Source organism: Anolis sagrei, chromosome X (assembly GCF_037176765.1).
Source record: "Anolis sagrei isolate rAnoSag1 chromosome X, rAnoSag1.mat, whole genome shotgun sequence".
Lineage (NCBI taxonomy): Eukaryota > Metazoa > Chordata > Lepidosauria > Squamata > Dactyloidae > Anolis > Anolis sagrei.
In genome coordinates, this window is record NC_090034.1 from 92307509 (window position 1) to 92379427 (window position 71919).

At 41.2% G+C, this 71919-nt stretch overlaps 3 protein-coding genes across 6 annotated transcripts; all 3 read left to right on the forward strand.

The window, feature by feature from the left end:
• Nucleotides 1–7001: 7001 nt before the first annotated feature.
• On the forward strand, nucleotides 7002–24582 carry LOC132780259 (sulfotransferase 2A1-like). Of its 2 annotated transcripts, none has more exons than XM_067460719.1 (7): nucleotides 7002–7207; nucleotides 9473–9618; nucleotides 11985–12193; nucleotides 12512–12638; nucleotides 15122–15216; nucleotides 21432–21606; nucleotides 23867–24582. In XM_067460719.1, exons 1-7 carry the CDS (start codon nucleotides 7179–7181, stop codon nucleotides 23974–23976), a joined length of 891 nt encoding a protein of 296 aa, XP_067316820.1. In that variant the 5' UTR covers nucleotides 7002–7178; the 3' UTR covers nucleotides 23977–24582. The 2 variants fall into 2 exon arrangements, with proteins under 2 accessions (XP_067316820.1, XP_067316821.1); XM_067460720.1 differs by lacking the exon at nucleotides 7002–7207 and adding an exon at nucleotides 7285–7302 and having other exon boundaries at nucleotides 23867–24581.
• A 3191-nt stretch (nucleotides 24583–27773) lies between these two features.
• Nucleotides 27774–42676, forward strand: LOC132780260 (sulfotransferase 2A1-like). Of its 2 annotated transcripts, XR_010908732.1 has the most exons (8): nucleotides 27774–27898; nucleotides 29034–29179; nucleotides 32096–32304; nucleotides 32660–32786; nucleotides 34022–34116; nucleotides 37939–38113; nucleotides 40749–42327; nucleotides 42471–42676. XR_010908732.1 is itself a non-coding variant. In XM_067460721.1 (7 exons), the coding sequence occupies exons 1-7, from the start codon at nucleotides 27870–27872 to the stop codon at nucleotides 40856–40858; spliced, it is 891 nt and encodes a 296-aa protein (XP_067316822.1). In that variant the 5' UTR covers nucleotides 27774–27869; the 3' UTR covers nucleotides 40859–42676. The 2 variants fall into 2 exon arrangements, 1 of the variants encoding a protein (XP_067316822.1); XM_067460721.1 differs by having other exon boundaries at nucleotides 40749–42676.
• On the forward strand, nucleotides 40788–58543 carry LOC137094691 (protein NKG7-like). 2 transcript variants are annotated; one of them, XM_067460722.1, is made up of 5 exons: nucleotides 40788–40875; nucleotides 49699–49925; nucleotides 51200–51346; nucleotides 53743–53877; nucleotides 56927–58543. In XM_067460722.1, the coding sequence occupies exons 1-5, from the start codon at nucleotides 40862–40864 to the stop codon at nucleotides 56983–56985; spliced, it is 582 nt and encodes a 193-aa protein (XP_067316823.1). In that variant the 5' UTR covers nucleotides 40788–40861; the 3' UTR covers nucleotides 56986–58543. The 2 variants fall into 2 exon arrangements, with proteins under 2 accessions (XP_067316823.1, XP_067316824.1); XM_067460723.1 differs by lacking the exon at nucleotides 40788–40875 and adding an exon at nucleotides 43376–43436.
• Nucleotides 58544–71919: the final 13376 nt, after the last annotated feature.

The window sequence follows — 71919 nt, forward strand, 5'->3', positions numbered from 1 at the left end:
TAAAATCCAAATTATTTGCTTTGAATTGGATTATATGTCTGTGGAGACCCATATAATCCAGTTCAAAGCAGATAATGTGGATTATCTACTTTTGTAATCTGGATTATTTGGCAGTATAAATGGGGCATCTCTCTCAAATTTCTTTGGGAAACGCATACTAACAGTCTCTTCATGTTTTCCACAGCTGCCTTGGTGTTTTTAGCTATGAGTGTTTACACCATTCGCATTTCCACCCATGCAGTCAGCAGAACAGGGAAGGTCACATACCAATGGACTTTCTACTTTGCCTGGACGAGCTGCCCTCTCTTCATTTTAAGTGGTAAGCTGGAGAAACGTTACAGGTTGTTTATCACCTGGGATCTGCTGGGATGGTGGCTCTTTCCATTTTGGCCAGAACTTGTTAGAATAGAGTGGATATTCAACTGTGTGTGGAATGCTGAATATTTCAGCTGACTTGATGCTTAGAATGGTGGGACCAGTTATCTAAAGACAGCCAGCTTGGTGTCTTCCAGGTACATGTAGCTACATGTCCCACTATCCCCAACCACCATGGCCTTATTATACTAAAACACAATCAAATAGAGCAATACAAGTTGGGTATTGTTCTATTTCTTGAGACCAGAAGTGTTCTGTATTGTGGATTTTTCAGTTTTTAGAATAAATATAATGAAATATTTTGAAGATGGGACCCAAGTCAAAACAAGGAATTGATATATACCATATATATATGGCATATATCAATATTTTTATACACAATATTTTTAAAAATAATTTTGTGCATGAAGCAAGGTTTATATACATTGAACCATAAGGAAGCCAAAGTGTCACTTCCTCACCCACCAATGAGAATAATAATTATTTGAATTTCAGAAGTCCAAATAATAGATATTCAATCTGTACAAAGGTATCCTTCAGCACACTGACTTCCTCTATAATTTGTTGTTGGCTGGGATTATGGTTTTAACTTTTCTTCATTTAACCTGTAAAATGCCCAAGTCAACACTGCACTGTTGCCATTATTGTAAAAGTAACCCAACTCTACTTTACCAGGCAACAGCCACAATAAACATTCAGAGTGCATCATTGTGTTGTCAAAGGCTTTCAGGTTGGATTGACTGGGTTGCTGTGAATTTTCCATACTGTATGGCCATGTTCCAGAAGCATTCTCTCCTGAAATTTCACCCACATCTAGGGCAGGCATCCTCAGATGTTGTGAAGTCTGTTGGAAACTAGGCAAGTGGGGGTTATATATCTGTGGAATGTCCGGGGTGGGAGAAATATCTCTTGTCTTTTTGAGGCAAAAGTGAATATTGCAATTGGCCAGCTTGATTAGCATTTAATGGCCTTTCACCTTCAAAGCCTGGTTGCTTCCTGCCTGGGGGGGAATCCTTTGTTGGGTGGTGTTAGCTGGTCCTGATTGTTTCCTGTCTAGAATTCCCCTCATAACCTATGAGGATGCCTGCCATAGATGTGAGTGAAACATCAGGAGAGAATGTTTCTGGAACATGGCCATACAGCCTGGAAAACTCACAGGAATCCAGAGTGCATCATATTGATGTTTCTACACCTCTTCCTACCCATGATCTCTGGTGCAAGAAGGATTTGGGACTGGGATCCTGTTTCTGATTCTCACACTGGATATCGTTGGCAGGAGGGAGGTGGACTGTCACTATTATGTGCCCCAATTGGCAGGAAAATAGACCTCTTTTGCACACAGCAGCTGCGGGCCAAGAAACAGCTTAGTATGCCTAACTAAGTTAAGTATGCCTAACTAAACAGTTTACCTACTATCTTGACCAGGATTTTTAAATACCATGTTGTAAAGAGGAGGTTAAACTGCTGCCACCAATTGTGAAGGTGCGAGTGGTAAAACACCCACTGCCACCTAATCTATGAGGGAAGCCAGGCAACGATCTATATTAACCTAGGAGCTATCTTATAAAGGGACTGTGAATTACAGAAGGCTTTGTTTCAGTGATAGTGTAGCGTTTACTTTCCTGGCTTGACTTTACTATTGCAGGCTGTTCAGCTTAGAAGAAACTGTATCAGGCAAGGCTTGAGGAAGACAGTAACAAGTTTATTTTAACAGCAGTATAATAAGTTTAACTGTTTCTTCACAAGAGGCACAAATCTTGATGGTTACAATAGTAATGTTTCATGAGTAATCTCAGGCACAGACTTCAAGAAGTTTCTTTAAGCAGATGTAACCCTTCTGGACAACTGCCCTAATATAACAAATAAGCTAAAAGGCTTATTTTAACAGAATTCCCTATAGCACACTGGCTACAGACACATTCCCTGAATCTCCACCCAGAGACCCAGTCCTCTCAGCAGCTCTTGGCGTACTAATTCCCTGTTTCTCCCACTAGAGAAATCAGTCCCTTCCTGTAGCTCACCGGCTTACAACTGGCTTTTTAAAACAGCTGCCTCCTGAAGAGGCAGTTGGCTCCGCCCCTGTTGCTATGGCAACTCAGCTAACGCCAAGCCACCATCCCCCACAAAACATAATCTCCCATACTTACCATCCCTAAACCACTGTCCAAACTACACATAACCACAGAAATAAAACTTACACATCGTCACACATGTGTCCTAGTGCTTCTTAGGGCCCTTCCACACAGCCATATAACCCAGAATATCAAGGTAGATACCACAATATCTGCTTTGAACTGGGTTATATGAGTCCACACTGCCATATAATTCAGTTCAACGTGGATCTTATACAGCTGTGTGGAAGGGGCCTTAGTCATTTTGATCCTAGGATAGAGTTACCATATGAAATCAGTGACAAGATTCTTGTCTCATTTGTTAGTATGTAGAAGACAGAATTTCAGCAGGTCTTCGATGAGCAATACCCGCTGAATGTCCCTATTCAATTTTACTGTTAGTGGGACAGGAGCTATGTCCTTTATTTCACCCAGCAACCCCATGCCAGGATGCAGACTATAATAAACACTAGAATACCGCTGGGCAACTATAGCAGATCTGGAGGACAATTTGCTTCCCTAGGACTGCGCAAATAGTCAAAAATGCCAAAAGGTATTAAAACGAAACAAATCTAGAAGTGACCACAAGTCAACTTTTGACTTTGAAAAACAGATCATTTTATGCTAAACTCTGCAGAGAGGCTCTCCAATCTCTTTGAAAGAGTCAACTGTACTTGATCTTATCCAAAAGAGTCAACTGCACTTGTGTCTTTGTATACTTTTACTTTTTATATGGTCAGAGGACTAATCAATAAACAAATCTAACCATCTACCTACCTACCAGAGTCATTTGACCCTTTGAGGAGCCATAAATTAAGAAGCACGGGAGTACCTTGAGGGGTACATATGGCTCCAAAGTTGCACCTCATTCCCCTGTGTATCTAATGCAAATTTGCATGATGCTGAGAAATATAAGAGATTAGTGCCTTATGTCCTTTACAACCTTTATAAAACAGGGACCAGATTTTCCCATCATTCCTCATCATTAGCCATACAAACTATTTCTAATGGGAGTTGTCACCCAACAAAATTCAGAAGAGCACCAAATCTCTACCTCTGCCCAAAGTAAACGAACCCAAGGCTGGATCATCTCACTCCCTTGCTTTGGGTCTTTCTGCTGCAGGTTTCTTTGGACTGATGGCTCACCAGTGGGTTTTGATACAAGTGGCTTCCTTGTCTGACAAGGACAGCACAACCTCTTCATCTTCCGGGAGCTGGACCACAGCCTCATCCAGCTATGCTGATGAAGAAGAAGAGGAAGAAGAGGAAGAAGAGGAGGAAGAGGAGGAAGAGGAGAGAGAAGGAGCAGAAAACGAAATACTGCCTGACAATCCTAAACTAATTTCTATCAGGCCTTCTACAGCTAGGCTCTCTTTGGTTGCATAATGAGGATTTACAGTTATCCATGGGTGCTATGAGATTCTAGATCACTGAACTGTATGCATAGGTGGAGATGAGTGAGAGGATCTGTGTGTGAACATGTGTGTGAAAGATGTTGAGTGGGTGGAGCAATTCTCAGAGTGAGTCAATTGTCCTTTATTGGCAATATTAAAGAATGATTCATGATATCTGATTTCTTGTTTCCATTGCTTTTTTTCTTTCTTTCTAAAGCATGAATTTTCAATTATTTTAACCAACCCTCCATTCGTTGGTTTTTTTTTGCCCCCCCTCAATACTCAAAATAATCAATACTGTCGATTGTTGTAATTGTGCTTGTTGCTAACTGCTGTTTAGTAGACTTTGGTTTGTGGCAACCTATGAATGAGAGACTTCCCAATCAACCTTTCAACAGTTCAGATCTTGAAGACTCAGAGCCAGCCATGACTTTCTTGATGGAGTCTATCCATCTGGAATGCAATCCTCCTCTTTTCCAGCTGCCCTATGAAACATTATTGTCTTTTCTAGTGAGTTGGGTCTTCTCATAATATGAACAGCGTACAACAGTCTGTGTCTAGTCATCTTGCTTTCTAGGAAAAGTTCAGATTTGATTTGTTCGAGGACTTGTTTAAGCTAAAAATTTTCCCGTTTCTGAAGACCATGGATACCAAGGGTCACCTGGTGACTTCCACTAATGTCTAATGTTTCGCATCAGAAATCGGAATCTCACCAATTAGAACAATTATAAACTTTTAAATTAAAAATTATTTTATTGATGTTGTTATAATATAAAAAAGGAGTTAGTAAAGAGAGGTCTAGAAGGTGAAACAGATGATATTTGCTTTCTTAGTGAGTAGATCTGGATAGACTGAAGGTCATCTTCCCTATCCCTGCCCTCTCTTATTTTTATTTTTCCCTCCCCCCCCCTTTTTAAAGAGAAGGATGTATAAAAAGGGAGTGTGCAGATAAAAGCAATGTTACATGGAAATGGAGTGTGTATAAATATGAGCACCAATGGAAACTATGTGTAAGCAAAATATTGTAAAGCTGAAACAATAAAAAAGCCCTAAATAGTTCTGGCTCAATTTACCTATCTGAACGCATCTTCCCTTTTGAACCATCAAAGACCTGAAGATAATCTGGGGGGAGGTGGCTGCTCTTGTTACCACCATGAGTACATTTGGTGGGTACGACTGACAGGGCGTTCTCGATGGTGGCCCCTCAGTTATGGAACGCCCTGCCTATAGATATTAGATTGGCCCTTTCCCTTTTCACATTCCGGAAAAAAGTCAAGACATGGCTTTTTGAGTAAGCATTTGCAAATGCAGAGTAACTTACATAGGACAACGGAATGACTAGACCGGACAACAGTTTTAACAAGGAGACACTATGTATTTATATTTTATTGATTTGGATTAGTTTTTATCATATGTAATGTTTTAATTGTATTTATGATATTGTAAGCATAGAATTTTATCTTGTAAACTGCCTTGAGTTGCCTGCGGGCTGAGAAAGGCAGTATACAAATACAGTAAATAAATAAATAAATAAATAAATAAATAAATAAATAAAATTAAAACTGTATATAAAAAAAGAAATGCTTGGGCTGTTTGCCCTTGAAGAGAGTGCCCCTAAGATCAAAGGGTAGTTATTTTTCCAATCAAGTTCAAAGTATCCATCTGCATAAGTGATATGCAAAAAGGGTAATATTTTAGATCTGGCCCAATGGTACCATGTTCCCCCCTCCCTTGGAAATTTGCACTTTCTGAGCAGAAATGTTATTTTCTACACATAAAGTGTGACCTTCTGCAGAGAAAGGCGTCCTTTTCAGAAAACATATCATGTTAGAATACTCCAGAAAATATATCACATTATAAGGAGCAGTTTGATTAAATTATCTCTTCTTTCCCATGATAATGAAATTAACCAGTTTTTAACCTTTGTACTAAGATAAGAAATCTGTTGAACATGTTTGCCCTTGCTTAAAGCTCTGCCCTAGAACTACTTAATGCCACAGAAGTAAGTCACTGAAGTTGCAGGAGAACAGTTGTTGTTTCCTCTGGGCTGCCATATTGTACTCAAAACCCCTAAACGATTCCGGCCCAGTTTACTTGTCCAAACATATCTTCCTCTATGATCACCTTGGGGTCTACGATCATCAGGGGAGGTCCTGCTCTCGATCCCACCATGCTAGCAAGTGCGACTGGTGGAGATGAGAGACAGGGCCTTCTCGGTAGTGGCCACCCATCTGTGGAATACATTCCCCAGTGAAATCAGGTCAACTCCATCTCTCCTATCCTTCAGAAAAAAACACAAGTCTTGGCTCTGGGACCAAGCAGTCAGGCAGCTGGCTGAGCAACAACAGTAATGACTTGTGAGAATTGTCAATGAAGAGACCTCGGACTGGAGCTCTGGACTATGATTTGGATTTGTGGACTCAGACTCAGTTGTGTTAATATTTTAAGGGCCATTATTTTTAATGTATTTAAATGTATTTTTTACTGTTGTTGGCGTGTTCATGTTAATTGTTGTGCTGTAATTGTTCTTTGTCAGCATCTAATGGTTGCCAATTAATTGTAAACCACCCTGAGTCCCCCTTCAGGGGTTGAGAAGGATGGGAGATAAATGTTTTAAATAAATAAATAAATAAATAAATAAAATATGACCAACCTGGTTATGCCTTCCCCTAGCCTCCAAACATCTGTGGAGTCATAATCCATATTGAGAGTGCCTTCCAAATAGAGTAGGTCTGGACACCTGTTTGAGCAGAGTGATTTACCCAACCATGAAGATACATTATCTCAGCCACCAGCACTATTCCTTCTTTCTCCCCATGAACACATCCCATTTTGCCTGGACAACTCTGCTTCTCTACTACCTGAAAGTATATGAGTATATCCCCTTTCCCTTCTCAAACTTGTGTGTGCATGTCATCGTGTCTGTGTACTGAATCTGGTGCCAGATTGTTGAGAGAAATAAAACACACCCACACCAGACCACAGAGGGAACCAAATGTATACTGTTTTGTCAGATGATGTATCCAAGGGAGAGAAGGGTGTGGAAGGCTGTCAGCATGCATTTTATTGAGATTAACTGTATTTCCTGCATGCCATCCCTATTATTTGAAGAACATTGTAAAGAACTACCAGCTGAATTTATCCTTCTTCTCCTCCCTTCCCTCACTGCTACTTTTCTTCATTCAGAGTGCTGTTTTCTTGTTATATTTTTCATTGGTTAAACTTTACTGATCAGTTGGCAAGCTCATGCAATAGAATAAAAGGGGAGACCAAAGATCAAGGCAGTGGATGGAAGTGCATGAGACTGGCTGGCAAACACATTCTGAGGTAAGTAGAGACTTTTGGAGGGCCATCAAGAAAAGAGGGTCTGTGTTTTTTAGGAATAAGATTTTCAGGTGCCTGTGGTCCATTGAATACCAAAGGTATCTTCTTTCATTCAAAATGCCTTCAGTGTTCAAGGAGTTCCCTGGAACATCTAACTTGAAACAAATGCCTTAGCAGCTGGCTTATTAGCTTTAAATATATTTAAAGCTTTAGATAGTATATCTTGGCCTGCTTTAAAAGTGATATTGGAGAAATTTGAATTTGGAGAAAGATATAGAAGTTTAATTGGCAAACTGTATTCAAAAATTGTGGTTCAATAATGGTGAATGATAGCCTAACAGAAAAAAATAAGTATTACCCAAGGTAAGAGATAGGGATGCCTCCTTTCCTCAATTTTGTTTGCAGTAATATTGTAAATATTAGCTAACATAATTATAGAATATATTCACATAAAAGGAATAGGAATTAAGGAAAATTGAAGGATAAATTTATTCACAGGTGATATTCTTTTAATGGTTGAAAACCCAATACAACAGTGGGGAAAACTGAAGCTTATTTAACAGAGTTTCGAAGAATAACAGGCCTCTGACAAAGTTAACTAGAAATCGGAACAAGTCAGAAATGTTATTATTCAACTATCAGGAAGAAGAGGGTTACAAGCTGGAGAGATGCGGGGAATGCCGTGGATGTAGCGTACCTGGATTTCAGTAAGGCCTTCAACAAGGTCCCTCATGACCTTTTGGCAAACTAACTAGTCCAATGTGGGCTAGGCAAAACTATGGTGTGGTGGATCAGTAATTGGTTAAATGGACGAACCCAGAGGGTGCTCACCAATGCTTCCTCTTCATCCTGGAAAGAAGTGACAAGTGGAGTGCCGCAGGGTTCCGTCTTGGGCCCGGTCCTGTTCAACATCTTTATTAATGACTTAGATGAAGGGCTAGAAGGCATGATCATCAAGTTTTCAGATGACACCAAATTGGGAGGGATAGCCAATACTCCAGAGGACAGGAGCAGGATTCAAAACGATCTTGACAGATTAGAGAGATGGGCCAAAACTAACAAAATAAAGTTCAACAGTGACAAATGTAAGATACTCCACTTTGGCAGGAAAAACAAAATGCAAAGATACAGAATGGGGGACAATACCTGGCTCGAGAGCAGTACGTGTGAAAAAGATCTTGGAGTCCTCATGGACAACAAGTTAAACATGAGCCAACAATGTGATGCGGCAGCAAAAAAAGCCAATGGGATTTTGGCCTGCATCAATAGGAGAATAGTGTCTAGATCTAGGGAAGTAATGCTACCCCTCGATTCTGCTTTGGTTAGACCACACCTGGAATATTGTGTCCAATTCTGGGCACCACAGTTCAAGAGAGATATTGACAAGCTGGAATGTGTCCAGAGGAGGGCGACTAAAATGACCAAAGGTCTGGAGAGCAAGCCCTATGAGGAGCGGCTTAAGGAGCTGGGCATGTTTAGCCTGAAGAAGAGAAGGTTGAGAGGAGATATGATAGCCATGTATAAATATGTGAGAGGAAACCACAGGGAGGAGGGAGCAAGCTTGTTTTCTGCTTCCCTGGAGACTAGGACACGAAACAGTGGCTTCAAACTACAAGAAAGGAGATTCCATCTGAACAAGAGGAAGAACTTCCTGACTGTGAGAGCCATTCAGCAGTGGAACTCTCTGCCCCGGAGTGTGGTGGAGGCTCCTTCTTTGGAAGCTTTTAAACAGAGGCTGGATGGCCATCTGTCAAGGGTGATTTGAATGCAATATTCCTGCTTGGACTGGATGGGGGATTGGACTGGATGGCCCATGAGGTCTCCTCCAACTCTTTGATTCTATGATTCTATAAGAGGAAAAAAAATAAAGCAGGAGGGAAAATTTGTAGGAATAAACATACTAAAGAATTAGAGAATTTAAGAGATAAATGATTTTACTAAACTAAGAAAGAAAATGAATATAAAACTGTTAGAACATGCTGAACTTAAGCTATCATGGTTTGGTTGGATAGGATTGATTAAAGGCTCCTCCCTAAACTACAAAACCCAGAATTCTGCAGGACGCAAAAACCTGATTTGAAGTGGATTTTTTCTCTAGTGTGATAGGGTCCTATGCTTGGAATTATCTGTTCCTGAATAAAACATATATATATATATATATATATATATATATATATTAAAAAGGAAATATCCTGAATGCCACATCACAATGTCTCTCTCTCTCTCTCTCTTTCTCTCATATTCTCTCCATCCCTTCCCCTTTCTCAGCATGTCTGAATCAGATATAACATATTTCACTCATAAGGGGATCTTGTTCACCCCTGTGGGAACTTCAGTGGAAATACTGAATTATGTGGAAAATGAATTCCAGTTGTTCGATGATGATATTGTGACTGTCACATATCCAAAGTCAGGTCAGTAATATAGTTGAGCATTTTTGTACTTTATATTTACCGTGCATAGGGGCCTTTTTATAGGATAATGAATGTTGTTTTTATTGGAAATTACAACCTTCTTCAAGCCTCCTCTAGTAATTTGTTAAGCTATGATTCTGTTTGCTTACTGTTTTGTATGTATGTTCTGGTATGCAGCTTCTTTTGCTTGATATTTGTAAGAAAGATGCCCTGTGCCATCTGCATGGAGAAATTATCTCAAACATGTCAGAAACTGGACTAATAAGCTATGTACCTATGCTATGCTTAACGAAGTTGCAAGTAGACAAAATATATTATTTTACTAAAGCCGTCTTCATTTTTGTCTCTTGAGTGCATTATATAAAACTAGTTATTTTATGGGAGAGTAGATATATTTTAGACACTGAAAAATACTTCTAAAACTCTGTTATTGTTGTGCATTGGCATATTCTCTGTTTTCCTACAGATCAGAGACAATAGGTTCAGTCTAACAATTGAAGACATTGCCTTGCTTATTACATTTGGTTGTGTACCATATGAGAAGATTCTACTCAAATGGATTTTTGGCTCTTCTCTGAAAGATCAAACTTTTCCAAAAGGCTATGATCTCCAAATGTTTATGAATGCTGTACAACTGGAGTGTTACGGGGTTTTTTTAGGTTATTTTTTTACTCATGGAGATACTAAAATGAACCTATCATTGGGTTCTCTTGGCAATAATTGTTCAGAGGGAGGCTATTAGAGAGAAAACATAACTTACCATCAGTGGGTTTTGAGGTTAAGTGGGGTTTAAACCTTGGCCTCCCAGAGCCCTAGTCCAACATTTAATCCACTACACCAGTGGTTCTCAACCTTCCTAATGCCATGACCCCTTAATACAGTCCCTCATGTTGTGGTGACCCCCAACCATAACACTGTTTTGTTGCTACTTCATAACAGTAATTTTACTACTGTTATAAATCATAATGTAAATATCAGATATGCAAGATGTATTTTCATTCACTGGACCAAACTGGGCACAAATACCCAATGCACCCACATGTAAATGCTAGTGGGTTTGGGGGAGGATTTGGCATTTGGGAGTTGTAGTTGCTGGGATTTATAGTTCACCTATAATCAAAGAGCATTCTGAACTCCACCAGCGACGGATTTGTACCTAATTTGCCACACAGAACTCCCATGACCAACGGAAAACACTGGAAGGGTTTGGTGGGTATTGACCTTGAGTTTGGGAGTTATAGTTCACCTATATCCAGAGAGCACTGTGGACTCATGCAATGGTGGATCTCGACCAAACTTGGCACAAATACTTAATATGTGCAAATGTGAACACTGGTAGAGCCTGGGGAAAATAGACCTTGACTTTTGGGAGTTGTAGTTGCTGGGATTTATAGTTCATTACAATCAAAGAACATTCTGAACTCCACCAACGATAGAATTGGCTCAAACTTCCCACATGGAATCCCCATGATCATCAGAAAATACTGTGTTTTCTGATGGTCTTTGGCAACCCCTCTGACACCCCTTCGTGACCCCCTCAGGGGTTCCGACCCCCAGGTTGAGAAACACTGCACTACACCATGCTGGCTTTCTTTTCCCACATAATATATCCTGCCACAAAATGATTTCCATGTAGTGAATTTGTGCTTGTGGAGCATTCCACAAGTGCGATAGGAATGACTGTATATACTCAAGTATAAGCCTAGTTTTTCAGCCTTTTTTAGGCTGAAAAAGTCCCCCTCAGCTTATAATTGAGTCAAGGTTATTTATTATTTTACTCTGTTGTTGTTGTTATATGTATTATTTTACTCTATTTATTCTTATTCTTATTCTTATTACATTTACCATTTTGCTCTATTATTATTATTATTATTATTATTATTACATTTACCATTTTGCTCTATTATTGTTATTATTACATTTATTATTTTATGCTATTAGCACTGTTATTATTACATTTCCATTATTTTATTTTACTCTATTATTATTACATTTATTATCCTGAATGCATGGAATCTATTTGTTTTAGTTGACAGATTCCATGCCTATGATCTCTCAGTCATTAAAGAAAGACTAAGTTCTGTCAAATCATCTGTAGAATACAATACTGCTCTACATTTTTGAGAACAAAGACCAGCTAATCCAAGACTCTTCTTGAATCTTAGAAATAACCAAGAAGTCAAGCAGAAGTTGGCAAGTAATTCATTAACTAACCATAGTCAAACAGAACCAGGAAATAAGTAGTTATAAATAAAAGGTTTCATTCTAATTAGTTATGTGAAACTGAAGGTAAGTAAGGTTTGTGGAATTTAGTAGGATGCGTTGGGTAAAATGTGCATAGTTTTTGACCACTGGACTCCCCTCAGGTACCAACTGGATGCTGGAGATCTTGGGTTTGATCCAACATGGTGGGGATCCATCATGGGTTCGCAGTACCCCAGTATGGGATCGATGCCCATGGATTGAGGTCCATGACTGCCACCAAAAAGCCTTGAAAGACCTTCCACCCAGGCTTCTCACTTCTCACCTGCCATTCCAGCTGTTCCCTAAATCTTTTATTCACTCCAAGGCCAAGGTAAGAAAAAAAACCCATCAATGTTCCTTTTGTCTCAAAGCACAAAAAAGAAGTGGCAAATTTTGGGCGCACACTGTCTGTTTGAAGTTAGATGATATACTAAACCACAAAGAATCATAAAGGGAACTCCAGAATGATGTTTTGATCATGGTTCTGCTTCCAGGAGATCATGATGTAGTCAAAAGAAACAACAACAAAAAAGCAGCACAAATTAAACATATTTTATACTTCACAAAATTGAATCACATATCATTCCATGCACCAAATGAACACTGGACGTACCTCCTTCCTTAAATGTAACCTTTCTGTTCCTTACAGATTATCTATGTCTTGCGTAACCCTAAAGATGTGCTAGTTTCAAGTTACCACTTTTCCAAGATCTTTAAAGGATTCGAGGATCCTGGGGCTACAGAAGAATTCTTGGAAAAATTCCTGAGAGGGAATGGTGAGAAAAGAGATAAGCAGGCTGTTTCCATCGGCATCAGTTGCAGTCCAATTCATAATGAGAGGCAGAAGTCAACCCCCAGGGTGCAGGGCCCATGGCAGTGACTTTTGTCTGACTCTCATTTTGTCTTTGAACAAATGTAGAATCGACAATTATCAGAATACAACCTTTTCCATTCCTGCTTTTAATGCTCCCCAAAAGTTGCCAGGGGCTCCCGGTAGCGCAGTGGGTTAAAACACTGAGCTGCTAAACTTGGTGACCGAAAAGTTGCTGGTTTGAATCCAGGGAGCGGACTGATCTCCTGCTGTTAGCCCCAGCTTCTGCCAACCTAGCAGTTTGAAAACATGCAAATGTGAGTAGATCAATAGGTACCGCTCTGGCAGGAAGGTAACGGTCATGCCGACCACATTACCTTGGAAGTGTCTATGGACAACACCGACTCTTCAGTTTAGAAATGGAGATGAGCACCAACCCCCAAATTCGGGCATTTCTGGACCTTTACCTACCTTTTAATTTAATGACCGCCCTGGTGACACAGCGAGTTAATCTGTTGGGCTGCTGCACTTTCTGACCAAAAGGTAAGTGGTTCGAATCCAGGGAGCAGAGTGGGCTCCTGGTGTTAGCCCCAGCTTCTGCCAACCAATAATAATAATAATAATCATCATCATCATCATTATCATCATCATCTTTATTTATACGCTGCCACCATCTCCCCAAGGGGACTTGGGGCCACTTACATGAGGCCAAGCTCAACAATTACAACAATGCAAATATAAAATGTAAAAAATACAACAATGAAATATAATGAAAATAATAACACAAAAACAATACAAAGTAAACACACAATGCAATATAAAATCACAATAATTGAACACAATGGGCAGGGCCAGTTGCAAAGTTTAAAAGGTTTTAAAACACTGGGTGAGATGAGCAATGTAGTGTATCTGGAAAGAGGTTCAGATGGGATGAAACAATGGGGTTTAAATGCACTTGAGGGTAAAATAAAGTGCATTCAAGGGCATTTTATGTAGGGTTTGGTCAAGGTCAGGGATTGTTGTTCATTCATTGAAGTCACACTGCAACAGCCAAGTTTTTAGGCTCTTTTTGAAGACTGCCAGGTTGGAGGGTTGCTTAATTTCTCCGGGGAGCGAGTTCCAGAGCTGAGGGGCCACCACAGAGAAGGCCCTCTCCCTTGTCCGCACAAGTCGTGCTTGCAACGGCGGTGGGATCAAGAGAAGGGCCTCTTTGGAAAATTAAAGGGATTGTGTAGGTTCATAGAAGGAAATGCAGTCACGAAGGTAGGCAGGTCCAAAACCATTCAGGGCTTTGTAGGTAAGAACTTGCACCTTGATTTGGGACCAGAAAATAAATGGAAGCCAATGGAACTCGTTAAACAGGGCATTCGACCGCTCCCTGTCATTCACACCAGTTAGTAGTCTGGTTGCCAGTCATTGGACCAACTGAAGTTTCTGGGCCTTCTTCAAGGGCAGCCCCACCTAGAGTGCATTGCAATAGTCCAATCTAACTAAGGCATAGACCAGCTAGCAGTTCGAAAACATGCAAATGTGAGTAGATCAACAGGTACCGCTCTGGCGGGAAGGTAACGGCGCTCCATGCAGTCATGCCAACCACATGACCTTGGAGGTGTCTACAGACAATGCCCGCTCTTTGGCTTAGAAATGGAGATGAGTACCAACCATTAGAGTTGAACACAACTGGACTTAATGTCAGGGGAAACCCTTTATCTTTTACCTAAAAGTTGCCAAAGTTGCAAACTACTTTGAATACATTTGTGCTCTGCTTTCGATTGGACACTAAAATGGCTTGCAACATTGGCAGTCAGCAGCATATGGTTTCAAAAAGGTAAGATAAAGGAGAAGTTGGGTCTCCAGACAATTTAGAGAAGTCATCTCCACCCTTCAAAGTGCCACAATTTTAAAGAGCCCACAACCCTGACAAGATCAAACATTTTTCTTCTATAAGCAATACCCTCTAATTCTCTCAAGGTTTCCCTCCTCTTTGTAGAGAAAGGGAGTGAAGGGCACTACGAGGCCTGGAAAATTTAGAAGGGCCCCTGGTGTCTGGCAACTTTGGCCTTCTCCAAGCCAACTGTCAATGGGATGAAACTGAATGGTGTTGGGATGCCATCAAGAGATCACCAAAAGATAGCCTATACTTTTAAGGAGAATGGAGAAAAGAAGCCATTGCTGTTATATCTAAGCAGATGTGGCAGCAACTCATCTTCCTTTTGGTTAGGATAAGGATTTGTGTGTGTGTGTGTGTGTGGATAGGTTTGTGGAGAGCCCTCAAGGGAAACAATCAGTGGCCAAGACTCCTCTACTTGGCAAGCAAGAAGAGGTCCTCAGGCTATTGGTTCTCTTCCATTGCACTAGTTGCATAGAGAAATTATAGAATTCCTTTTCCATCCGAGCACTATAATACCTTTTCAAATATTTGCATTCCACCTTCTTTTTACTATCCAGTTGCATATGGTTCCTGGTTTGACCATGTGAGAGGCTGGATGGAGTTGAAAGACAGACCAAACTTCTTCTTGTTCACCTATGAAGACCTACAAAAGGTATGATATGGCCTCTGTGTGTATCAACTCTACTCCTTCCTCCTTTCCTTCAAATAGGTATTAAAAACACATCTATGCAATTTAGCTTACAGAGACGAGGACAATGTACATCTATTTGCACCTCACTGAGTTGCTAGCAGCCACCCTGGTAACCTGCTGTTTTCAATCACACCCACAACAATTTTAGCCTAATTTTAGAGATTTTAAATGATATTTTAAGGATTTAATATGTTAGTACTTACGTTATGTCTTGTTCATTTATGTTGGTTAATTATTGAGTAGTTCTTGATTTGTTTATTGATTGCTTATATATTATTGTTGGCATTGAATGTTTGCTATTGTGTACTTTGTTGTGAGCCAGGACTGTAGCCGTGGGGAGGGGGTTAGGGGCTCAACCCCCCCCCCCCCCCCAAATTTTCAGGTTAAAACAAACTGGTTTACTCATGAATTTTAACTGGTTAACCAAATCCCCATGCTAAGTCTATGAGATGCAAAAAATTAAGAGTTCCTCCAGAACTGAAAGCACTATCTCAAGCAAATATTGACAATTTATTCACACTGTCATTACTTGCAGCAATAGCTGATGTAGCAAAGCAACCAAGTTGGGGGGGGGGGGTGTTGAATGCTCTCATTAAGGAGGCCAGACTTGGTGGAGGTGGTTGACAGGGGCAGAGCTGCAGGCTATTGAAGGCTGCTCTGCCCCCTGCTGTGTTCTTTGATTCAGCGTGACCCTAACCCCCCCCCCATTTTTTTTAAAAAAATTTCAACCCTCTCCGAAATTTTCAACCTTCCCCAAAAAAATTTCTGGCTACGGCCCTGTTGTGAGCCACCCTGAGTCCCTTCGGGGAGATAGGGCGGGCTATAAATAAAGTTTCATTTCAGTTTCATTTCATTTTTAGAAATACAGTACATCATTTTGTGACATAGTAATTCAATTTTATTAGTAAAATGGAGGTGAAACCAACCTCTTAAAAGAGATATATATATTATATATGTATATATTATATATTATTGTTGGCATTGAATGTTTGCTATTGTGAATTTTGTTGTGAGCCAGGCCTGTGTATGTACATATACACATGCACACATGCATACAAAATGGTGCTCCATGTAGTCATGCTGGCCACATGACCTTGGAGGTGTCTACGGACAACGCCGGCTCTTCGGCTTAGAAGTGGAGATGAGCACCAACCCCCAGAGTCGGACACAACTGGACTGTCAGGGGAAAACTTTTACCTTTACCTTACATACAATACTGCAATTTGTAGAGACACAACATAACTCATGAAAACTTTTCATTTATACATTTAAATATATATGATTTATTTCTTATTTCACGTGGACTCATTATGTTCATGCAACACACCTACACACTGCAGCTGACACACTACTGTGTTGTGACACATATTTTGGAATGTTTTGCTCTAAAGCATCAACATCTTTTGACTTTCAAGAATTCAACCAATGTAAAATATCTCTGAGCATATGTAAGCTTCCCTCATTTCACTTCTGAGAATCCAATTTAAGGGCTCCTGTAATTAAGTACAGGCAGTCCCCAAGTTACAAACATCTGAATTACAAATGACTCCTGGTTACAAATGGAGGTGATACAATAGGAGAGAAATATATCTCTTGGAATAGAAGTTCACTCCCGGAAGACTTATGGGGCAAAGGTGTCTCCACTGAAACTTAATCACCAATTCGTGTTTCCACAACAAGCCAATTTTTTTCAAAATCCAATTATCACAGGAACTGAAAGTGAACAGGGACACAGACAGCAAAACAAACAACACAGGGATGTTAACCCTTCCCTATGCTATCCAAAACTTGCAGATGTGTGTGTGTCAAACCCCTGGTGGCACAGTGGGTTAAACCGCTGAGCTGCTAAACTTGTTGACCAAAAGGTCACAGGTTCAAATCCAGGGAGCGGTGTGAGCTCCCGCTGTCAGCTACAGCTTCTGCCAACCTAGTAATTTGAAAGCATGCAAATGTGAGTAGATCACATTTGCAGGAAGATAATGGCGCGCTATGCAGTTATGCTGGCCACGTGACCTTGGAGGTGTCTACGGACAACGCCGACTCTTCAGCTTAGAAATGGGATGAGCACAAACCCCCAGAGTCAGACACGACTGGACTCAATGTCAGAGGAAAACCTTTACCTTTACTGTGTATTTGTGTGTGTGTGTGTGTATGAAGTTACACTCAAGAAAAGTACCGTAAAAACCGGGGTACTAGACGACTTTCTAAACCAAGAAAGTCATCTCAAAAATGGGGGGTCGTCTTAAACGCCGGGTATACCAACATAACAGTGTGTTGGAACGCCATTTGCCACTCCATCAATTGAATCTGCCTTCCTTGCATCCCAGGCAGCACCTCGCCGCCGTTGTAGCCCTCGTTGTTCCCTTGCCTCTCTTGGCGGCGCAGCCTGAGGAGAAGGGAGGGGGCAAGGAGGAGGAGTGCTGGGAAGCGAAGCCGGAGGGGTGGGGGGGGGGAGAGGCGGGTGGGAGGCATTCTGGGGAGTCTTTCCTCCCCTCAAAAGGAACAGAGTTCAAAAAGGGACTCCCCAAACTGGGAAGCTAACCTCATAGCGGGTCTCCTTCAAGGAGACCGGCAAAAGCGCCTGTGGAGCTTTCCCCCAGAAGAGGTTCCTTGAGGGAGGGAACGAGGCTTGAACAGCCTCGCTAAGCCAATCGCCTTCATTTTTTTTTTAAAAAAAGAAGCAGAACAGGGGGAATTATAAGAAACCACAGCAAAAGAAGGAGAAAGAAAACTGAGAAGAGAGCTTGCAGCAGAAAGGGACGAAAATTAAAGGAATTTAAAGGAACCGAGGAGGAGAGAACTAGAGAGAAAGCAATCCAAGAAGGTCTGTAAAGCACAGATAGTGCTTACTGGAAAGAGAGACAAAGAGTGACAGGAGAGAAAGAAGCAGTAAACTACGGAAGGAATACAAATGCAAAAAAGGAGTTGGGCTTCCTGTGTGTGCCCTGCTTATTGTGTGGCTCCTTTAAGAGAAAAGGGACGCTCCAACCCAGGAAGGAGCTGAAGGAGGCAAACGCAGGCAAAAGGGGAGGAGTCCTGACTCCAGAGGAGGCGGGGAAGTGAAGGAATGCGGAAGAAGGGCAGTCCAAAGCCAAAAAGGATATGGAGGAAGGGAAGGAGACAGAATAGGGAGGCAGTAAGGGCAGAAGTAAGAGGTGGAGAGATAAGCTCTGGAGAGAACTGATGAATTGAAGAAAGGAGAAAAAAGGAAAGAAGGAAGGGAGAAGAGAAAGGGTCTAGAGTCTGAGAGCGATATTGAAGAATAAACATAATAAAAAGAACAATAAAATAATAAACAGCAAGAAATAAAGAAAAATAACAAAATGAGTAAAAAGAATATACAGATGCCCAAAAAAGGAGAGAGGGAGTGAGGAGAAGGAAAGACAATAAAGGAAATCAGCTGCGGAATTTAATTAATGAGACTGCCATGGTCCATCACATACAAAAAGAAGAATCCTCAGGGTGGGACCTTTTACATCCTAATCAAGAAAGAGCAATTACTAGGAGGGTCCTTGGGACAATTACAGACGAAAGAATTAAGGTTAAGAGCAAGCTAGTGGGCAGACACATTAATGTGGACAAATTTACAACTCCTAAAATGAACAAAAACCTCACAATCATAGAATCATGGAGTTGGATGAGACCTCCTGGGCCATCCAGTCCAACCCCTTTCTGCCAAGAAGCAGGAATATTGCATTCAAAGCACCCCTGACAGATGGCCATCCAGCCTCTGCTTAAAAGCCTTCAAAGAAGGAGCCTCCACCACACTCCGGGGCAGAGAGTTCCACTGCTGAACAGCTCTCACAGTCAGGAAGTTCTTTCTCATGTCCAGATGGAATCTCCTTTCTTGCAGTTTGAAGCTATTGTTCCATTGTGTCCCTAGTCTCCAAGGAGGCAGAAAGGAAGCTTGCTCCCTCCTCCTCCCCGTGACTTCCTCTCACATATTTATACATGGCTATCATGTCTCCTCTCAGCCATCTCTTCTTCAGGCTAAACATGCCCAGCTCTTTAAGCCGCTCCTCATAGGGCTTGTTCTACAGACCCATGATCATTTTAGTCACCCTCCTCTGAACACATTCCAGCTTGTCAATATCTCTCTTCAATTGCGGTGCCCAAAATAGGACACAATAACCACACTAACAAGAAGACTCTCCATACAAGGGGAACCATCTCTAAAAGACCTTATGTTGCAATTACAGAAAATACAGGATAACCAAGAAAAAATGCAGGAAAGTCTGCAAAAAACATTCCAAGACGAGACAGGGAAATAATAAGCGAAATCAAAGAAGAAATCTCGACAATCAAAAAAGATGTCAGAGATATCCAACAAGAATTAAAGATGATTCAAAAAGAGAAAGCCAGCATTACAAAATCATGTGATAACATTAACCAGAAAATTAGGGTTTCCATTGTTGTTGTTATCAAGGAGAGTGAGTGGGGTTGGACTGGATGGCCATTGGGGTCCCTTCCATCTCATGGGTTCCATAATCATTATCATCATTATCATCATCATCATCATCATCAAGCAGAACTGGATGGCCACCTGTTAGCAGGGCTTGCATTGTGTCTTCCTGCTGACAGGAGTGAGTGGGGTTGGGCTGGATGGCCATTGGAGTTCCTTCCAACTCAAGGGTTCCATAATAATAATAATCAAGCAAAACTTAATGACCACCTGTTGCATTATGTCTTACTGCCTGACAGGAGTGAGTAGGGAATGTGTCCAGAGGAGGGCGACTAAAATGATCAGGGGTCTGGAGAACAAGCCCTATGAGGAGCGGCTTAAAGAGCTGGGCATGTTTAGCCTGAAGAAGAGAAGGCTGAGAGGGGACATGATAGCCATGTATAAATATGTGAGAGGAAGTCATAGGGAGGAGGGAGTGAACTTGTTTTCTGCTTCCCTGGAGACTAGGACACGGAACAATGGCTTCAAACTAGAAGAGAGGAGATTCCATCTGAACATGAGAAAAAACTTCCTGATTGTGAGAGCGGTTCAGCGGTGGAACTCCCTGCCCTGGAGGGAGTGTGGTGGAGGATCCTTCTTTGGAAGCTTTTAAACAGAGGCTAGATGGCCATCTGTCGGGGGTGATTTGAATTCAATTTTCCTGCTTCTTGGCAGAATGGGGTTGGACTGGATGACCCATGAGGTCTCTTCCAACTCTAGGATTCTAGGGTTTGGCTGGATGGCCCACGAGGTCTCTTCCAACTCTATGATTTTATGACATTGGACCCGGCCCTGGGCTCACTCTAGGTAAGGTAAAATCTTGGAGACAGGAAGGGCTGGGCAGGCAAGAAGAACTGACCAATCCAAGCACGCATTGTATAAAACAATAAGGCAATTGCTGGTAAGATACATGGTTGACAGCTTAGAAAACACACAGCATGGCAGCTCCCATGGGTTTATTGTCTTATCCTTCCTTTCAGTTTTAGAGGGAATTAGGAAAGGTTTAATCCACTTTAACTGTTTTATGTTTACATGTTTGATTACAAGCAGCCTTAAGTTTATAAGTGACAGCTTTCTTGCTAAGAGCCTACATGTCATAAGCATTTGCATTAAAATTACCATATTGAAATCTAATCTGATTTATTTTTATTTTTATTGGTTGTGCGTTGGAAGAGGGGTGGTCTTATACGGCGAGTATATCACAAACTCCATATTTTAACTGGAAAATTTGGGGGGTCGTCTTATACACCCAGTCGTCTTATATGCCGGAATATACGGGAATCTGTTCCAACTTACATACATATTCAACTTAGGAACAAATCTATCTTGGGGACTACCTGTCTGTATGTGTTAACAGTCTATCTTCTTTCCTATTTTTGGATGGATTTCTTGGGTTACTTGTCCTGTAGTACATTTAAGGCAATTATTCCTGTTTCTACCAGAAACTCATGCTGCACTAACCCATAACATTTTAGTAGTACAAATGCCAAATATTCCAAAATGTAACTACAAGATCTTTATCCCACACATTGGGGTTCCTTGTGAAGTTCAAGATTTTACATCTAAGATCAGTTATCCATGGGAGCAGTCCTTACTAAGACACAACATGTGACAAAATGACAGGGAGGGTGCATTTGACTGAGAGGAAAATTCTGTCTAATTTAGTTGTCCAGCAGTACCAGAAAAGATCAGATACATCCTACAACTCTTTTTCAATTGTTTTTGTTATCGTTAGAATCTACGGGGCAATGTGGAGAAGCTCTCTCAGATCCTTGGAAAGAACCTGAACAGCCAGCAGATAAACGCTGTGGTAGAAAATGCCTCTTTCCATAAGATGAAGGATAACAACATGTCCAACTTCACTCAGACACCACTTTTCGATCAGAGCACAGGAAGGTTCATGAGGAAAGGTAGATATACAGTTAAAGCTTACTAAACATTGTCAAAGCCTGGGACACAATCCACTTTCTACCTGAATCCTGAAGCATAGTTTGGTAGGTGCTGAGAATCGTATGTAACAGGCATGGTAATGCTTTTGGACTTCTTCCTAACTGCTTGCCCAATGCAATTATGTATTGCAATTCAAAGAGTTGCTGCAACATGAGAAAAAATAAGATATAATACGTGCCCACTTTCCATGCCCCTTAGGTTGTATAATCTATTGGTCTTTGATCTCTTGCATCATGAGGTCATTTGCAGGCAACATGCTTTCCTGACCCATTGTTTGAAGGTCTCTAGTTGAGATGCCGCAGGCCAAGAAAAAGCAGCATTGACAATGGCCCTGGATGATACCCTGATCAAAGGGAAACACCCATAAGTAATCAGTTAACTGCTCCTCTCCTCAATGACTAGTTTTTTCCCCCCTCACTTTATTTAATGGTAGGGCTGGTGTAACAGATGAATCTTAGTTGAGAATTGTATGAGAGAGAGATTACTTTTAAACACCTGTTTATACCACTTTTAATGTTATTTTGATAATATTGTTATTGTTTGCTGTATATGTTTTGATTTTATTGCTGTATTATGTTGTCCGGGCTTGGCCCCATGTAAGCCGCTCCGAGTCCCCATCGGGGAGATGGTGGCGGGGTAGAAATAAAGATTATTATTATTATTATTATTATTATTTAATATGTGCAACCCAGCGCCATAAAACTGTCTTCTGTTCCACAAGATCTTCAGTTTTTTCTTTCCTGGAGTTCCTTTTCTTTAATAAGTAGACACAACTCTCAGTATTTTGAACTGAACTGAAACAACATTTATTTAAAGGTTTCTCAAGTTCATACCAGCTTGATGGTTACACATTATATCCTTATTGTCGCTACACTGAAATCTTCAGAAAACATGAAACTGTTACTGTGAAACTTTTAACGATGTCTTATATTCTCTCTCCTGAATGTTTGTTATTTCTTTTCTTTTAAGACTTAGTTTCCTTCCTCACTCCCACTTTTATTGCTTCAGGTTTGACACTGAAGTCATAAATAAAACAACCGGGAATCTCTTTCTTCTAGCACCCAGGCTAGATCATACTACAGAGTTAAATTTTCTTCTGACTACCTGTCAGAGACCTAAACTGCTTGGTCTAGCTCCACACAACTAGAACCAACCATCCCTTGGCTTATCTAGATACCAACTGACACTTTTTGAACTGTGTTCTTTTTCTTAGTGGCAGTTAACTCCGCCCCCTCCTCTTCTACTTGGAAGGCTATGTCGCTATGGCAACGCCCTAGCTCAGGCCACCCATCAGCTGGCCTGCACGTACTGTGCTGGTACGGCTGTACCAGGAGCTCCAACTTCCTTTTCTTTCATTGAGTGTTTGCATGTATTCCAAAGTGCAATAAGGTGGCTTCACTTGGTTTGCAATTATAGGGCCAATGACCTGTCAATTATCATTATGTTTTTTAGTTCCGCCCCTTTCCCCAGGGTTCAGGAAGGAAAGGGAGCCATTTTAGCTCAGTCTTACAGTTGAAAGCTTAGCTACAGGACGTGAATCAGCTCCACCTGTAGAGAAGCTTCGTTTCTTATGAAATTCCGGGGGGAAACAGTTCCAAAGGATTCCAGTTGGAGAATCTACAAAGCCTTGACTGATAGGTCTACTCGGGACCCAAAAAGCAGTTTGGAGCCGGGAGAGAGCCCACACCAGCAAAGTTTAGAAAGTAGATTGTCCAAGGAGGGGTTAAAAAGGGTTTTCCTCTTAAAGAAAAGAAACAGTTCATGAAGCCAGTTGCCTTTCCCTTATGGACAAGAAAGCCATCAGTTGATTCAAAGCCTTGAAGTATTTGTTTGACTTGTTGAAGATTTGAGAAGTATTTGATTGTTTTGTTGAAGACCTAAGCAATAATAAAGGACCTTATTAAACTTTTCAAGCTTCTAAAGACTGTGTGTAGGAAAATCCTTAGGGCCTCTCAGCTGAGGCACCCCGGCTTCCTACTGGGCACAAAGAGCACATGCTGTTCAAATGCCAATTGCTATAGGCCCAGCGCGTGACAGCACACCTACATTACAATATCAATAAACATATGTAAAACCTTATATCATAATATCAATAAACATATGCAAAACCTACATTCTAATTAGACATTTCGTTATAGCTGGCTATTAGAGGGGCCTTCTTTTCACTGTGTTGATCCAATGTTCTGTGTGTATTAATTCTTCCCTTCTATGGTGTTCTAGGGATCTCTGGTGACTGGAAGAATCACCTGACGGTGGCCCAGAATGAATACTTTGACCGTGTGTATCAGGAGAAAATGCAGGACATAAAAACAACCCTACAATGGGAGTGAAGAATGCCAGATGCTCTGTATGCAAACAGTCCTATCTCTCCAAGGTTTTGGGCATCATGATAGTAAATATAAGAAACTTATTGAAAAGTTTTTTATTGCTGTAGAACAAATTACTCCAAGATATCAGCAAATAAAAGGAGGCACTATGTTTTGAATAGTAGAAAAGCCTAAAGGTTAATACTGTGCTATATTCTGAATGGTTAGCCTAAAGGGTTAGCACTGTCCCATGATTTATCATTGATATATCATAGATTGAAACCACTGTTGAAATCCTGCATCAAAAATGGGATGTGAAAATCTATACCTTGTCTTCCATCTCTCCTTCCTCAAAACCCATCTTTTTCATCCTGCCCCACTGTTCCTTGATGTGCTATGGGCTGCTGCTGTAGAAAGATGCTGGCTGATGCCTCTGGATACAAATCAAATGACAACATCGTCCTTTGAAATCTTGCAGAAGATGCCCAACAACCTCTCTAGAGTTGTTTAATTATCACCTTGGATATTCACAGATTAAATAAAACTAAAATCACAACATTTATTCATTTTTGTTGTCAACGATCATTGTCTCATTCTGCCCACTCCCGTTGTCTTTTCTTCTACACTGCTATGTCATGCAGCTTCAGGATGCAGACTAACTGCACTGAGCTGGATTAGATGAGTCTACACTGCCATATAATGCAGTTCAGTGCAATTAATCAGCATTCTGAAATGTAGATCTGGCCAGTAATTCAGTTTCACTAGGAAACAAGATTAAACCAAGTTCTTATAAAAGAAGTTAAACATGAGCCAACAATGTGATGTGGCGGCAAAAAAAGCCAATGGGATTTTGGCCTGCATCAAGAGGAGCATAGTGTCTAGATCTAGGGAAGTAATGCTACCCCTCTATTCTGCTTTGGTTAGACCACACCTGGAATATTGTGTCCAATATTCTGGGCACCACAATTCAAGAGAGATATTGACAAGCTGGAATGTGTCCAGAGGAGGGCGACTAAAATGATCAAGGGTCTGTAGTTTGAAGCCATTGTTCCGTGTCCTAGTCTCCAGTGAAGCAGAAAACAAGCTTGCTCCCTCCTCCCTGTGGCTTCCTCTCACATATTTATACATGGCTATCATATCTCTTCTCAGACTTCTCTTCTTCAGGCTAAACATGCCTATGAGGAGCAACTTAAGGAGCTGGACATGTTTAGCCTGAAGAAGAGAAGGGAGGAGGGAGCAAGACTAGGACACGGAACAATAGCTTCAAACTACAGGAAAGGAGATTCCACCTGAACATGAGGAAGAACTTCCTGACTGTGAGAGCTGTTCAGCAGTGGAACTCTCTACCCCGGAGTGTGGTGGAGACTTCTTCTTTGGAGGTTTTAGTTCTAAACAGGAAAGCTAACATGTACAACATGTTGCTTCTTTGGCAATGGCAATTGAAAATGACTGTAACATTGCATCTGTTTCTGTAGGACAGCTACAACGGGACTTGTTTCGTAGAATCAGAGAGTTGGAAGAGACCTCGTGGGCCCTCCAGTCCAACCCTCCACCAAAATAACATTTAAAACACCTCCAACAGATGGCCATTCCAGCTTGTCAATATCTCTCTTCAACTGGGGTGCCCAGAATGGGACACAGTATTCCAGGTGTGGTCTAACCAAGGCAGAATACAGGGGTAGCATAACTTCCCTGGATCTAGCCCAAAATCCCATTGACTCTAAGATCAAAGGGTAGTTATTTTTCCAATCAAGTTCAAAGTATCCATTTCCACAGGTGATATGCTGCAAGTCTAATATTTTATATCTGGCCCAATGGTACCATGTTCCCCTCTCCCTTGGAAATTTGCACTTTCTGAGCAGAAATGTTATTTTCTACACATAAAGTGTGACCTTTTGCAGAGAAAGGCTTTTTTTTCAGAAAACATATCATATTAGACTACTCCAGAAAATATATCACATTATAAGGATTATTAATAGCATGGAGCTGTTTGATTAAATTATCTCTTTTTTCCCATGAGAATGAAATTAACCAGTTTTTACCTTTGTACTGAGATAAGAAACCTGTTGAGCATGTTGTACCTTAGCTTAAAACTCTGCCCTACAACTACTTAATGCCACAGAAAAGAGCCACTGAAGTTGCATGAGAACAACAGTTGTTGTTTCCTCTGGGCTGCCATATTGTACTCAAAGCCCCTAAACAATTCTGGCCCAGTTTACTTGTCTGAACGTATCTCCTTATGACTACTTCGGGGTCTACGATCATCAGGGGAAGCCCTGCTCTCGATCCCACCATGCTTACAAGTGTGACTGACGGAGATGAGAGACAGGGTCTTCTCGGTAGTGGCCACTCATCTTTGGAATACATTCCCCAGTGAAATCAGGTCAACTCCATCTTGCCTCTCCTTCAGAAAAAAAACTCAAGTCTTGGCTCTGGGACCAAACATTCAGGCAGCTGGCTGAGCAACAACAGTAATGACTTACTGTATTTAATTTATTTACTTATTTATTTATTTATTTCGAGTGCTTCTACCCCGCCCTTCTCCACCCCCTAGGGGGGACTCAGGGTGGCTTACAAATGGCACAATTCGATGCCCAACATTTCACAAAAAACAATATACAAAATACAATATAACAACAACAGTTATAACTAGTTAAACAGTCAAATTAATACAATATCAGCATTGTGAGAATTGTCAATAAAGAGACCTTGGACTGGAGCTCTGGACTATGATTTGGATTTGCGGACTCAGACTCAGTTGTGTTAATATTTTAAGGGCCATTATTTTTAATGTATTTAAATGTATTTTTTACTGTTGTTGGCCTGTTTATGTTAATTGCTGTGCTGTAATTGTTCTTTGCCAGCATCTAATGGTTGCTAATTGTAAACCACCCTGAGTCCCCCTTCGGGGGTTGAGAAGGATGGGATATAAATGTTTTAAATAAATAAATAAATAAAATATGACCAACTTGGTTATGCCTTCCCCTAGCCTCCATACATCTGTGGAGTCATAATCCATATTGAGAGTGCCTTCCAAATGTAGGTCTGGACACCTGTATGAGCAGAGTGATTTACCCAACCATGAAGATACATGATCTCAGCCAGCAGCACTATTCCTTCTTTCTCCCCATGAACACATCCCATTTTATCTGGACAACTCTGTATCTCTATCAACTACTGCCTGAAAGTATACGAGTATATCCCCTTTCCCTTCTCAAACTTCTGTGTGTATGTCATGTCTGTGTACTGAATCTGGAGCCAGATTGTTGGGATAAATAATAATAATAAATAAATACATAATAAACTTTATTTATACCCCGCCACCATCTCCCCAATGGGAACTCAGGGCAGCTTATATGAGGCCAAGCCCAAACAACAAATCACAACAGAGCAAAACCAAAAACGCAAACCGAAAACGCAAACAATAAACAACAACATCGTAATTACCTAAAACATATGAATACATAATAATATAAAATTACAATAAGCACAATCACAGTGACAATCTGCGGGCTACATGTAATGATTAATAGAAAAACTAATTAAAAACTCGAGTGAGATAAGGAGAAGCAGGTTATTTGTGGAGGAGGGTCAATAGAAATAAAACACACCACACCAGACCACAAGTATAGAGGGAACCAAATGTATGCTGTTCTGTCAGCTGATGTATCCAAGGGAGAGATGGGCGTCTAAGGCTGTCAGCATGAATTTTATTGAGAGTAGCTGCATTTCCTGCATGCTATCCATATTATTTGAAGAACATTGTACAGAACTACTACCTGTATTTGTCCTTCTCGTCCCTTCCCTCACTGCTTTGTCGTTATATTTTTCATTGGTTAAAGTTTAATGATCAGTTGGCAAGCTCATGGAATAGAATAAAAGGGGAGACCAAAGATCAAAGCAGTGGATGGAAGTGCATGAGACTGGCTGGCAAACACATTCTGAGGTGAGTAGAGAGTTTTTGAGGGTCTGTGTTTTTTAGGAATAAAATTCTCAGGTGCCTGTGGTCCATTGAATTCGCACCAAAGGTATCTTCTTTCATTCAAAAATGCCTTCAGTGTTCAAGGAGTTCCCTGGAACATCTAACCTGAGACAAATGCCTTAGCAGCTGGCTTATTAGCTTTAAATATATTTAGTGTATATAGTGTATCTTGGCCTGCTTTAAAAATGATCTTGGATAAATTTGGATTTGGAGAAAGATATTGAAGTTTAATTGGCAAACTGTATTCAAAAATCGTGCTTCAATAATGCTGAATGATGGCCTAACAGAAAAAAAATAAGTATAACCCAAGGTACGAGATAGGGATGCCCCCTTTCCCCAATTTTGTTTGCAGTAATGTTGGAAATATTAGTTAACATAATTATAGAAGATATTCACATAAAAGGAATAGGAATTAAGGGAAATTGTAGAATAAATTTATTCACAGGTGATATTCTTTTAATGGTTGAAAACCCAATGCAACAGTGGGGAAAACTGAAGCTTATTTAACAAAGTTTGGAAGAATAACAGGCCTACAAGTTAACTAGATATTGGAACAAGTCAGAAATGTTATTATTCAACTATCAGGAAGAAGAGGAAAAAATTAAAGCAAGAGGGAAAATATGTAGGACATATATGTAGAACATGCTGAACTTAAAATATCATGGTTTGGTTGGATAGGATTGATAATTGTTTTAATATTTTATTATGCACTGATGTTTTAATTTTAACTGTTGTATTGCTTTTTGTACTTTGTATTGCTGTTAATTGTTTTAGGCATCTAATTGTGCCTCCTCTGTAAGCCGCCCTGAGTCCCCCCCCCCCCGGGGTGAGAAGGGCGGGGTATAAATAAATGAAATAAATAAAATAATAATAAAGACTCCTCCCTAAACTACAAAACCCAGAATTCTGCAGGAGGCAGAAACCAGATTTGAAGTGGATTATTTCTCTAGTGTGACGAGGCCCTATGCTTGGAATTATGTGTTCCTGAATAAAATATTTTTTAAAAGGAAATATCCTGAATGCTGCATCACAATCTCTCTCTCTCTTTCTCTCTCTCATTCTCTCTCTCTTATTCTCTCCCTCCCTCCCCCTTTCTCAGCATGTCCGAACCAGATATGACATATTTCACTCATAAAGGGATCTTGTTCACCCCTGTGGCAACTTCAGTGGAATTACTGAATTATGTGGAAAATGAATTCCAGTTGTTTGATGACGATGTTGTGACTGTCACATATCCAAAGTCAGGTCAGTAATATAGTTGAGCATTTTTGTACTTTATATTTACCGTGCATAGGGGCCTTTTTATAGGATAATGAATGTTGTTTTTGTTGGAAATTGCAACCTTCTTCAAGCCTGCTCTTGTTGTTCATTCGTTCAGTCGTCTCCGACTCTTCGTGACCTCATGGACCAGCCCACGCCAGAGCTCCCTGTCGGCCGTTACCACCCCCAACTCCCTCAAGGTCAGTCCAGTCACTTCAAGGATGCCATCCATCCATCTTGTCCTTGGTCCTCTTCCTTTTGCCTTCCACTTTCCCCAGCATAATTGTCTTCTCTAGGCTTTCCTGTCTCCTCATGATGTGACCAAAGTACTTCAACTTCAAGCCTGCTCTAGTAATTTGTTAATCTATTATTCTGTTTGCTTACTGTTTTGTATGTATGTTCTCGTATGAAACTTCTTTTGCTCTATGTTTCCTGAGCGGTTGTGGGAGGGCGGCAAACCACATGATCTGATCTGAGACTGCTCAGACCTCAGACTCCATTTTAGATTCTTCTTAGATTTTGGACTGCTAAGAGCAAACATTTGCTTGATATTTGTAAGGAAAATGCCCTTTCTCAGTTGTGTTAATTTGAGAAATTATCTCAAACATATCAGAAACTGGACTAATAAGCTATGTAGCTATGTTATGCTTAATACATGAAGTTGCGAGTAGACAAAATAAGTTATTTTGCTAAAGCCATCTTCATTTTTGTCTCTTGAGTGCATGATATAAAACTAGTTATTTTATGGGAGAGTAGGTATGTTTTGAAGCACTGAAAAACACTTCTGAAACTCTGCTATTGTTGTGCATTGGCATATTCTGTTTTCCTAACAGATCAGAGACAATAGGTTCAATCTAACAACTGAAGACATTGCCTTGCTTATTACATTTGGTTGTGTACCATATGAGAAGATTCTACTCAAATGGATTTTTGTCTCTTCTCTGAAAGATTTAACTTTTCCAAAAGGTTATGATCTCCAAATGGTTATGAATGCCATTTTCCAAAAGTGTCGCTAACTTCAACGGGACGCTCATAATCACATTCAACAACAACAAAATTGATGCCACCTCAATTGATGCTGTACAACTGGAGTGTTATGTTTTTTCAGGTTTTTTTTTACTCATGGAGATACTAAAATGAACCTATCATTGGGTTCTCTTGACAAGAATTGTTCAGAGGGAGGTTATTAGAGAGAAAGCATGACTTGCCATCAGTGGGTTTTGTGGTTGAGTGGGGTTTAAACCTTGTTCTCCCAGAGCCCTAGTCCAACATTTAATCCACTACACCATGCTGGCTTTCTTTTCCCACATAATATATCCTGCCACAAAATGATTTCCATGTAGTGAATTTGTGCTTGTAGAGCAGTGGTTCTCAACCTGGGGTCCCCAGATGTTTTTGGCCTTCAACTCCCAGAAATCCTAACAGCTGGTAAACTGGCTGGGATTTCTGGGAGTTGTAGGCGAAAAACATCTGGGGACCCCAGGTTGAGAACCACTGTTGTAGAGCATTCTACAAATGCAATAGGAATTACTGTATATACTCAAGTATAAGCCTAGTTTTTCAGCACCTTTTTAGGCTGAAAAAGTCCCCCTCAGTTTACAATTGAGTCAAGGTTATTTATTATTTTACTCTGTTGTTGTAGTAGTTATTATTATTTACACTATTTATTCTTATTATTATTACATTTACCATTTTGCTCTATTATTATTACATTTATTATTTTACTTTACTACTGTTGTTACTATTACATTTATTATTTTACGCTATTATTGTTATTATTACATTTATTATTTTACCTTCTTTAATATTATTGGAAGGATCCGTAAGCACATTTACATTGAAGAAGGTTAGAAGAATGGCTTAATCAGATTTGGACAGGCTTATCTTAAATGACAGTTTTATGTAAATATTCAAAAATCTTTAACCTACGGATGCCTCAATTAATGTAATTGTGCTGGTATCTATTTTATTTTGAAATTTACCAGTAGCTGCTGCATTTCCCACCCTCAACTTTTACTCGAGTCAATCCATTTTCCCAGTTCTTTTGTGGTAATATTAGGTGCCTCAGCTTATATTTGGTTCAGCTTATACTTGAGTATATACGGTAAATAAAATTTTCTAATTAATGAAGGATTGTGAGCGCATTAGAAAGGAAGGAGCAGTGAGACTATGAAGTGAGTAGGAACAGTGAATAAATAAATGTTGAACAACAATTTGAAATGTTGTTTCATCTTGTGACAGAGATAAAGAAATCATTGGCTAATTGTTAGGCTGTCTCATAACAGAATGGATTTTCTGGTAGTCTAGTCCAGTGCTCAAACTGCTACTAATATTCTGGGTTCAGGACAAAAGAAAGAAAGAAACAAAGGGTTGGGGGCAGGGGGAGAAGAAAATAAAAACAGAAAAAAATAAATTACATTTTCAGACTGCTTAATGAATCATAAACCCCTTTTGACTTTAGAGTGTGTCACCTTTGTTGTTAAAACATGGAGATTTATGACTAATATGATAGATTTTCTGCATTTGTAAATTCAATTCTCCATAATACATGGAATCTATTTGTTTTAGTTGACAGATTCCATGTCTATGATCTCTCTGTGATTAAGGAAAGACTAAGTTCTGTCAAATCATCTGTAGAATACAATACTGCTTTAAAAAATTGAGAACAAAGACCAGCTAGCCCAAGACTCTTCTTGAATCTCAGAAATAACCAAGAAGTCAAACAGAAGTTGACTAGTAGTTCATATCCATAGTCAAACAGATCTGCAAAATAAGTAGTTATAAATAAAAGGTTTCATTCTAATTAATTATGTGAAAATGAAGGTAAGTAAGGTTGTGTGGAATTAAGCAGAACGTGTTGGGTAAGATGCGCATAGCTTTTGACCACTGGACTCCCCTCAGGTACCAACTGGATGCTGGAGATATTGGGTTTGATCCAACATGGTGGGGATCCATCATGGGTTCGCAGTACCCCAGTATGGGATCGATGCCCATGGATTGAGGCTCATGGCTGCCAACAAAAAGCCTTGAAAGACCTTCCACCCAGGCTTCTCGCTTCTCACCTGCCATTCCAGCTGTTCCCTAAATCTTTTATTCACTCCAAGGCCAAGGTAAGAAAAAAAACCCATCAATGTTCCCTTTGTCTCAAAGCACAAAAAGGAAGTGTCAAATTTTGTACTCACACTGTCTGTTTAAAGTTAGATGATATACTAAACCACAAAGAATCGTAAAGGGTACTCCAGAATGATGTTTTGATCATGGTTCTGGTTCCAGGAGATTTCGGCTGAGAAAAGCGGTATAGAAGCAAAGCAAATAAATGAAGTAGTCAAAAGAAACAACAACAAAAAAGCAGCACAAATTAAACATATTTTATACTTCACAAAACTGAATCACATATCATTCCATGCACCAAATGAACACTGGACATACTTCCTCTCTTAAATGTAACCTTTCTGTTCCTTACAGATTATCTATGTCTTGCGTAACCCTAAAGATGTGCTAGTTTCAAGCTACCACTTTTCCAAGTTCTTTAAAGGTTTCCAGGATCCTGGGGCTATGGAAGAATTCTTGGAAAAATTCCTGAGAGGGAATGGTGAGAAAAGAGATAAGCAGGCTGTTTCCATCAGCATCAGTTGCAGTCAAATTCATAATGAGAGGCGGAAGTCAACCCCCAAGCTGCAGGGCCCATGGCAGTGACTTTTGTCTGACTCTCATTTTGACTTTGAACGAATGTAGAATTGACAATTATCAGAACACAACCTTTTCCATTCCTGCTTTTAATGCTCCCCAAAAGTTGTCAGGGGCTCCCGGTAACGCAGTGGGTTACAACGCTGAGCTCCTAAACTTGGGGACCGAAAATTTGCTGATTCGAATCCAGGGAGCAGGCTAATATCCCACTGTTAGCACCAGCTTCTTCCAACCTAGCAGTTGAAAAACATGCAAATGTAAGTACATCAATAGGTACCACTTCTGTGGAAAGGAACAGGGCTCCGTGCAGTCATGCCAACCACATGACCTTGGAGGTGTCTATGGACAACTCCGGCTCTTCGGCTTAGAAAGGGAGATGAGTACCAACCCTCAGATTTGGACACAACTGGACTTAATGTCAGGGGAAAACCTTTACTTTTTTACCTAAAAGCTGCCAAAGTTGCAAACTACTTTGAATACATTTGCGCTCTGCTTTCGATTGGACACTAAAATAACTTGCAACACTGGCAGTCAGCAGCATATGGTTTCAAAAAGGTAAGATAAAGGTGGAGTTGGGTTTAGGGAATTTAGGGAAGTCATCTCCACTCTTCAAAGTGCCACAGTTTTAAACAGCCCACAACCCTGACAGGATCAAACATACAATGAATTAATTTTCTTCTATAAGCAACACTCTCTAATTCTCTCAAGGTTTCCCTCCTCTTTGGAGAGAAAGAGAGTGAAGGGCACTACCAGGCCTGGGAGATTTAGAAGGGCCCCTGGTGTCTGGCAGCTTTGGCCTTCTCCAAACCAACTCTCAATGGGATGAAACGGAATGGTGTTGGGATGACATCAAGAGATCACCAAAGGTCATTGCTGCTATATCTAAGCAGATGTGGCAAGAACTCATCTTCCTTTTGGTTACGATAGGGATTTGGGGGGATGGATATGTTTGTTGAGAGCTCCCAAGGGAAACAATCAGTGGCCAAGACTCCTGTACTTGACAAGCAAGAAGAGGTCCTCAGGCTTTTGATTCTCTTCCATTACACTAGTGGCATAAAGAAATTACAGATTTTCTTTTCCATCCCAGCACTATAATACCTTCTCAAATATTTGCATTCCACCTTCTTTCTTGCTTTCCAGTTGCAAATGGTTCCTGGTTTGACCATGTGAGAGGCTGGATGGAGTTGAAAGACAGACCGAACTTCTTCTTGTTCACCTATGAAGACCTACAGAAGGTATGTTATGGCTCTGGGTATATCAACTCTACTCCTCCCTCCTTTCCTTCGAAAAGCTATTAAAACACATCTATGCAATTTAGCTTACAGAGAGGACTAAGTACATCTGTTTGCATCTTATCGAGTTGCTAGCAGCCACCCTGGTAACCTACTGTTTTCAATCACACCCACAACAATTTTAGCCTAATTTTAGAGATTTTAAATGACATTTTAAGGAGTTAATATTTTAGTACTTAAGTTATGTCTTTTTCATTTATGTTGGTTTATAATTTATTGAGTAGTTCTTGATTTGTTTATTGATTTGCTTATATATTATTGTTGGCATTGAATGTTTGCTGTTGTGTATTTTGTTGTGAGCCACCCTGAGTCCCTTCGGGGAGATAGGGCGAGCTATAAATAAAGTTTCATTTCAGTTTCATTTCATGTTTAGAAATACCGTACATCATTTTGCGACACAGTAATTCAATTTTATTAACAAAATGGAGGTGAAACCAACCTCTTAAAAGAGATATGGATACATAGATATATGCACACACACACACATGCATACAAAATGGTGCTCCATGTAGTCATACTGGCCACATGACCTTGGAGGTATCTACAAACAACACTGACTCTTCGGCTTAGAAGTGGAGATGAGCACCAATCCCCAGAGTCAGACATGACTGGACTGTCCGGGGAAAACTTTCACCTTTACCTTACATACAACACTGCAATTTGTAGACACAACATAACTCATGAAAACTTTTCATTTATATTTTTAAATATATATGATTTATTTCTTATTTCACACGGACTCATTATGTTCATGCAACACACCTACACACTGCAGCTGACACACTACTATGTTGCGTGACCTCCTTCCTGCATGACCGCATCTCTGTGTACGAACCCACATGATCCCTTCGATTATCTGAAGAGGCCCTGCTCATTCTCCAACCTCCATCGCAGGCGCGATTGGTGGGGACGAGGGAGAGGGCTTTCTTGGTGGTGGCCCCTCGACTCTGGAACTCACTCCCCAAGGACATCAGGCATGCCCCAACCCTGGCAGTCTTTAGGAGGAGCCTGAAAACGTGGTTGTTCTAGTGTGCCTTCCCAGAATAAGGAAACTCGCAGCAATATGTCCTCGAAATGCACTTTACTATTGATCTAGGAATGTCTGCACGCCCCATCCCTCTCTGAAAACTCTATCCTAGTTCATATTTCATCTGTTCATGCTCAGCATTATTCTTAAATTTTAATTATTACATTTGGCCCAGCCGTAGGTTTTAAACGTCGTTGTGTTACTGCTATTTTTTATTGTTTATTTTTTGTTATGAGTTTTTATTTATTGTCTGTATTAATTGTTGTTATTGCTTTTATCATTGATGTATTGTGGGCTCGGCCTCATGTAAGCCGCACCGAGTCCCTCAGGAGATGGTAGCGGGGTATAAATAAAGATTATTATTATTACTATTATTATTATTATTATTATTATTATTATTATTATTACTATTATATTGTGACACATATTTTGGAATGCTCTGCTCCAAAGCATCAACATCTTTTGACTTTCAAGAATTCAACCAATGTAAAATATCTCTGAGCATATGTAAGCATATGTATCTCTGGGTATATGTAGGCTTCCCTCATTTCGCTTCTGAGAGTCCAATTTAAGGGCTCCTGTAATTAAGTACAGGCAGTCCCCAATTTACAAACATCTCACTTACAAATGACTCCTGGTTACAATGGAGGTGATACAACAGGAGAGAAATACATCTCTTGAAAGGGAAGTTCACTCCCGGAAGAGTTACCATGGGGCAAAGGTGGTGTCTCCACTGAAACTTTATCACCAATCCTTGTTTCCACAACAAGCCCATTTTTTCAAAATCCAATTCTCACAGGAACTGAAAGTGAACAGGGACACAGACAGCAAAACAAACAACACAGGGATGTTAACCCTTCCCTATGCTATCCAAAGCTTGCAGATATGTGTGTGTGTGTGTGGGTGGACCCCTGATGGCACAGTGGATTAAACCGCTGAGCTGCTAAACTTGTTGACCAAAAGGTCACAGGTTTGAATCTGGGGAGCGCCGTGAGCTCCCGCTGTCAGCTACAGCTTCTGCCAACCTAGTAATTCGAAAACATGCAAATGTGAGTAGATAAATAGGTACCGCTCCAGCAGGAAGGTAATGGCGCTCTATGCTGTCATGCTGGCCACATGACCTTGGAGGTATCTACGGACAACACCAGCTCTTCAGCTTAGAAATGCACCAACCCCATGACTGGACTTAATGTCAGAGGAAAACCTTTACCTTTACTGTGTATTTGTGTGTGTGTGTATGAAGGTACGCTTAAGAAAAGAATCTGTTCCAACTTACATACAAATTCAACTTAAGAACAAATGTATCTTGGGGACTACCTGTCTGTATGTGTTAACAGTCTATCTTTCTTATCCTTGGATGGATTTCTTGGGTTCCTTGTCATGTAGTATATAAAGGCACAGGTGTATGGCAAACGACAGCTGGACAGGGGTAAAGCAGATCCCACCAACTGTCCCTCCAATATAAAGAATTCACTGGCACCTCTATAATGCTTGAGGGGATAACTCTCACTAATTATCTTCCGCTGCCACCATAAACTATAATGTACAGGATCACTCTAGCTGCGCACAATATTGAAAAGGGCTTTTTAAAGACCACCAAGCACTGTGTCTTCTTTAAAGTAAAACTAGTTGAGGTTGAAAAGGGACTGTATCCACAAATGTACACTTGACTCAGGCTTTTTAAGTTTTAAAAATAATCAAGAAAAGTTTATTGTTGAAAATACAGAGGAAGTGAATGCTGTTAAATAAGCTTGGCTGTTACAGAGAAAATGTTCTTGTCTTTTAAAGCGTAATGGTTACAAGTAAATGGTTCTTTCTTTGTTACAACACAGAGATTTTCTTCTCTTTAAAAACAAACAGTACACTTGACAGGATCTGAATCTCTGCCAAGATACAACTGTAGCTTAGCTACCCTCAACTGTGGCCTAGCTAACTACAAATCCAGCTATTTCTCCCTAAATAGCTATACCAGTTTGCTACAGCTTCTTTTGCTGGCAAACCTAAGGCGAAATGCCTTATCTTAACACGAACTCCTAATCCACCTTCCTACACTAATCTCTAACAGACTGACTGAAAAAGCCCTCTTCTTTCCCTCCAAACAGTCTAAACTCCGCCCCCCTTTAATAAACCAATCCTGGCTGTTCTAAGGCTGACTCAGGCCTAGGCCACTCCCCCTCTCTGAAATGGTGCTTTCCCTAAACTAAAATGGCTCCTGCTGCCCTCTGCCAGGCCTTCTAAAGCTGCAACTAACTGGCCTGCTTCTCCTAGGCCCTGCCACCCAGGCTGGAAAGGTAAGGGATCTTTACATAGTACATTTAAGGCAATTACTCCTGTTTCTACCAGAAACTCATGCTGCACTAACCCATAACATTTTAATAGTACAAATGCCGAATATTCCAAAATGTAATACTACAAGATGTTTATCCAACACATTGGCGTTCCTTGTGAAGTTCAAGATTTTACATCTGAGATCAGTTATCCATGGGAGCAGTCCTTACTAAGGCACAACATGTGACCAAATGACAGGGAGGGTGCATTTGACTGAGAGGGAAGTTCTGTCAGATTTAGTTGTCCATCAGTACCAGAAAAGATCAGATACATCCTGGCTGCACTTAAGTTGAAGCCCCCCTGTAAAAATTGTCTCTTTTCACCATTTGGCAAGAGATGAATATCCCCATGGAGATGCAGTCTGAGATGTAAGATTACAACTCTTTTTCAATTGTTTTTGCTATCCTTAGAATCTACGGGGCAATGTGGAGAAGCTCTCTCAGATCCTTGGAAAGAACCTGAATAGCCAGCAGATAAACGCTGTGGTAGAAAATGCCTCTTTCCATAAGATGAAGGATAACAACATGTCCAACTTCACTCAGTCACCACTTTTCAATCACAACACAGGAAAGTTCATGAGGAAAGGTAGATATACAGTTAAAGCTTACTAAACATTGTCAAAGCCTGGGACATGATTTATTTATTTATTTATTCCGGACACTTCTACCCCGCCCATCTCAACCCCCGAGGGGGGACTCAGGGCGGCTTACACCGGCACAATTCGATGCCAACAATTCAACAGATAAATTACATAACAGCAATAACCACAGTAGTTAAAACAATCAATTAAAACAATAACAATTAAAAGCCAATCTAGTGGCCAACGTTCACCGAGTTCTGATATCCGTAAGTCCATTCAGCATTACCATAGTCCTTTTCAATTTCTGGTCATCATTATCTTGTCAGTCTGCCAGATTACCCAAGGCCTGGTCCCATATCCATGTTTTCAGCTTCCTTCTGAAGGAGAGGAGGGATGTTGATGACCTAATTTTCCCAGGGAGTGAATTCCACAGGCGAGGGGCCACCACCAAGAAGGCCCTGTCCCTCGTCCCCACCAGCCTCACTTGTGATAGAGGCAGGGTTGAGAGCAGGGCCTCCCCTGAAGATCTTAAACTCTGAGGTGGGACATAGAAGGAGATACGTTCGGACAGGTACCACTTTGTACCTGAAGCCTGAAGTATAGTTTTGTGGGTGCCGAGAATACTATGTGACAGGCATGGTACTGCTTTTGGACTTCTTTCAAACTGCTTGCCTAATGCAATTACGTATTACAATTCAAAGATTTGTTGCAACATGAGAAAAAATAAGATATAATACGTGCCCACTTTCCATGCCCCCTAGGTTGTATAATCTATTGGTCTTTGATCTCTTGCATCATGAGGTCATTTGCAGGCAACGTGCTTTCCTGACCTCATTGTTTGAAGGTATCTAGTTGAGATGCTGTAGGTCAAGAAAAGAAAGCAACATTGACAATTTATTTATTTATTTATTTACTTTGCTTGTATACCGCAGTTTCTCAGCCTGACAGGCGACTCAACGCGGTTTACAACAAGGGTAAAACAATACACGATATACAATTTAAAATCATCAGAGCGTGATACACAATATTAACACTACAATAACAATCCAATGCATCTCATGACTAAAGTCGTGATCCAGTTTCGTCGTCCATATTACCATTCCTGTAATCGTCACCTTCATTGCACTGATTAACCAAATGCCTGTTCGAACATCCAGGTTTTTAATCTTCTTCGGAACACCATCAGCGAGGGGGCTGATCTTACCTCCATGGGAAGGGCGTTCCACAGTCGAGGGGCCACCACAGAAAAGGCCCTGTCTCTCGTCCCCGCCAGCCGCACCTGTGAAGCAGGCGGGATAGAGAGCAGGGCTTCCCCAGAAGATCTTTCGGTCCTGGTGGGCTGATAGGCCGAGATACGTTCGGATAGGTAGGTTGGGCCAGAACCGTTTAGGGCTTTAAAGGCCAACGCCAGCACTTTGAATTGAGCCTGGTAGCAAATCGGCAGCCAGTGGAGCTGGTGCAGCAGAGGAGTTGTATGCTCCCTGCGCTCCGCTCCTGTTAGTATCATGGCTGCCGACCGTTGGACTAATTGGAGCTTCCGAGCCGTCTTCAAAGGCAACCCCACGTAGAGGGCGTTGCAGTAGTTTAAACGTAGACAATGGCCCTGGATGATATCCCAGTCAAAGGGAAAGACCCATAAGTGATCAGTTAACAGCTCCTCTCCTCAATGACCACCTTATAGTTTTTCCCCTCACTTTACTTAATGGTATGGCCAGTGTATCAGATGAGGCTTGGTTGAGGATTGTATGAGAGAGAGATGACTTTTAAACACCTGTTTATACCACTCTTAATGTTATTTTGATAATGTTGTTGTTGTTTGCTGTATATGTTTTGATTTTATTGCTGTATTATGTTGTCCGGGCTTGGCCCCATGTAAGCCGCTCCGAGTTCCCATCGGGGAGATGGTGGCGGGGTAGAAATAAAGATTATTATTATTATTATTATTTAATATGTGCAACCCAGTACCATAAAACCATCTTCAGTTCCACAAGATCTTCAGTCTTCTCTTTCCTGGAGTTCCTTTTCTTTAATAAGTAGACACAACTCTCAGTATTTTGAACTGAACAGAAACAACATTTATTTAAAGGTTTCTCAAGTTCATACCAGCTTGATGGTTACACATTATATCCTTATTGTCGCTACACTGAAATCTTCAGAAAACATGAAACTGTTACTGTGAAACTTTTAACCATGTCTTATATTCTCTCTCCTGAATGTTATTTCTTTTCTTTTAAGACTTCATTTCCTTCCTCAGTCCCACTTTTATTGCTTGAGGTTTGACACTGAAGTCATAAATAAAACAACTAGAAATCTCTTTCTTCTAGCACCCAGGCTAGAAATCTACTACACAGTTAAATACTCCTATTCTTATTTACTCAACACTGAATATTAAACACTTGGCTCACTACCTAGAGCCACCTTTTTCTTCTGACTACCTGTCAGAGACCTAAACTGCTCGGTCTAGCTCCACACAACTAGAACCAACCATCCCTTGGCTTATATCATAATATCAATAAACATATGCAAAACCTACATTCTAATTAGACATTTTGTTATGGCTGGCTATTAGAGGGGCCTTCTTTTCACTGTGTTGATTTGACGTTCTATGTGTATTAACTCTTCCCTTCTATGGTGTTCTAGGGATCTCTGGTGACTGGAAGAATCACCTGACGGTGGCCCAGAATGAATACTTTGACCGTGTGTATCAGGAGAAAATGCAGGACATAAAAACTACCCTACAATGGGAGTGAAGAATGCCAGATGCTCTGTATGCAAAGAGTCCTATCTCTCCGAGGTTTTGGACATAATTATAGTAAATATAAGAAACCTACTGAAATTTTTTTTTTGTAGTAGAAGAATTACTCCAAGATGTCAACAAACAGAAGGAGGCACTATACTTTGAATAGTAGAAAAGCCTAAAGTTTAATGCTGTGCTATATTCTGAATGTGTAGCCTAAAGGGTTTTGGCTTTCAGTCTGCTGAGGTTAAATAGCTTGCCATCTGTCCGATAGATGATTTCCACTCTGGTGGGAAGCTTCCCATTAACAAGATGAAATATCATAGCGATAAAGATGGAAAATGAAGTTGGGGCAATAACACATCCCTGTTTGACACCTGATTCCACCTTAAATTGGTCACTTTGGGAGCCATTGCTGTCCAATACTGCTGCCATCATGTCAAAACCAAGGTTACAACAACATCTGTTATAGAACTCCAGTATGCAGATGACAACGTCATCTGTGTGCATTCAGAAGAAGACCTACAAGCCACTCTAAACACCTTCGCAGAAGCATACAAGAAGCTTGGTCTGTCATTAAACATCGAGAAAACCAAAGTGCTCTTCCAGCAATCACCAGCCAATCCCTTTCAAATACCAGAAATACAGTTTAATGGTGTAAAATTAAAAAATGTTGACCATTTCCACTACCTTGGCAGCCACCTCTTCACAAAAGTCAACATTGACACTGAAATTCAACACCGCCTGAGCTCTGCGAGTGCAGCATTTTTCCAAATGAAGCACAGAGTGTTTGAGGACCGGGACATCTGTAGGGATACCAAGGTGCTTGTTTATAAAGCTATTGCCCTCCCAACCCTGCTACACGCCTGCGAGACATGGACAGTCTACAGATGTCACATGCAACTCCTGGAACGATTCCATCAGTGCTGCCTCCAGAAAATCCTGCAAATCTCTTGGGAATACAAGCAAACAAATGTCAGCATGCTGGAAGAAGCAAAGACCACCAGCATTGAAGCGATGGTCCTCCGCCATCAACTCCACTTGGACTGGCCATGTTGTCCGGATGCCTGACCACCATCTCCCAAAGCAGTTGCTCTATTATGAACTCAAGAATGGAAAACGGAATGTTGAAGGGCAGGAAAAGAGATTTAAAGATAGGCTCAAAGCCAACCTTAAAAACTCTGGCATAAACACTGAGAACTGGGAAGCCCTGGCCCTTGAGCACTCCAGTTGGAGGTCAGCTGTGACCAGCAATGCTGTAGAATTTGAAGAGGCATGAATGGAGGGCAAAAGAGAGAAACATGCCAAGAGGAAGGTGCATCAATCCAACCCTGACCGGGACCGCCTTCCACCTGCAAACCAATGCCCTCACTGCAGGAGAAGATGCAGATCAAGAATAGGGCTCCACAGTTACCTATGGACCCACTGCCAGAACACCGAACTTGGAGGACCATCATCCTTGGACTACGAGGGATCGCCTAAGTAAGTAAGCCTAAAGGGTTAGCACGGTTCCATCATTTATCAGTGATATATCATAGATTGAAACTACTGTTGAAATCCTGCAACAAAAGATGGGATGTGAAAATCTACACCTTGTCTTCCATCTCTCCTTCCTCAAAACCCAGTTTTTTCATCCTGCCCCACTCTTCCTTGATGTGCCATGGGCTGCTGCTGTAGAAAGATGCTGGCTGATGCCTCTGGGTACAAATCAAATGACAATATCATCCATTGAAATCATGCAGAAGATGCCCAGCAACCTCTCTAGAGCTGTTTAATTATCACCTTGGATATTCACAGATTAAATAAAATTGAAATCACAACATTTATTTCATTTTTGTTGTTAAAGATCATTGTCTCATTCTGCCCAGTCCCATTGTCTTTTCTTCTACACTGCTATGTCATGCAGCTTCAGGATGCAGACTAACTGCATTGAGCTGGATTAGATGAGTCTATACTGCCATATAATGTAGTTCAATGCAATTAATCTGCATTCTGAAATGTAGATCTGGCCAGTAATTCAGTTTCACTAGGAAACAAGATTAAACCGACTTCTTATAAAAGATGCATAAAAAGGTAAAAGAATAAAGCACTGTGAACCCAAATGACTATGCCAAAGGGATTCCTAAGACCATCAGAAATATGTGTTTTCTGATGGTCTTTGGCGACCCCTCTGAAACCCACCTCGCAACCCCCACAGGGTCCCTACCCCCAGGTTGAGAAACACTGCTTTAGTGGGAAATAGCTTTTCCCCACAAAAATCACACCTATGTGGCCAGGATAGTGGAAGAATTTGTGTTAAAAATGCTGCGGCATAACAACTAGAAAAGTGTGAGATGACAGGAGGGCGACTTAGGCACAGGAAATACAGTAGAGAAAGGGGGGGTTGCACATTCAGATGAGGCAGATTAAAGAGAGAATGAACATATAGCCCAGAGAGAGAGAGAGATAAGCTCAGTTTTGGTAGCTCTTCCTGTCTCAATTCTTTGAAACCAACGGCTCTGGGCCAGCAAACCTCAGACCAGCAGCAAAGATCACACTCTTTGGTTCCCAGCAGCCTCTTTCCAAAGCGGTCTTTCTGCCAGAAGATTCAGGTAAGGATGGCAATACCTTGTGGGCTCATGAAGGCTTCCTTAAGTTTTAAAAAATGGATTTTGAAATAGAGAATTTGAAGATACTGAGGAGTTTTATTAGTATTCTCACCCGCTCCCATAAGCATTACCTATATCTTCATAATTGCAGACCTCATGTTCAGCTGTTGCCTGGCCGGAACGTGAGGCAAAAGAAGCCTCTTGGGTCAAATCCATACTGTAGAATTAATGCAGTTCGGCCACTTTATCTGTCACAGTTCAGTGCTATAACATACTGGGTATTGTAGTTTGGTGAGGCTCAAGCATTATTTGACAAATAAGGTTAAAGACCTTGTTAAACTACATTTCTCTCTCTTTAAATAATCTCTATTGTCTTATGTGAAAATAGAATACAACAATATTCAACAATCAAAGTACAAATATTGTTTCCCCAATCCCATCCCCATCCCGTTCCCACCCATGAACCGCCACACACGACTCCCAACACCGCACCAAATGGAACTAAGGTAAAGGTAAAGGTTTCCCCTTGACATTAAGTTTAGTGGTGTCTGACTCGGCGGGGGGGGGGGGGGGGGGGGCAGTTGCTCACCTCAATTTCTAAGCCAAAGTGCCGGCATTGTCCATAGACTCCTCCAAGGTCATGTGGCTGCCATGACTTCATGGAGCACCGTTACCTTCCTGCTGAAGTGGTACCTATTGATCTACTTACATTTTGCATGTTTTCGAACTGTTAGGTTGGCAGAAGCTGGGGCTAACAGTGGGAGCTCACCTCACTCCACAGAATTGAACCGCTGAGCTTTTGGTCAGCAAGTTTAGCAGCTCAGCAGTTTAAGCCAATGTGCCCCCGGGGGCACCACTAGTGCCCACGGAACTAGTATATAACTAAAATATGTCCTTATCATTACACTAATAGATTCCACGTGTGGCTATTTCAAAATATCTTTTTGTCTTCTTTTTTAAATACCCAAAGACAAGTCTCCATTTTCTAGCAAACTCTTCATTGTTTCCTCCCCTTATGCCTTTGGAGAGTTTGGCCATTTGGATACACTTGACTAATTTTCTTCTCCAATCCTTGATGAGTACTTTTTCCCCCCTTCCAAGATTTTCCTATTGTAATTCTCCCACAGAACTATATTGGCAAATTTCTACATCTTCTTTAGAGATTCTAAAAAAACAAAAACAAAACCCAATAGGCACATTTCTGGGTTTTTATTAACCTTTTATGGAAATCATTTTATTAGTTTCTTTAGTCACCTTTTTCCAAATAATTTTAGTGCCCAACAGGTTCACCAAACATGGAGGAAGGTGCCTTTCTGCATTTTGCATCTCCAGTATTCCCCAGCTGAGTTTCATCAATTTTAGCCATTAATTTTAAAATTAATTTAATTAAAATTATTTTAAAAATTAATTTTAGCCATTAATTTAGAGTTATATAACTTCTATAGAACATTTTGTACATATTTTCTCAAATTCTTACATTTATTTCATGTCAAAAACATTGCATAAATAAGTATAAAATTGATAAGATAGAGGGAACACAAGCGGCTAAATAATTTTAGACTAAAAATGGGCAAAAGCAACTGCATTGTCTGTAGCTTTAAATAACCCTTTCTCTGTGCATAATTCAAAGCATACAGGTGCAGAGTTGTTTGTTCTGCTCCACAGTCACACAAGGTGGAGGAAATGGACCCAGCTATTGATAATTTAAATCCTTTCCCCCCTTAAGTATTCCCAATTGTCCAAATCTATATCTTTCCCTAAATCTATAGCCCAGGAAATCACCATTGTTTTTATTTGATTACCTTCCATATCTCAGTGCCATGATTGCATAACATTAAGACATGGCAGTTCAAGTGATGTCAAAGTGCATTAATTCTACAATGTAGATGCATCCTTAGATCAGACAAAAGATTAGGAAGCAATCTGTTTCAGTGGAGCCTATGCGTCCACTGATGTTGTACTCTTACTTGCATCTCTTGTGGACATTGCTTGAATCTATCACAAGATTTTAATGACTAGCATATGTCTCTGTTTATCACTTTAGTAATAAAAGTAGTGCCTATTGGGCATATAGGAGCCATTCCCGAATGTCTTCTGTAGCTCATTTTATTTATTTATTTATTTATTTATTTATTTATTTACTCTATTAGTGAAAAGGCCATTATATATTAGTAGTAGTCATTGTCATATGCATTCACTTTTTGCAGTACTAATGAGGAAACTGATCCTTGACTAGATGAAACATTCACACCTAGCTCCAACAGACAAGAGTTCTTTGTCCCACCCTGGTCAAGCTTAATCCAGACAAGACAGAGGTCCTCCCGGTCAGTCGTGAGGCCGACCGGGGTATTGGGTGGCAACCTGTGCTTGACAGGTCCGTAGCTTGGGGGCCCTCCTGGACTCAACGCTGTCACTTGATGCTCAGGTGTCAACAGTGGCCGGGAGGGCCTTTGCACAACTTAAACCCATGCGCCAGCTGCGACCATACCTCATGAAGCCTGACTTGGCCAGCGTGGTCCATGCCTTGGTTACATCCAGATTGGACTATTGCAATGTGCTCTACATGGGGCTGCCCTTGAAGATGGCCCGGAAGCTCCAACTGGTACAACAGGTGGCAGCCAGGCTCCTTACTGGAGCAAACTATAGGGAGCATACAATGCCCCTTTTAAAACAGCTTCACTGGCTGCCAATAAGTTGCTGAGCCAAATTCAAAGTGCAGGTTATGACCTATATAGCCCTAAACGGTTCGGGCCTCGCCTACCTTCGCAATCGCATCTCCCTCTATGAACTGGCGCGAACTTGAAGATCTTCCGGGGAGGCCTTTATTTCGCTCCCACCACCATCGCAAGCACAGTTTGTGGAGACGAGAAAGAAGGCCTTCTCGGTGGTGGCCCCTCGCCTCTGGAACACCCTTCCTGGGGAAATTAGACAGGCCCCATCCCTCCCCTCCTTTCGTAAGAGCCTGAAGACCTGGTGGTTTAAACAAACCTTTGAGAATGACTAGTTCTAGCTCTGCCCCAGATACTGTTGAAATGAGCCATATCTTCTACCAATTACCCAGGTCACTCTCTTCTGTTAGGCCCTGGAAATGTACAGCCATAGACTAATTTCCTGGGCCCTCTAAAATCGCAGTAGCCTGGCCTGGCCTTTTAAACTGCCTCGATAAGACATGATTATTTAAAATATTTGTGCTATTGTGGTTTTAATACTTATACTGTTTTATTAATTGTATGTTTATGCCTTTTTTCTTGTATGGATTGATTATGTTATTTGGAAACCGTTCTGTGTCCCCTTGGGGAGATAGAGTGGTATATAAATAAAGTTTTGTTGTTGTTGTTGTAATAACTTAATTTTTGTATCCCACCTCCATCTCCCCAAAGGGACTCGGCGCAGCTAACATGGAGACAAGCCTGATCAACACTGTCAAAAAACACACACTAAAATTCATAAAACAAGCTGGAATGTGGTCAGAGGCAGGCAACTAAAATTATCAAGGGTCTGGAGAACAAGTCCTATGAGGAGCGGGTTAAAGAGCTGGGCATGTTACCCTTCAGAAGAGAAGACTGAGAGGAGACATGATGAGGGTCATGTATGTGAGGGGAAGTCATAGGGAGGAGGGAGCAAGCTTGTTTTCTGCTGCCCTGCAGACGGGGGTGCAGAACAATGGCTTCGAACTACAGGAAAGGAGATTCCACCTGAATATGAAGAACTTCCTGACTATGAGAGCTGTTCAGCAGTGGAACTCTCTGCCCCAAAGTGTGGTGGAGGCTCCTTCTTTGGAGGCTTTTAAGCAGAGGCTGGATGGCCATCTGTTGGGGGTGCTTTGAATGTGATTTTCCTGTTTCTTGGCGAGGGGTTGGACTGGATGGCCCATGAGGTCTCTTCCAACTCTTATGATTCAATGAAACAATTCCCTATGTAGCTGTCCCACAGATACAGATGCAATTTTGCAGTCATTTTGCATTGCCATTTGCCAAAGAGGCAACATGTTTTTCCTGTTTAGAACTAAAGTATGGCTTGCCTCCTCTGCAGATGACATCAATTTCAAAAAAGTTTTCATCTGTAATTTTCATCCCGCTTTCTTAAATCACCACAAAAAACAGCACAGTTAGCAGGGGAAGGTCTTAGATCTCAGCAATGACATTAGAGATCTGTTAGCCAATTTCTTTCTAGGATTTGCAAAGGCTGGAAAGGATAGCTGACTGCCTTATGGTTGTAAAATAATATGCTCATGAGCAATCTTAAGGCACACATAAATACGTCATTCACAGGATCTCAGTGAGACCCCAGAGGTGTAAAAAGTCTCCAGGAAGTGGCTTGAAATGGAAGATGAGGTTGACTCTGAAAAGGCTGCTATAAATGCCACATTCATCTCTACAGAACAAGTCATGACAGTTATTGTATTTGTATCTCACCCTTCTAGTCATTTTTAGACTCTCATGTGGAGAACCTCAGGCTGAGATAGTTCAGATTGGGGGAGGCCATTATCTCTTGACCCTCCTCTTCTGTTGCAGCTTCTGAACCATTTTCATCACATGCTTACTTTTTTCATAGCAGCAGGCACTGTATTGCCTGGGGCACTGTGGAAAATGGAAGGAGTCAGGAGACATACTTAGAATCATAGAATCATGAAGTTGGAAGAGACCTCATGGGCCATCCTGTCCAACCCCGTTCCCATGCAGGAAAAGCACAAACAAAGTACCCCTGACAGATGACCACCCAGCCTCTGTTTAAAAGCCTCCAAAGAAGGAGCCTCCACCACAACCCGGGGCAGAGATTTCCACTGCTGAATGGCTCTCACAGTCCGGAAGCTCTCCCTAATGTTCAGATGGAATCTCCTTTCTTGTAGTTTGAAGCCATTATTCCACGTCCTAGTCTCCAGGGCAGCAGAAAACAAGCTTGCTCCCTCCTCCCAATGACTTCCTCTCACATACTTATACATGGTCCTCATCATGTCTCCTCTCAGCCTTCTCTTCTTCAGGCTAAACATGCCCAGCTCTTTAAGCCTCTCCTCATAGGGCTTGTTCTCCAGACCCTTGATCATTTTAGTCGCCCTCCTCTGGACACATTCCAGCTTGTCAATGTCTCTCTTCAATTGTGGTGTTCAGAATTGGACACAGTATTCCAGGTGTGGTCTAACCACGGCAGAATAGAGAGGTAGCATGACTTCTCTGGATCTAGATACTAGACTCCTATTGATGCAGCCCAAAATCCCATTGGCTTTTTTTTTTTGCATGCCGCATCACATTGTTGGCTCATATTTGACATGTTGTCCACGAGGACTTCAAGATCTTTTTCACACGTACTGCTCTCGAGCCACGCGTCCCATTCTGTATCTTTGCACTTCATTTTTTCTGCCTAAGTGGAGTATCTTGCATTTGTCCCTGTTGAACTTCATTTTGTTAGTTTTGGCCAATCTCTCTAATCTGTTAAGACCATTTTGAATTCTTTGAAATACTTCAATTTTGAAATACTTCAATTTTCCTAAAAAAAATAATAATGTGTCAATAGATTAACACCAGATTTTTTTTTTTTAGGTATATATGAACTTCAAGGTGATTCCTGGGGAGAATCGTACTAATTTCTTTAGAGGCAGTCACATATATTCGCACCAAGTTTGGAAAGCATGTTGGGAATGATCTAATTTAAAATGCAGGCTATGAAATTTACTTTAGGGAGTCCCACAAATTATCCCAGTGAAGCTGGACAATTTTGCCCCCTAGTAATAAAATTCCAAATCATTCCTTTTCTGAACGTGAAGGAGATTTGGTGGTACATATGCAGTTCTATGCATGTGTACCACCAAAAGGGCCTCTGGTGGCGCAGCAGGTTAAACCACTGAGCTGCTGAACTTACTAACTGAAAGGTTGGTGGTTCAAATTTGGGGAGTGGGGTGAACTCCTGCTATTAGTTCCAGCTTCTGCCAATCTAGCAGTTCAAAAAACATGCAAATGTGAGTATATATTTAGGTACTGCCTTGGTGGGAAGGTAACGGCACTTCATGCTGTCATGCTGGCAACATGATTTTGGAGTTGTCTATAGACAATGGCGGCTCTTCGGCTTAGAAATGGAGATGAGCACCACCCCTCAGAGTCGGACACGATGAGACTTAATGTCAGGGGAAAGCTTCACCTTTATCTATGCACTTCTAATTGCAACCTGACATTTACTTATTGGTACTTATCTTTGTTTTCATTATACTTTGCGGACTTTCCACCCAGGTATTAAAACCCTTTCTCATGGCTTTCCTCTCATGTCGTTCCAGGCCAGAACCCAGCCCAAAGATACCTGAGACGCTCACCTTGACCTTTTCAAGGATGCTGGCTTGCAGAGTCTTCAGCATGGTGCTGACAACCACTAGCTTGGCCCTCCTGTTGTTGGCATTGATCACAGATTACTGGCTAGTGGCCAGTGATTCAAAAGATACTGTGCACAGTGGGCTCTGGAAATGGTGCAGAGATGGAAACTGCTTTACTCCAAATGTGACTTTTGGTAAGGAGACGATGGACAAGATTCTAAATGTTATCGAAGATTCCCAGGATGGATTGAGCAGAATCTTGCAAGTGGCCCCCCTTCCCTCTCCAATCACTAGTCCTTTAAAAAAAAAAACCACTAGTCTATGTGAATACACTAGCCTTGGCTTGAAAAAAAATCTGACTTTCTGTTTAGAATGTTGAGCCACTATGTGCTTAATCTTACTTGGGAAAGGAATCTGAGTGCAGTACGATCTCTGTAGCCATAGAACCCATATCCACAGTTTCATTTATCCATGTCTGATAAAATATGTAAAATCTAGGCATTTTTAGGTTCTTAAGCCAAAAGTCCTTCATTTTGAAAGGATTTGACATTATGCATTGTGTTGGGTTGTTGTAGGTTTTTTGGCCTGAATAATAATAATAATAATAATCATCATCATCATCTTTATTTATACCCTGCTACCATCTCCCCAAGGGACTCGGAGTGGCTTACATGAGGCCAAGCCCAAAAACACATCAATAAAACAAGAAAGCAATAAACAAAAACAATACAATTAATATAACTCACATATAAACAATAACACACAAAGATTAAAAAACCTATGGCTGGGCCAAATGTAATAGTTTAAAATTAAAAAATAAATGCTGGGCATGAACAAAGGTAGGATATATCTGGTAAGAGGGTTTTAAAAGAAGTGAAGGGAGTGCAATCCAACGAATAGTTAAAGTGCTTCTCCTGACATTTTGCTGGGAATTATTTCCTTATTCTGAGAAGGCACACTGGAGCAGCCATGTTTTCAGGCTCCTCCTAAAGACTGCCAATGTGGGGACATGCCTGATATCTTTAGGAAGTGAGTTCCAGAGTCGGGGGGCCACCACTGAGAAGGCCCTCTCCCTTGTCCCCACCAATCGTGCCTGCAAGGGAGGTGGAAGCGAGAGCAGGGCCTCTCCAGATGATCGAAGACATCGCGTGGGTTCGTACACAGAAATGCGGTCATGCAGGTAGGCGGGTCCCAAACCGTTTAGGGCTGTATAGCCATGTTCTAGAAGCATTCACTCCTGACGTTTCGCCTGCATCTATGGCAGACATCCTCAGAGGTTGTGAGGTCTACATTGTTTCACATTCATAGGTCATACAGATCTAGGTAGATAGATCAAGTTTTGCGAAAGGTACCTTCAAGCTTCTCTTTGTAGACCTACCTCTTCCCTGCTGTTGCTGCTACCCATTTGTTTATACTATCATTCGACAAATCTCTCATTTATTTTATGTCCCTGTCATCTCCTTTACAGACTATATTCTAGCCACACGGGCATTCTTGATCATGGCCTGTCTGATGTCCCTGGCTGCGGTCATTGTTCACATTGCCTTCTTCGCACCCTGTGATTGTGGAATTTTGGACAAGCCCTTCTTTGCATTGGTGGCTGCCTTCACAGCTGGTAGGTGTATCCATCCAAAAGAAGAAGTCTTGTGTAATGGTGGGAGGAAGGGATTTAAGAACTCATGTCTCCTACACTCTGGAGGACAGCCTTTTGTTTGAACGGTTACCAAATCCCCCTTTGGGCTGCTTATTAGCCTCATCCTACTTCTTGGGGTTGTTGTGACAGTAGCTGATGTGGGTTAATCAGCTTGCATTTCTGGAAGGAAGGGAGTAATAAAGATGGATTTTAAAAAGAAAAACACATGTGCACGTTGCAAAAATAAATTGCCTTCAAATGACCAGGGAAGCTCATAGTGACATTAACCCCATATTTGAGCCCTTTGTCGGGCTTTTTTTAACAGCAGGATATAAAACATTGCAGATTTGCTACATGGCAATGAGAACAGTTATAGGATTGAAAGCAGTACAGGACCATTTTGATTTTACCATTTTATATAAGATACACCATTTATATAATGGGACCAGCACACACAGATGTTTACACACTCAAGTGGTGAAGCATTGCACTATTTCCTGATGTCCAGTTGCTTGATACAAAATAATGCTATGGCCCCATTTAGTCTCTACTAGTAAGTATCCTAAAGCAGTGGTCCCCAAGCTTTTTTTGACTAGGGACCACTTTGACCAGGGCCCACACTCTAACATTAGTACCAAAAGGGTTACAAATCAATTTTTGGTCAACTTTAGATTTGGTTTGGCAATTTGGGGTGCTGAATCAGAAAATTGCATTCAATAGACCACATCAGCTCTAGTTTCTGATACAGAACACATGCCATCCAGTAGTTGCCATATGCTCACCCACAGAAAATAATATTTAATAATCTAGAGCTGATGTGGTCTATCCAAGGGTTTGGAGATGGTCAGCGACAGGGAAGGAGTGGCAGGTGGCGTGAAACAAGTGGAAATAAAATAAAATAAATAAAGAGGAAGTGAGGCCCGTAGACCAAATTTTTGTCCTCTCGGCCCACTGGTGATCCACGATTCACAGGTTAAAAACCACTGCCGCAAAAGGCACCAGAACCGGTCTGATCTTGGAATTTAAGGAGAGGCATTGCTAGTTAGAACTTGGATTGCCAAAGAATACTAGGTACTGCAGGCTATGTGTCCAACAAAGGGACTGGTATTCTTTGCCTACCAAAATCCTTTGAAGTGAATAGATTCAGCATAATCTATCACAATTTAAAAGATATATTAACAAGCTGGAATGTGTCTAGAGGAGGGCAACTAAAATGATCGAAGGTCTGGAGACCATGTGCTATGAGGAGTGGCTTAAAGAGTTGGATCTGTTTAGCCTGCAGAAGAGAAGGTTGCGAGGAGACATGATAGCCATGTTTAAATATCTGAAAGGATGTCATAAGGAAGAGGGAGCAGGCTTGCTTTCTGTTGCTCTGGAGACCAGAACTCAGAGCAATGGGTTCAAATTACAAAAAGAAGATCCACCAGAAAATTAGGAAGAACTTCCTGACTGTAAGAGCTGTGGAACTCTCTGCCTTGGAGTATGGTGGAGGTCCTTTCTTGGAGGCTTTTAAACAGAGGCTGGATGGTCATCTGTCAGGGGTACTCTGATTGTGCTTTTCCTGCATAGGAAGGGGGTTGGACTAGATGGCTCACGTGGTCTCTTCCAGCTCTATGATTCTGTGATTCCAAGTCAACAGGTAACTTGAAGGCACATATATATTCAGTGTTGACCCACCAAATAAATCCTTCAGTGCTAAGAAAACATGTAGGTTAATCCCAGTTATTCAATCAGTCTAATCTAGTTAGGGAAAGTCGGAATGATGTAGTGGTTTGAGCATTGGATCGCAACTCTGGGGAACAATGGTTCAATTTCCTATTTTTTTTTTTCATGTAAGGAGCAACTTGAGAAACTGCAAGTTGCTTCTGGCGTTAGAGAATTGGCCGTCTGCAAGGACGTTGCCCAAGGGTGTTTTGGTGTTTTACCATCCTTGTGGGAGCGTCTCTCATATCTCCAGATGAGGAGCTGGAGCTGACAGAGGGAGTTCATCCAGTCTTCAGTCCTGCTGGAACAAGGATTTAACCCATTGTGTCACCGGGGGCTCCTAAATAATTTCCTACTGCGCCATGAAAACCCACAGTGTGACTTTGGCTAAGTCACACTTGGCCTCTGAGGAAGGCAAAGGGAAATCCTCTGTGAACAAAACTTCCACAAATCAAATTGTAATGCCCTTTCAAACATAACTAGAGAATTCCTTGTTGCACATCAAAATGAGAAATAACCTATTCCAACTCATTATTTGACTTCTGCAATGTCACTTTGTTTTTTGCTGTGTGACACATTATTTAAAAGCAACTATTCTTTCCATGCTTTGCAAACACACTGGTAAGAATCAGAATTACGTCAGCTCCATAAGCATCATTTCTGTTGCTTTATAGGACTGTTCACTCTCATAGCCGTCACTGTATTCACTGCTGAATCTTGGGACAAGAATGAGGACCAGCAAATCCAGCTCACATTCGAATGGTCTTTCTACCTTGCCTGGGGAGCATTTCCCATGCTACTGCTGGCTGGTGAGTCTACTAAAGGAAAGTAGAGAAAAGCTAAAACCACTAGTTTGAAATGGGTTGAGTTGGGTATGTATGTATGTATGTATGTACGTATGTATGTATGTATGTATTTAGAATATTTATAGTGTGCTCTTCAGCCAAAAGATCTCCCACAGTGGCATAAATTGCATTTATGAGGGTTGAATGAAAGGTAATTTTTTTTGTCGTGTCAGGAGCGACTTGAGAAACTGCAAGTCACTTCTGGTGTGAGAGAATTGGCTGTCTGCAAGGACTTTGCCCAGGGGACGCCTGGATGATTTGATGTTTTTTATCATCCTTGTGAGAGGCTTCTCTCATCTCCCCACATGAGGAGCTGGAGTTGATAGAGGGAACTCATCCGCCTCTCCCTGGACTCGAACCTGCGACCTGTCGGTCTTCAGTCCTGTCAGCACAGGGTTTTAACCTACTGCACCACTGGGGGCTCCAATGAAAAGTAATGCCTCCACCTTTGTAACTCCTCAACAGATGGCAGTACTGGTATGCAGCAGGAACTGGCTTGTTCAGTAGACTCTCCTCTACAGTTCCATTTTGGTGGGAAGCCTTAGTATTGAATGGTTGTGTTGTTAAAGTGCAAAGTATGGAACCCTGCGCAGACGGTCAGTCAATGTGACTTAAGCAACATGCAGTCATTGAATTCTTGACAGGAGAAGGTGTCACCCCAAAGGAGATTCATCAGAGAATGCAAGCTATTTATGGTGATTGTGTTGATGTGAGTACTGTGCGTCATTAGGCGAGTAAGTGTAAAGATGTTGAGGTGGGAACATCTGACTTGCATGACAAACAAAGAGTTGGACGTCCTGTGACAGCAACCACCGAGTTTCACAAGCAAAAGGTTGACAGATTGATTCAGGACGATCATATCACTCAGAGAGAAATTTCAAGCATAATCGGCATTTCATAAGAACGTGTGGGTCAAATTATTGCTTTGCTCGGCTACTGGAAAATCTGTGCACGATGAGTTGCAGAAACAGAGTGTCGACTTCTTCCATAAAAACTTCAGAAAACTTGTTTATCGTTGGCAGAAATCTATCCAATTGTCTGGTGATTATATGGAAAAGTGAACAGTGTTAGTTAAAGAGTACATCCTAAGGATTATTTCTCTGTTTGATTTATTAAAATATTGCTATCCAAACCCAAGTAACGAAGATTGAGGCATTACTTTTCATTTAACCTTCGTACAATCCCAAAGGATACAAAAAACAAGACAAAAAGGATGGCAGTGAGAAGGGATTAAATCCAGCAAGTGCTGGATGCTCTTCTCTCATTGAGAAGTCACCTTGTTGCCAATAGATATGGAGGAAGGGCCTCTCATTGGGAGCAAAGCACAGTGGCACTATACCTGGCTGCTCTTCTCTCCCTGAGAGACTTCCTCAGTGCCAATTGGTATTTGCTGGAATCAAATGAATGCAGAGCACTTGATGTCCACTTCATTGTTGTAATTTCATACTTTTCCACCTGAGGAATATTTAATTCCGGATAACTTGATGTCCATTGCATTCTGTTATTTTCATATTTTTTCACCTGAGGAAGACTTAATATAGTCGAAACCGGTTTGGGATTGGCAATCCTCTTCAAGGAAGCAGAAGTTCCACATAACAGTTTCATTAGAGAACTAGCTGTACCCACCACGCTTTGCTATGGCCAACCTTCCCTCCTTCTCTCTCTCCTCCTTTCTTTCTCTCCTTCCTTTCTTCCCTTTTTAATTTTATTATCTCCTTCCTTCTCTTCCTCTTCTCTTCATTCCCTTCCCCGCTTTTCTTTCCCTTCCTCTATCTCCCTTTTCTCCCTTCTCTACCTATTTTTGAACTGCAACTCCAGCAGTCCTCCTGATCAATCTACCTACCTACCTACCTACCTACCTACCTATCTCTATCTAATCTATCTATCTAGAGGATTGCTGGGAGTTGCAGTCCAGGAATAGGAAATTGGGAATATGCAGGGATTGGGACGCCCTCGAAGAAATCCAAGGGGAAGAAAGCTTGCAGCTTGGAAGCAGTGCATTTGGGTCATCCTCCTCTCCTAAAGGGGATGCTGGGAGCTGTAGTCCAGAAGAGAGTGTGGATATGCTATTGTGTGTTTTGTTTGCTAGGAGAAGTCATTTTGCGCATGCACTGTAGTGTCTTTTTGCTTTTTTGGCTTTTTAAATCCCTTCTGCTGTGTTTTTCAGTGTTTTTATGAGTGATGGTCACTTGTTGGCCTGATAGGTGTATTGTGTCCAAATTTGGTGTCAATTTGTCCAGTGGTTTTTGAGTTATGTTAATCCCACAAACAAACATTACATTTTTATTTATGTAGGTGATCTTTTCATGGATTTTTTGGATTTATAAATCTATTTACAAGAGAGTAAGGAATCCATGCCTTCAAAAAGAAGTCTTCTTTTTGAAGTATTTATGGTTATTAACTTTTTTTGAATAATCTTTATACTGCTCTCCAGAAGGGAATCATTGTGACCAGATTGTGTTTAGAACAGCTTTATGCTCTTTGTATATATGTACATTATTGTAGCAATGTAAGTTGTACAAAATTATTACTATTGTGATTGGTGTACTACTGTTTGTAGTGGTTTTGTGCCTCTGTGTTTCAGGGAATCCATTTTCTGTCTAGTTATTGACTTCATACAGAAAGCAGCTAGAACTGTACTGATGCTCTGTTCTTGGTGGTATAAATATACGCAAGTCAACATGCATATAACAAGACCTCTTAACAGCCATTGGAAGCAAGGCACAATGGGAATGTCTGGCTGCTCTTCTCTCCTTTAGAAACCACATCAGAGTCAGGTGGTGCGAAGGGAGGGCCTTCGAGCACCTGCTGGGAGCAAGGCACAATGGTATTTTGCCTGGATGTTCCTCTTTCTCTCAGAGGCCACAAAAACGGCTGTTGGTATATTATATATTCCCTAGCATTTTCTTCTTAAGCAACCCAGGATTTTAATAATTAAAATGTTTTTTGTGGACAGCTTTAGCTGTTTGAACTCACCCTTCTTCCTTCTCTCTCTCGTCCTCTTTCCTTGCAGGTATACTCAGCCTTGTTGTCCTCCTGTGCTCTTCGCGTTCCGGCTACGACAATATTTGAACACTTGGATCTCAAAATACAATGGCAACTGTGCAGTGAAACCACAGTGAAAATCACTGGCTTCCATGGCAATTCGTTTTGATAAAACTTTGGAATATTCACCCCACTTTATCCCTGTGTCAAGGACCAGAAGTCTCTGGATGTCATAAAGAGATGAGCTCTGGACCACTTTAGGTTTTTTGAGCTTGTATATAAAGTCCTAAGGCACTGAAACCTATGCATTTCTATCTTCTGAAAGAGAATTAAGCACTTTGGACAGCTCTTTCAATGGTGAGATTCATCACCTTATTGTTAGTGGCTACCACTGGCCCAAAATAGAGAAAACCAGGGTCATTTCCATGCCAATCAAATCCCTGCTTATCCTTTGTTTCTGCTCCATTTCCAAACCATCTGCACTGTCTTCTACACAGCAGTAATTTTCCAGCTGTCTCATTTTCTTTTGTATTGGTTTGTTGGCCAAAGCCTTAACCATGGAACTCCTGCATAGTGAATAGAATATGTTAATTTTTCCGAACTTGGAAACAATAGATGTTTTCTATTCTATTCTGAAATATGTATCAGTTTAGAGCTTGGGTCCTCAGATGTTGGTCAACTAGCTCCCAGAAACTGCAGATAGCCTGACCAATGGTCACGTATTTTGATGGGCTACTGTGTCTTTAAGTCATAGAATCATAGAGTTGGAAGATACCTCATGAGCCATCCAGTCCAACCCTATTCTGCCAAGAAGCAGGAAAATTGCATTCAAAGCACCCCCGACAGATGGCCATCTAGCCTCTGTTTAAAAGCCTCCAAAGAAGAAGCCTCCACCACACTCTGGGGCAGAGAGTTCCACTGCTGAACAGCTCTCACAGTCAGGAAGTTCTTCCTCATGTTCAGGTGGAATCTCCTTTTCTGTGGTTTGAAGCCATTGTTCCGCATCCTAGTCCCCAGGACAGCAGAAAACAAGTTTGCTCCCTCCTCCCTATGACTCCCAGAGTGTGGTGGAGGCTCCTTCTTTGGAAGCTTTTAAACAGAGGCTGGATGGCCATCTGTCAGGGGTGATTTGAATGCAATATTCCTGCTTCTTGGCAGGGGGTTGGACTGGATGGCCCATGAGGTCTCTTCCAACTCTTTGATTCTATGATTCTATGACTTCCCCTCACATATTTATACTTGGCCATCATTTCTCTTCTCCACCTTTTCTTCTGAATGCAAACATGCCCAGCTCTTTAAGCCGCTCCTCATAGGGCTTGTTCTCCAGACCCTTGATCATGTAAAGAATCAAGTAAATAATTCCTGTTTCTCCTCCTTTAAATTCTTTCAAAATAAAAAATGACACAGTGGAAATATTACATGTAATAAGTATATGTGTTAAACTAATGTAATAATCTGTGGTTAGGATAGGCCTGTGTCTGTTTCCTGTGCATTGCTATTTTTTAATGCTATTTTGATATTCAGAGGTGTTTCTATGTGACCTTATCCAAAATGCACAATTTATGTGATGAACCAATCTGGAGCTATTGGAAATGTTCACATCTTTGCATATTCTGAGTTGGTCTAATAAAGATACTTTAATGCAGGATTTGGAGATTTAATTTCGCAAATTATAATTTTATTACCGAATTTGAAATGCCACCCTTTAATCTAGACCTAAGTAAATTTACTTGGAAATTATCTTTACTGGGTTGAGATTCCTAGTAAATGTGTCTATATGGCTTCTGATAATGGAGGTTTCATTGCAATTCTAATCTATTGATTTATCACTTTGAAAATGAGTACTTTATATGGACATTTGTATAAGGCCGCTTTGTATGGAAAATGGAAAATATATGTGTAAGAACTCCAAGGGATTCCAGAATCCTGGAGTTACTATGGGAATGGTGGATTCTCTTATGTCATCAGTAAAGTCTTCAGGGTCACACCAACATTCAAAAAGGAGGCCTTGGGGAGACATCCAGTCCAGTCCTTCCATAGATCGCTCAAAGTTAGAAGAGAATGGTTCGTGGTTTTAACTGCCTTCCTTGCATCAATGCTGTGGACCACATTTTTTCTGTTATTTCTAATTGGCACCCAGTTGTGTGGGTCAAGGACCTAAAAACCATTAGGCAGCTCCGTCTGGGTGGCATCGTGCTCTCTTGCCTGGCAACTTGTCTGGTGATGATAGCAATCTGCACAGAATACTGGGTCAAACGATTCGTCCGAGGGATTTTTGTGTTCCGGGGGCTGTGGAAGGACTGCCAGCTGGGAAAATGTACCGCTCTGGTCAAAATGCCATGTAAGAATCATGAAATTCTCTGAACATACAAAAAGAAGTCACTGTAATTTGCTTTTGGGAGCCCCTTACTAATGTATGATTCTGTATAGATTCAAGGCCATCTGTTGGGAGGGTTTGGACGGTGCCTTTCTATATAGGTTGGTCTGGATGACCTTTGGGGACCCCTTTCTAAAGTATTATTCTAAACAGATTCAAGGCCATCCGTTGCTTGGATGGTGTTTTGCTTTAAGAGTTGGACTAGATGGCCTTTGGGGGCCCCTTCCTAATGTATCTTTTTTTGTCATGTCAGGAGTGACTTGAGAAACTGCAAGTCACTTCTGGTGTGAGAGAATTGGTAATCTGCAAGGACGTTAGCCAAGGGACGCCTGGATGTTTTGCTGTTTTTACTATCCTTGTGGGAGGCTTCTCTCATCTCCCCGCATGAGGAGCTGACAGAGGGAGCTCATCCGCGCTCTCCCCAAATCCAAACCTGTGACCTGTCAGTCTTCAGTCCTGCTGGCACCCACTGTGCCACCAGGGGCTCCTTCCTAATGTATGAGACTACACAGATTCAAAGCCATCTGTTGGGAGGGTTCGGATGGTGCCTTCCTTTATGATAATAATGTATTTATTTGACCAGTCATAGGACCATTTCAAAATACAACACGAATAAAAGACAAGGCAAAAAGGAGGGGATATCAGCTGACCTTCTATTTACAAGTCAGAATCTTATTTTCCTGGTTCTTCTTTCAGGAAACTTGCTCGAAGAAGTCACTAAATACCGCATTTAATACTGAGAAAGATAACTTGATAGCGCTCTAGTTCTTGTGGTGGGACTTGTGGTGGGAAAAAGTGGTTCTGCAGTTTGCAAAGTTGTGCAGTCTGAATGGGGAATAAAGCTAGTTGTGGAAGGACCCTATTGGCTAGAGCCTATGAGGTGACTAATACATCTGCGGATCTCTGTGCCAGTCTCTGGATCAGTATTGGGATTATTTTTATCTTACAAATATTAAACCACACATAATTAAAAGAGTTAATTAGGTAGCCATTCTGGCCTCACTAGGGATGGAGTTCTGAATGCCTCTTTCCTCCCTTCCCCATAAAACATATTTGCAAAATATCTGGAGCCAAGAAAGCCATCTCTTGAAGAATGACAAAGCCTAGATAGGTTCATATCATATCGGGTATGACAGAGAATTGAAGGCGCTTCCAGACAGTGCCAAAATCCACATTTTAAAAATGGGTTTAAAAATCCCGGGACCTGACAGCAGGTCAACACACAGACTTGTCAGTCGCAAGATATAGTCTCTCACCGTCCTCAGAGTCTTCTTTTGAAGCGGATCAAGATGGAGGGAAGGCGAGGGACATGCAAATATCTTAATCTATATATATAAAAATGCTCTGTGCATAATGAGTACCTTAAAAACAAAAGAACCAATGAAAGAAATCACACCAAATTTGGCAACAAAACGTCTCACAACACAAGGAGTGACCATCACTCAAAAAAATGATTTTGCCATTTGGGAGTTGTAGTTGCTGGGATTTATAGTTCACCTACAATCAAAGAGCATTCTGAACTCCCGCTGTTAGCCGCAACTTCTGCCAACCTAGCAGTTTGAAAACATGCAAATGTGAGTAAATCAATAGGTACCACTCTGCCAGGAAGGTAACAGCGCTCCATGCAGTCATGCTGGCCACATGACCTTGGAGGTGTCTACGGACAACGCCAACTTTTCGGCTTAGAAATTGAGATGAGCACCAACCCCCAGAGTCGGACACAAGTGGACTTAAAGTCAGGGGAAAACCTTTAACTTTACCTTAGACACATATAATCCGGTTCAAAGGAGATAATGTGGATTATTTTCTTTGAAATTCAGGATTATATAGCAGTGTAAAAGGGGGCTTTAATCTGTTTTCAGAAAAAATACTCTTTATCTGGCTTTGGGGAATCTTTTTTTTTCATAACTAATTCTATATTCTGGCTGGTTTCTGCATGAGACTTTTGCTCCATCTCGTGGCCAACATCTAACATTTCAGCCTTTCAAAAGTAGCCTTTGATGTTTGTTGGCAGCACATTCATATTGTTAGTGCTTTTAAGCATTCCAGTTCTAAAGTAACAACACATATTTTACTATAGAATTACTGGGATTTATAGTTCACCTACAATCAAAGAGCATTCTGAACTCCATCAACAATGGAATTGAACCAAACTTGGTGCACAGAACTCCCTGACCAACAGAAAACACTAGAAGGGTTTGGTGGGCATTGATCTTGGGTTTTGGAGTTGTAGTTCGCCAACATCCAGAGAGCACTGTGGAGTCAAACAATGATTGATCTGGACCAAACTTGGCACGAATACTCAATATGCCCAAATATAAACACAGATGGAGTCTGGGAGGAATAGACCTTGACATTTGGGAGTTTTAGTTACTGGGATTTATAGTTCCCCTACAATCAAAGAGCATTCTGAACCCCACCAACGACAGAATTCGGACAAACTTCCCATACAGAACCCTCATGACCAACAGAAAATACTGTGTTTTCTGGTGGTCTTTGGTGACCCTTCTGACACCCACCTGGTGACACCCCCCCCCCCCCCCGGGGTCTTGACTTCCCAAGTTGAGAAATGCTGCCTTAAAGCCATCCAGTCCAACTCCCTTCACCAGGGCAAGAAAACATAATCAAATCCCTCCTGACAAAGGGCCATCCAGCCATTCACACACACACACACACACACACACACACACACACATATGACAGATGCAGTATCAAAGATTTGAAAGGAACTCCTAAAGAAGGACAATGATATGTTGCAGGTTCCAGAGTAGGCAAACCAAACAATTTCCACATCAACACTGGCAAAGGAACAGCAAGAAATACTGTTTACCAACAAGCAGAAAGAAATTACATATATTAGAAACCAACACTTTCTCATTACTTTATTTTCCAGATCACCAGACTGGGCCACAGCAACGCATGGCAGGGGACCGCTAGTGTAAATATAAGAAAATTTACATGCAAATATCTTAATATAAATATAAGAAAATTTGTATATGCACATATGAGGTCCAGTACACAATGCAGGGATTTTTTTTAAAAAAAAAACTTCCATTTTTCTTCCCCCAATTGTTAATTCAATCTCTGTTTAAGATTATAAAGTGTAAAAGAGTTTCAGAGAGTTCTAATTGCTTTGCATTTGTGCTTCCCTTGAACCACCTGTGTGTCCGTTTGACAGCCCGATCAGCTGGAGCACTCTATACAGGGGGGAAGGTGGGAAAGCACGTGTTTTTCATGACTGCAGGGATATAGTCGTGCAAAGGTGCACATTTTTCAGCCAGAATCAGGTTATAAGTGCACCTTTTTAACACGTGCTTTTTAGCTCTCAATTCGATTCCTCCCCCACTTTGGCTAAACGTCATTTAGCCACCCCTCCTCCCCTTTTAACCCATGTGTAGAAGGGTTCTCAGATAGCACTCAACTCCTTGCTAGCATGCATACTCTCCAACTGTCTCAGTTTGGCAAGAACAGCCATGATGAATTCTCTGTCATTCCATCTTTTCAGCTTTTTAAAATGTGTCCTGATCCTCTTTCCTCTTTCCATTTTTAGCCCTTTACACAGCTGTATAAAATCCACATTATCTGCTTTGAACTGGATTATATGGCAGTGTAGACTCATATAGGAGCCCCCAGTGGCGCAGTGGGGTAAACCACTGAGCTGCTAAACATACTAACCAAAAGGTCGCAGGTTCGAATCCGGGGAGCAGCATGAGCTCCCGCTGTTAGCCCCAGCTTCTGCCAACCTAGCAGTTTGAAAGCATGCAAATGTGAGTAGATCAATAGGTACCACTCTGGCGGGAAGGTAACAGCGCTCCATGCAGTCATGCTGGCCACATAACCTTGGAGGTGTCTACGGACAACGCCAGCTCTTCGGCTTAGAAATTGAGATGAGCACCAACCCCCAGAGTCGGACACAAGTGGACTTAAAGTCAGGGGAAAACCTTTAACTTTACCTTAGACTCATATAATCCGGTTCAAAGGAGATAATGTGGATTATTTTCTTTGAAATTCAGGATTATATAGCAGTGTAAAGGGGGCTTTAATCTGTTTTCAGAAAAAATACTCTTTATCTGGCTTTGGGGAATCTTTTTTTCTCTCATAACTAATTCTATATTCTGGCTGGTTTCTGCATGAGACTTTTGCTCCATCTCGTGGCCAACATCTAACATTTCAGCCTTTCAAAAGTAGCCTTTGATGTTTGTTGGCAGCACATTCATATTGTTAGTGCTTTTAAGCATTCCAGTTCTAAAGTAACAACACATATTTTACTATAGAATTGCTGGGATTTGTAGTTCACCTACAATCAAAGAGCATTCTGAACTCCATCAACAATGGAATTGAACCAAACTTGGTGCACAGAACTCCCTGACCAACAGAAAACACTAGAAGGGTTTGGTGGGCATTGATCTTGGGTTTTGGAGTTGTAGTTCGCCAACATCCAGAGAGCACTGTGGAGTCAAACAATGATTGATCTGGACCAAACTTGGCACGAATACTCAATATGCCCAAATATAAACACAGATGGAGTCTGGGAGGAATAGACCTTGACATTTGGGAGTTTTAGTTACTGGGATTTATAGTTCCCCTACAATCAAAGAGCATTCTGAACCCCACCAACGACAGAATTCGGACAAACTTCCCATACAGAACCCTCATGACCAACAGAAAATACTGTGTTTTCTGGTGGTCTTTGGTGACCCTTCTGACACCCACCTGGTGACACCCCCCCCCCCCGGGGTCTTGACTTCCCAAGTTGAGAAATGCTGCCTTAAAGCCATCCAGTCCAACTCCCTTCACCAGGGCAAGAAAACATAATCAAATCCCTCCTGACAAAGGGCCATCCAGCCATTCACACACACACACACACACACACACACACACACACACACACACACACATATGACAGATGCAGTATCAAAGATTTGAAAGGAACTCCTAAAGAAGGACAATGATATGTTGCAGGTTCCAGAGTAGGCAAACCAAACAATTTCCACATCAACACTGGCAAAGGAACAGCAAGAAATACTGTTTACCAACAAGCAGAAAGAAATTACATATATTAGAAACCAACACTTTCTCATTACTTTATTTTCCAGATCACCAGACTGGGCCACAGCAACGCATGGCAGGGGACCGCTAGTGTAAATATAAGAAAATTTACATGCAAATATCTTAATATAAATATAAGAAAATTTGTATATGCACATATGAGGTCCAGTACACAATGCAGGGATTTTTTTTTAAAAAAAAACTTCCATTTTTCTTCCCCCAATTGTTAATTCAATCTCTGTTTAAGATTATAAAGTGTAAAAGAGTTTCAGAGAGTTCTAATTGCTTTGCATTTGTGCTTCCCTTGAACCACCTGTGTGTCCGTTTGACAGCCCGATCAGCTGGAGCACTCTATACAGGGGGGAAGGTGGGAAAGCACGTGTTTTTCATGACTGCAGGGATATAGTCGTGCAAAGGTGCACATTTTTCAGCCAGAATCAGGTTATAAGTGCACCTTTTTAACACGTGCTTTTTAGCTCTCAATTCGATTCCTCCCCCACTTTGGCTAAACGTCATTTAGCCACCCCTCCTCCCCTTTTAACCCATGTGTAGAAGGGTTCTCAGATAGCACTCAACTCCTTGCTAGCATGCATACTCTCCAACTGTCTCAGTTTGGCAAGAACAGCCATGATGAATTCTCTGTCATTCCATCTTTTCAGCTTTTTAAAATGTGTCCTGATCCTCTTTCCTCTTTCCATTTTTAGCCCTTTACACAGCTGTATAAAATCCACATTATCTGCTTTGAACTGGATTATATGGCAGTGTAGACTCATATAGGAGCCCCCAGTGGCGCAGTGGGGTAAACCACTGAGCTGCTAAACATACTAACCAAAAGGTCGCAGGTTCGAATCCGGGGAGCAGCATGAGCTCCCGCTGTTAGCCCCAGCTTCTGCCAACCTAGCAGTTTGAAAGCATGCAAATGTGAGTAGATCAATAGGTACCACTCTGGCGGGAAGGTAACAGCGCTCCATGCAGTCATGCTGGCCACATAACCTTGGAGGTGTCTACGGACAACGCCAGCTCTTCGGCTTAGAAATTGAGATGAGCACCAACCCCCAGAGTCGGACACAAGTGGACTTAAAGTCAGGGGAAAACCTTTAACTTTACCTTAGACTCATATAATCCGGTTCAAAGGAGATAATGTGGATTATTTTCTTTGAAATTCAGGATTATATAGCAGTGTAAAGGGGGCTTTAATCTGTTTTCAGAAAAAATACTCTTTATCTGGCTTTGGGGAATCTTTTTTTCTCTCATAACTAATTCTATATTCTGGCTGGTTTCTGCATGAGACTTTTGCTCCATCTCGTGGCCAACATCTAACATTTCAGCCTTTCAAAAGTAGCCTTTGATGTTTGTTGGCAGCACATTCATATTGTTAGTGCTTTTAAGCATTCCAGTTCTAAAGTAACAACACATATTTTACTATAGAATTGCTGGGATTTGTAGTTCACCTACAATCAAAGAGCATTCTGAACTCCATCAACAATGGAATTGAACCAAACTTGGTGCACAGAACTCCCTGACCAACAGAAAACACTAGAAGGGTTTGGTGGGCATTGATCTTGGGTTTTGGAGTTGTAGTTCGCCAACATCCAGAGAGCACTGTGTAGTCAAACAATGATGAATCTGGACCAAACTTGGCACAAATACTCAATATGCCCAAATATAAACACAGATGGAGTCTGGGGGGAATAGACCTTGACATTTGGGAGTTTTAGTTACTGGGATTTATAGTTCCTCTACAATCAAAGAGCATTCTGAACCCCACCAACGACAGGATTGGGGCAAACTTCCCACACAGAACGGACAATGCCGGCTCTTCAGCTTACAAATGGAGATGAGCACCAACCCCCAGAGTCGGACACCAATGGACTTAAAGTCAGGGGAAAACCTTTAACTTTACCTTAGACTCATATAATCCAATTCAAAGCAGATAATGTGGATTAACTTCTTGAAAAATAAGGATTATATAGCAGTGTAAAGGGGGCTTTAATCTGTTTTCAGAAAAAAATTACTCTTTATCTGGCTTTGGGGCATAATATTTTTCCATAACTAATTCTATATTGGGTTGTTGTAGGTTTTTTTGGGCTATTGTGGACAATTTCAACAGAAAGGAGGAAACCATGAAAATGAACAATATCTGGCTACCAGTATTAAAAAACTCTAAAATTACAACAGCAAAACAACAGAGAGGAAAGAATCTGGGACATCTACTCACCTCTCAACAAAAGATTGCCCCAGGTACTGCCAGGCCATCAAATGCTAATCAAGGTGGTCAGCTGAAACTTTCACACCTAGCTCCAGTAGACAAGAGTTCTTTGTCCCACCCTGGTCATTCCACAGATATATAAACCCTTTTTCCTAGTTCCAACAGAACTCACTACCTCTGAGGATGCTTGCCATAGATGCAGGCGAAACGTCAGGAGAGAATGCCTCTAGAACATGGCCATATAGCCCGAAAAAACCTAAAACAACCCAGTGATTCTGGCCATGAAAGCCTTCAACAATACATTAATTCTATATTCTGGCTGGTTTCTGCGTGATACTTTTGCTCCATCTTGTGGCCAACATCTAACATTTCAGCCTTTCAAAAATAGCCTTTGATGTTTGTTGGCAGCACATTCATACTGGTTAGTGCTATTAAGCATTCTAGTTCTAAAGTAACAACACATATTTTTACTAAAGGATCCATTAAAGCCCCATGGCTCAAAGGGACTTTTAGGATATCACATTTCAAAGACTACGGAAAGCAAATGATGGGGGGGAAATATAAAATTATGAGAAACAGATAGAAGGGAGCAAGGGGGAAAGGGAGAAAATGTGGGCATTTTCCAACACTTTCAGCCTCGGAAAAAGACAAGGGATACTTTCCCTGAATGAATCATGCCATGATAGGGTTACCTTATGGTTGCCATGACTTTTAAATGACTCAAAGGCAAACTACAATAGCAAATGCTTGTTGCTATACTCGGAGCAACAAATAGCCAAGGCCCACACTTTGCTCACGAAGAGATGCAACAACCAAGTTCAGGTTGTTTCCTTTTTTCCTTTCAGACTATATTGTCGTCTCTATATTTTTCATGCTGATCTCTGCTGCAACTTGCTATGGGTCTGTAATCTTTGGAACACTGTGCCTCACAGCCTTGCCGCCATCAAAGAAAATAAAATGGACCACCCTTACCATCACTCTATGTTTCATGTCTGGTAAGTGGAATCGTCTTCCTATTTCTCCCCACAACTGTTTCCCAAAGTTTTCCCAAAGAATATTGTTTTCCTAGCTTTAGGTCAGCTTCAAAGGAAGTGTGTGTGTGTATAGGGGAGGGTACAAAAAATTTAAAGCAAATACTGTACTTTAGTGGAACAGGTTTTCAGAAATCCAGTTTGTAAGGACTCCATTGCTGCTCATACAAAACAATCACACTGGCTTATTAAATAGGATCTCAATGGCCTGAAAATCCCCATTCAACAGGAGTAATCTGAATGAGTGGGTATCTTCACAGTCCCATCTTGAATGAGTCCTCACTGGACAAGATTGCATCTTAGCACCAGCACATTACAATTGTCAGAGTTTGGCGGTGCACAGCAGAAGGATTGCTAGATCAGCAGACACTGTGTTGCAAAATAAGGACTCTGCAGGCTTTGAGTTACAAAAGAAACTAGGTTTACTAAGCACATTCAATAGACATGTCTTACTACAGCAAGCTACAATACAGGAATTAGTCAAAACGAAAGTCTCTTCACATCTGCTTATCTCTTCTCTTCTTGCTGAGACTGGCTACTCCCTTCTGTTCCCTGCAAGAGCAAACCTTATCTTACTTCTCAAGGTTACTTAATCACAGCCTCATGATATGAACATTCTGCACAACATTTCTAATACACAGTGGAATCCATCTTGGAAATACATAGAAGCACATTTAAAACACATACATAACTAAATTGATCCTGACAATGTCCTTACCAACTGCCTGACAACATTTTGTTGCAAGTCTCACTTGAGTCAGAGTTTGGAAATGTTTCTGTTTTGAACTCAGTTCTCAGAATCCTCCATCCAACATGACCAGTGGTAAAGCTCATTGAAGGTTTCTGAGTTCGAGTCCTGACTCTGAACAGAGACATGCACATTGTTATGGGTTTGCACTGCTGTTGCACCTCTGGAAGAGTTGGGTATTATGCCAAAACTACAGGGAGATGAGTAAAAGATCGTTGTTGCATAAATTAGGCCCCTTCTACACAGCTGAGTAAAATCCCACATTATCTGCTTTGAACTGGAATCTATGGCAGTGTAGACTCAGATAACCCAGTTCAAGGCAGATATTGAACAACTGCGCCCATACCTTGGGAAGTCTGACTTGGCCATGGTAGTCCACGCGCTAGTTATATCCCATATAGACTACTGTAATGCGTTCTACGTGGGGTTGCCTTTGAAGACTGTCCGGAAGCTCCAAATGGTCCAACAAACAGCAGTCAGATTGCTAATAGGAGAGCGTTCAGGGAGCGTACAACTCCTCTGTTACGCCAGCTCCACTGGCTGCCAGTTTGCTACTGGGCACAATTCAAAGTCCTGGCTTTAGCCTATAAAGCCCTAAAGAGTTCTGGTCCAACTTACATGTCCGAATGTATCTCCCTTTATGAACCATCCAGGACTTCAAGATCATCTGGGAAGGCCCTGCTCTCGTTACCGCCTTCGTCACAAGTACATTTGGTGGAGATGAGAGACAGGGCCTTCTTGGTGGTGGCCCCACGGCTGTGGAATGCCCTCCCTATAGATATTAGATAGACAACCTCCCTTTTAACATTCTGGAAAAAAGTCAAGACGTGGCTTTTTGAACAAGCGTTTGCAAATGCAGAGTAACTGATACAGGAAAATGGAATGACTAGACAATGAGTCTGGACAATGTTTTAAACAAGGAGACACTATGAATTTATATTTTATTGATTTGTTTTTATTATATGTTTTAAATTGTATTTATGACATTGTAGGCATTGAATTTTGCCCTGTTAACCGCCTTGAGTCGCCTATGGGCTGAGAAAGGTGGTATACAAATACAGCAAATAAATAAATAAATAAATATTGTGGGATTTTCTGCCTTGATATTCTGGGATATAGGGCTGTGTGGAAGGGCCCATAGAGAGATGCCAGCTCTCTGAATTCTTCAAGAATCAACTGGTAATGGTCCTTCTGGCTGGATCTACATATATAATCTAGTCTCAGAATGAAGATTAACTGGATTATATGGCAACGTGGATCCAGCCTCTCTCTTGATCTTCTGCTTTGACCTTGTTCTCTCATTGACTCTTGTCATCCAGGCTTCACAGGAGGGTTAGGCCTGTTCAATTTCATGAGATCATCCACCGAGGAGGCCAACACATTCATTTCATGGTCCTTGGCGCCAGGATGGTTCTCTGTTATTGTGGTGTCCTTTGCAGGTATGAAATGCAATATACAAAGAGCTGGAGACTAGGGAAAGATGATGGAACTAAGGCCCCTTCCACACGGCCCCTATATACCAGGATTTGATCCCAGATTATCTTCTTATCCCAGATTATCTGGCAGTGGAGACTCATCCAGTTGAAATCAGATAATCTGAGATAAGATCCTGAGATATAGGGCAGTGTAGAAGGGGCCTAAGATGAGGAGACCTTCCAGAACAAAGAAGAGCTAAGGGTAGGGTTCAGTTACATGGACTCAGAATGGACAACAGGGCAACTCTATGGATGTGTGTGGCTTGTCATTCCTCTCAGCCCTGGCCAGAATGGCCAATGGGAAAGGATTGCAGGAGTTAGGGCTCCAGAATTTCTGGAGGGCTAGATACCCATTCCTATATTTGATAGACACAATGTCACTATGAAACTGAGCACTCCCAAGTGGCATCTATGATCAAGCTAAGATGCAAAGTGATTCAGCAGTGCAACATACCACAGTATGTGTTTGTGTGCTGACTCTTGCTTTATTTGCTAACCCACCATGAAACAGTTCATTATTAGTGGTGACCCTTGTCCAGAACTTAAAAAGTCACCCTGGCACCCGTCTTTGGCAAGGAAACCCTATGACAGGGTTGCCATAAGTCAGAGTCTACTTGAAGGCACAGAACAACCTCCACTTTGCCAAGCATTGCCACCTTTTTCCAGTGAGTTATCTTCTCTACTCTTCCATGATGGTAGTATGATCATGTACTTTTGGGAGGCAAGACTACTGAGGGGGTTTCCCAAGTTAGGAAGTTTTGGGGTTGGTGGGGGAGGGGGAAGATTGATTTTGTCATTTGGGAGTTGTAGTTGCTGGGATTTATAGTTAACCTACAATCAAAGAGCACTCTCAACTCCACCAACGATGGAATGGAATCAAACTTGGCACTCAAAACAATAGAAAATACTGGAAGGGTTTGGTGGGCATTGACCTTGCATTTTGAAGCTGTAGTTCACCTACATCCAGAGAGCACTGTGGACTCAAACAATTATGGATCTGGACCAAACTCGGCACAAATACTCAATAGGGGCAAATGTGAAGACTGGTGTAGTTTGGGGAAAATAGACCTTGACATTTGGGAGTTGCAGTTGCTGGGATTTATAGTTCACCTACAATCAAGGAGCATTCTGAACCCCCACCAATGATAGAATTGGACCAAACTTCCCACACAGAACCCCCATGACCAACAGAAAATGGTCGAAGGATATTTAATAGAATACCAAGTTTGCAAACTTTGTGTTTTGTTTGTTTGTTTTAATGCAATACAACTGTTTGGTTCGGTCCTGACATCTCTATAAATAAAAAGACAATGTTCGTTTGTGGGATTAACATAACTCAAAAACCTCTGGATGAATTGACACCAAATTTGGACAAAATACACCTAACGACCCAATGAGTGACCATCACTAACGAAAAATGATATTGTCATTTGGGAGTTGCAGTTGTTGGGATTTATAGTTCACATACAATCAAAGAGCATTCTGAACCCCACCAGTGATGGAATTGAACCAAACATGGCACACAGGACTCCCATGACAAAAAAAAGTCTAGAAGGGTTTGGTATGCATTGACCTTGAGATTTGGAGTTGTAGTTCACCTACATCCAGAAAGCACTGTGGAATCAAACAATGAAGGATCTAGATCAAACTTGGCACGAATACTCAGTATGCCCAAATATGAACACAGATGGTGTTTGGGGGAAAGAGACCTTGACATTTGGGAGTTGTAGTTGCAGGGATTTATAGTTCACCTATAATCAAAGAGCTTTCTGAATCCCACCAACAACAGAATTGGGCTAAATCTCCTGACACCATCCCCCAGGAGTTCCAACCCAAGGTTGAGAAATGCTGCCTTAAGCAATCCAGTCCAACTCCTTTCAACAGGGCAAGAAAACATAATCAAAGCCCTCCTGACAAAGATCTGTCCAGCTATATATGTATATAGATAGATATATAATATTCACACACATACACACACACACATGTATATGACAGATATAATATCATAGATTTGAAAGGAACCCCTAAAGAACAATAATATGTTCCCTGTTCCAGAGTAAGCAAACCAGACAATCTCTACATCAACACTGATAAAGAAACAACAAGAAGTACTGTTTACCCACAAGCATAAA

What these genes read in the sequence shown, in the direction of transcription:
- LOC132780259 (XM_067460719.1), top strand. Translation starts at nt 7,179, where the DNA reads ATGAGACTGGCTGGCAAACACATTCTGAG. An exon ending in AAAATTCCTGAGAGGGAATG is followed by an intron (nt 12,639 to 15,121) that starts GTGAGAAAAGAG and finishes TTTACTATCCAG; the next exon opens with TTGCATATGGTTCCTGGTTT. An exon ending in AGGAAGGTTCATGAGGAAAG is followed by an intron (nt 21,607 to 23,866) that starts GTAGATATACAG and finishes ATGGTGTTCTAG; the next exon opens with GGATCTCTGGTGACTGGAAG.
- LOC132780260 (XM_067460721.1), top strand. Translation starts at nt 27,870, where the DNA reads ATGAGACTGGCTGGCAAACACATTCTGAG. An exon ending in GCTGGCAAACACATTCTGAG is followed by an intron (nt 27,899 to 29,033) that starts GTGAGTAGAGAG and finishes CCCCTTTCTCAG; the next exon opens with CATGTCCGAACCAGATATGA. An exon ending in AGGAAAGTTCATGAGGAAAG is followed by an intron (nt 38,114 to 40,748) that starts GTAGATATACAG and finishes ATGGTGTTCTAG; the next exon opens with GGATCTCTGGTGACTGGAAG.
- LOC137094691 (XM_067460722.1), top strand. An exon ending in GGTGGCTGCCTTCACAGCTG is followed by an intron (nt 51,347 to 53,742) that starts GTAGGTGTATCC and finishes GTTGCTTTATAG; the next exon opens with GACTGTTCACTCTCATAGCC. An exon ending in TCCCATGCTACTGCTGGCTG is followed by an intron (nt 53,878 to 56,926) that starts GTGAGTCTACTA and finishes CTTTCCTTGCAG; the next exon opens with GTATACTCAGCCTTGTTGTC.